Genomic DNA, 72,089 nt, shown 5'->3' on the forward strand with positions numbered 1-72,089 from the left:
TGACAGCATAGCTCTAGAACAGTGCTTCTACTGTGAGGGATGATGCCACAGAAAGGGGCAGAGCCTCCGTCATTACCAAGATGACCTCACACCAGGAAGCAAAGAGGAGCGATGTTCTGCAGGGTGGGTTTAATACAGCAGGCTGAGAGGTGAGAAACACTGCAGGGTATGGTTCTACCTGGATGGGGCAGAGATTCGCAGAAGCATGTTTGTTGCATGGGTCTGATCGACTAGTGACGTGAAATGGCAAAGGCCACTATATTGATGCATATAGCAGAAGATAATCTTCTGAATATGCATCAATAGACATTTGCAGTTTCACAAAAATGAACTGTCAGCAGTAGGCAACAAACAGCTCTGCCCAGCTTCAACTTCATGAGAGTTGAGCACTGACAAGAACCAGCTAATAAATGTAAAAACGACACTTGCAGCTATACTGATGTAGAAGACCAGATACAATCAGGCAAAGTTTTAAGGTGAATTCTACACTTCTATAAGTTTGCTGTTAACTCTGAGGCAGGGCTTGACAGGAACGTACAGGAGAGTGGGTAGGGATCTGAGGCACTGAGATACAAGTGCTGCTAATAAATATAGTGTTTAGAGATAATAGGACTGCTCCATTCATTTGTGATGCTGCACAAAGTGGGAGATAGATGAACAAAATGAGATTCTGGGAATAACCCTTTGAGCTGCACAGCCTATCATTACAGAGGATAGGTGTGAACATGCCCTTATTGAAGGGGTAGTCTTTTGCCTAAAGTATTCTTAAAGGCTGGGCCATGTAATATGCAGTTTATAGTAGGTACAAGATAGAGACAAAGGAAACTTCATGGTCACAGTTCAGTAGTTTCAACATTTGTGGTTCACAATTGTCCAATGTCACTATGATATGACACACCAATTTATAGGTGAAATTAATGAAAATGAATTTTGCGTATATCTAATACATATATGCTCACACACATCCAACACTAAAATAATTTAATTCTGATAGCTGATAATATATATCTAAGTGAAAAATAAAAACACCTTTGTATTCAGAGCAGCCAATGACTTTGTACTTCTAGTTTAACAACAACCCCGTAATTGAGAAAAAGAGCTGGAATTAATAAGGTTATTGACTTCAATGTCCCTAATGTGTGAAGATTTTGAAAAAAAAAAAAAAAAAAAAAAACTCAGGGTATGTTCACATAGTGATTTTTTTTTTTTTTTTTTTTGCAGCATTTGATGCATTAAATTGACTGAGTAAAAAGAAATTGACATGCTGAAGTTTGAAAAAAACACCACAGCTCAAAAAAGAGCAAGGGAAATATACCATATATAATCATTTACTTTGCCACTATTCTAACGTTACATTCCCCCTGCATTGAAAAACACTGTGTGAACAAGCCCTTATTCCCTGGACTGGCACCACTCCAAGCATTGTGTTCCTTGGCCATTGTTTAGGTTATATGAGCGCTGCAGCCCATCAGCAGCCTCTGATGAGTTGCAGCCTTTACAGTGCCGTCAGATGGAAGTGTATAGCGCTCACATGTCATGTGATGGCTCGAAGAGGCGCAGATCTGGAAGATATGCATGCTTTTTTTTTTTTTTTTTTTTTTTACTAGGCACATTAGGGACATTGGAAAAAGGGGGATATTCAGTAGTGGACAACCCCTTTAAGTTATGTGAATTCCCCATTATGCCAATGAAGGACACCATACACTATATATAGATATAAAAGAATGCACTTAAAATGGAATAACCTTACGCTTTCATCTGTAAATATGAACATTTGATGCTTTTGTATAAATTACTGTGACTGTAAAACCACCAAGATACCAAAATTAGATTCTCCTCTGACTTAGAATTTTTTTTTTTTTTTCCCCTAACTCTCAAATCTCAGTAGTGCAAAATGAATTATTAGGAGAACGGCCCGCTGCGTTAACCTGCCGCCTGGACGAGTTGCTGGTTGAAGACTAGTAGAAAGTTTGAGTGTGCTGCGTTTACTAGGAAGGGATTTGGTAGCAAAGTCCACATTCATTTTCAGTCCGTCTGTCCCAAAACCTCTGTTGCATGATGTGGAGTGTGAACAGTTAAAAAAAATAAAAATAATGGCCTAATACTGTTCAGGTATTACGTTAAAAAGCAGTGATTAGCCAACTTAAAAAAAAAAAAAAAAAAACTCGGGACACTTTTAGGCACTTCTAAAAACAAAACACCAGGACCTTGATAGAAAGAAGTTCATTCTGCGTAGCAAACGAATCCCATCCACCATCCTAAGGCATGAACTGATGATCGCCATCGCTGTCAGCGGCTCACATTGTCACAGAGAATGTGAGGCATCGAAAGGACACTTTAAGAGACTACCTTGTAAAGAGAACGTCTATCATTTTCTTTTTGCTTTGCTCTTTCTTCCAGTTTTGATACATTCAGCCGATCGAACGTCTAAACATTAGCGCTAGTGATCGAAGTCTATTGCATCTCTAGCAAAGCCACAATCTAACCCTTCATTTCAGAGTATTTGATCCTCCAAAAAGCAGCAAGTTTCTTCTTTGTGCTCGTAAATCCCCCTCCGGTCATGGGTTGTAAACATAGGTACATGGCATGCCTTCCACTTGTGGCGCTGAGAAAACATTAAAGTTACACCTGCAGGAGGGAACCAATGGACATACAGTGAGCACAATATGGCCAAATTTACAGACACCTGTAACAGCTAATGTTACCAACATTAAAGCCACTTACAGATTCCCTTTAATGGTTATCCAGTAATAAAACCCCTATCAGCAGGTTTTTGGTATATAATCTAAGGGCAGCATGATGTAGTGGCAGAGAGCCTGATTCCAGGGATGTGTCACTTGCTGGTTTGCATGCTGTTATTCTGATACAATCTCTGCTGCAGAATTAGCAGTGCTCAGCCCCGCCCACATCATTGATTGGCAGAAAGCTACCAATCAGTGGTGTGGGCGTGGTTACATAGAGCAGCAGGACTGCATAGCACAAGACTACTAGTCCTGCAGTGATAATCCCCAGCTGATAAAACAATGATTGTATTGAAACAGCAACACAGCCTAGCAAGTGACACATCACTGGAATCAGGATCTCAGCCCCTTTCTCAGATTACATAGCAAAAAACCTACTGACAGATTCCCTTCTCAAAGGAGTTGTCTAGTGAATAGCTGATAACTTGTTTGCACCAAATAGGTGATTGGGACTAGCACTGATTAGTAGGTTGGAGAATTTATTCAACAGTGCACTTATATGACTGTTACAAAAGGTCTCTGGTCGGATGTCTGGACACAGCTGCATTAATGTTCTGCAGGGCTGCTAGAAAAAGCCAAACGTAGGCCAATAGGGAATGAATGGAGCAGTGTTCGAGCATGCACACCTCTGCTTCATTCCAACAAGTATAAAAGTGCCCTGTTTAACTGATCGGTGTTTACCCCTTAGCTGGTAGATCGGAAGAGCTGGGACTATCTGGTAAAAACAAGTTTAATGCCAATTGCTTGTCTCTAATATAAAAGAGGTACATTTTGTGCAATAAGAACTCGTTAGTTATAAAAATAATAACTGATTTGGGTACAGTCAGCCATGGGTTAATTTGTGATCTGTGGAGAGACCATGTATTACAATAGTCACCCATGACAGGGATAGTATCGCCTCTTATCATCGTGATGTTCTTACCTCTGTAGCTATCACACATTCATTTCTTTCCTCTGCCATCACATAAATGGACTGGTACATTGAATCTCTTGGGGAACATATAGTGGATATTCTACATTGAGGCTTTTCACTGTAATAAAATAAACCAAAAACATGAGTACTGAAGAAAGAGTGGATTGCAGGTTATATAATGTACAGGTAAAGTCACACAGCTTCATTCATCTGAGCAGGACTTGCAGAGAGAATGTGCATGCTCCCAAATTAACAAACTTTATGTGAATGGGGTGTGAGTGTTAGATTAGTCAAAACCTAGGATTAAAAAACTAAACAAAACAAAAAAAAAAAAAAAACAGGAATGATCATGGGCCCAGAGATTAGCATGGTCGAGAGAAATGGTGCTGCCATCTCTACTCTGTGCATTATGTTATTGTTCATATGAAGCCAGATACACATCATTTTGGGAATCTTTGCTAAAGACTTGAACTTGTCACCAGGACAAATGTGGTTAAGTTTTGCTCTAGTTTTATTCCTCCTGCCCTGTGGGAGTAATTTTTTATTTTTAAAGTCCGCTAAATAGATCAAGAGATAAGGGCTTTTATATTAAAGTGCTCATTTTATTGTCTTTAGCAAGGGAATGTTGCTCATAAGGTAATTATGCAGGACAGCCTAAAGACAAGCCCCAAAATCCCATAAAAATCAATAAGTGTCATTTTTGGAACAGTATGGCCCCAAAAAAAAAAAAAAAAAAAAAAAAAAAAAAAAAAAAAAAAACACGAAGGGAAGGAAGAAGAATGAAACTGCAAATACTGGCCTCTTAAACAAGTAACAGGTCCTCAAAAAAAAAAAGCAATCACACAAGGGGAAGTATAGGAGCATCACTAGTCCAGCACACATCCACTGCTGCAGAGTCAGTGTAGACCCCCTGCGACGCTGAGCCACCGCCAATGGAGAACTACAAGTCTCAAGTTCTAAAAATTTTGCACCATTATGGAACTGCCCTGCTTTTCCACTGCAATTTTAATATAGGAAACTATTAGATCTGTTTTACACAAGAGCCATTAATGTTTGTATCCTACATCAGCTCCTGCTGGAAACACCTTACAAAAATAAAGACCATACATCATAAAACCAGGAGTCCCACCGTGCCAGCGCGGAATACTGCACTCCTAATCAATTGACTGGAAACGCACATAGACTTGCTACAAGACCGGACAATTAATGCCTTCTCAAGGGCGCGGTGACACGTTCCTTCACTTCTGCACGGATGGTCAGTGTGAAGTCAGACCACGTTTAACTAGATGGCTTGGATAATGTTCACACTTACGGACCAACCTTGCATTACAATGAAATAAGGCAACACTGAAGTGGAAGGCAGTGACTTTGGCTTCAACAATGTAGCAGCGACACCAGGCCATCTTGGCCGTGCATCAGACTTGGCTGGCATGTATTCAGTCTCACCTGTGTAGACGGAGGGGGAACTTCTCTTCTTCTAAGCACTTGTCACTATTGTGGAACTTGTCAGCTTTTCCCATCCCATTCATGACCCCTCCGATAAGTCCGTTCGTTAGATTGCAGTCTAATGGGTAGTTTTTGAGCTTGTAATTGGATTTCTCCAGCCCACAGTCCACCTCCAAGTCCTTCTTTTTATTGGTATTTTTCAGCTGTGAAGCTGGGATTAAGTTGTCTTTCTGAAAGTCTGATAAGTTATTCATGGCCTTGGTGTCCTGCATCGGCTTCTGCCGGAAATGTCTTACTATAACAAAGATCATACATAGTAAAACCAGGAGTCCCACCATGCCAGCACCCATGAAGACCGCCAACCAAGGAAAGTCCCGATCCACTGGGAACTCACACAGGCTTCCCATCAGACCGTGAGGACAAAGACAAACAGTGCTTTTCTCATAAGGCACAAAATGACACGTTCCTCCATTCCGGCACGGATTGACTGCGCATTCGTCATTCATTTTCAGATCGCACGACTTCCCGGTAAATCCAGGAGAACACATACATCCAAAGTCGCCATTATTGTCATAGCAGGTCCCCCCATTAGAGCAGGGATTCTTTGCACAGACGTTCATGTTGATTGCACACGTCGGACCTGTAAATCCCATGCGACAGCGGCACAACTGATTGTAATGCAGGATGTAGCACTGCCCCCCTGTAAGAAACATTGACATGCAGGGTTACTGGTGTGCCGAGAAATATGGCGGCAGGATGCCTGTTATACAACTTGTCAGAATATAAAAACACAAGGATGTCAATATTATGGGCCTCATGCACATGACAATGAAGACAAACTTTATCAGCTTGCAATATTTGTAGCTTTTACTTCAAATTCTTCAAAATGGCACAAGCAGTTTATGAAAAGTTAAAGATAAGGAATATATAATTATCTCATGTATTATATAATGAATAAATGCAACAAAATCCATGTACTAACTGAATATGGTACATAATCGGGTCATTTCCATCGCGTAGCGGCTGAGAAATGATGGGAGTTGGAAACATCTCCCCTCTCGCCACAGCAGCAGGAAAGGCAGCCAAAACGCCAGAGGTGCCTAATGGACCCTACCGACTATAATGGGGTCCATCATAGTGTCCAGGCTGGTACAGACAGTATTTTTGCAGGATCTGTGATGGAGCCTCCGCAGAGACTAAACGCTATGGGTCGGTCACTAGTAGAGTGGCCATTAATCCGTACCATTTAGACAAGGGTTGTTGATACATCGGTCCACTTTCTTTTCACAGTTGGAACCTGTATACCCCAGTGGGCACTGACAAGCGTAACTGGCGCCCATTTCTCGTTCTCTGCATGTACCGCCATTAAAGCATGGGGAATCGGCACAGTTTAATACACTGTGTTCACAGTGGCTTCCATAATAGCCTTGAGGACATTCGCAGACGTAGCCGCTTTCACCATCCTAGAAACAAGAGACAAACAGTTTTTATAAGTATGTGAAGACGCAGGCAGCTCAAATAAGGAGTCAGCACAGGGCAAAGTTTGCTATGAATCAGAGTACAGACGTGAGGCCACAGCTCCGGTGTATAAACAATAAAAGCCGTGCCAAACTCGATTTACCTGTACATTACACTGGAAGATGTTGATAGTGCAAGCAGAAGAGAAAAGAAATTCTAGTTTGACAAGCTGATGCTACCACGCCAAATAAAGAGGCGAGGGAGAGTGCAAGGACAAGAACGGCCATCCAAAAGACAGTACACCTTAGTATAGCCACCTGTATGCTGACATGTTGCAAATGTCAGATATGTACAAGGTACAGATCAGAAAATAACATTGTGGGCTCTTGTAGAAGTCATGCCTGGAATGTAAGAAATACAAATCTACTGTATTGTTTTGGCAGTAAATGGAGAATATTTTTGCAGCAACGTGGAGTTTCAGGCATTCGGAAAAAAAACAAAAAACTTTAAATAGACTATTCAGTGTTAAAAAATAAATAGGGAATCTACTCTGCAGTGTTATAAATGGGACAGATTGAAAGTCATGGACAGCGCACGGATGCACTGACCCATGTACGTGACACATCTGACTGAGGTCTTGGGGGTCACGCAGAATGTGCACATTATAGTCTATTATACTCTATGTTCACATATCTTTTTGCAGACTGTCCCTGCACCAAAGAGCAAAAAACAGGTCCAAATTGATGAGTCACAGATCAAACTTGCCAATACAAATGTAGGAGTCTGAAGAAATAATCACTGCTGCCAGGACCAGGCCTTAGGTGGAGGATTACGGAGAGGTTACACTTCTGTCAGGTCTCAGTTAAACAAGGTGAAGGTCACATTCCCAAAACTGGATAGGGTGTCACAAGTCCAGAAGAGAGCCAGAGACTGCTTAGACCTTACCACCCCCCTACTACCCATCACTAGATTTGGTGTAGAGGAATGGAGGCTACTCTTTTAGTCATTTGTAATACTTGATAAATGAAGACTGGCACTCACAAGTTATAATTGACTCTTTACTTTACTCCATTGAAACTTCCAATACATTAATGCATACGACACATTTTGGTTTCTGTCCTGAAGCTTTATTTTTTTTTGAAGTTTCAATGGAATAAAGACAAGAGTTAATTGCACCTTGCGTGAGTGTCGGTCTTCATATACTTTTATACGTAGGACCCCATCCCTTGACAGGAGCACAACCATCCTTCAGAGTGATGGCTGGAAACATAGGCTTGTAATATTTGCTACGGATGTATGCAGAATGATCAGTACATGGGCCTTTTGCAGTCCAAAATCTCATCATAATGTACAAAATGAACCAGAGGTGGATAGATGTGGACCCCTTCCTTTTTGAGTCCCTGTACAGCTGCACTAATGGCATGTTTGCCCCTGTATAAATATCCAAGTACGCCAATTTAGATCCCCCCCCTCCCCACACACTTACCGTGCAGCTACCACCATTTCGGCAAGGATTGCTGTCGCATTCGTTGATCTTCTCGTCACAATTGACTCCAGTGTATCCAGGTCGGCAAGAACACGTGTAACTACCCTGACCGGTGTTCATACAAGTGGCTCCATTTTTGCAGGGTTTATGGTGAGTGCAATAGTTCAGATCTGTAAAGAATGTCAATCAAATGAATATTCACATCAGATTTATAAAGTCTTAGGAGAAAAGGGCGAATCTCGATAATCCGGCACAAGGGTCAGTCAAGCATGCTCACCCTGATCGCAGAAAAGGCCTCCCCAGCCTTCATCACAGGTGCACTGCCAGGGGGTTTGGCATGTGCCGTGCCGACATCCATTATGAGGAATGCACTCGTTGCAGTAACGACCCTGCCAGCCGGGACGGCAACTAAAATGGCAAATTTAGACAATAAGGATATAATAATGCACAAGAAATAAAAGACAATTCTCTAAAATATATATATTTAATATAAATACTCACGAGCACTCCCCGGGGCTGTTACAGAAGCCATTCAGCTCACTGCACCCATCCAGACAGATTGCTGTGGAAATATACAATATTGGCCATGGTTAGTGTCCGGATGTCATCCATCATAGAATATATATCTCAGCTCCTCACATTACACTGTGCTGAAGGCATATCACGTTTATTGTACCAGAATGGGCGCAGAAGTAGGTAGACAATTGGTGTCTAAGGTTAGGCACTACGCACTGAGTTAACAACCCACAGCATATCTAACCCTGTTGGATGTCACAATTATGCCCCCATATTACTTGCATCTAACCAGTCTGACATTTTTTTCTCTTTATCCCTTTATGTTATCTAGCTGGGACTTGTTGTCCATCACATAGCCCTAACCCATGGTGGTCCAGTTTTATGGAAAGTGAAAGATTTAACAGATTTTTTTTTTTTTTTTTTTTTATTTGGGCCTGAAAGCAAAAGGGTGAATAAGCAAGAGACTGATTATCTAACCAATTACTACAATTTCATAAGATAAGCTTTATATAGAGGGCAGATCTGGAAAAAGTTAGATTTTCTGGTTTCCTATACAGAAGTACAATGTGTCTGGTAGGCAGCGCTACGACACGTACACCCAGGACCCACACCAGTCCTCTCACCGTACACCCGAGCTCCAGGCTGTCACACCAGAGGAGCAGACAGTTCATTGCCGCCCTTGTTGTTAAGCCCCAACCCCCCCCCCCCCGTGTGGGACACAGATTTTGCTGCTTACAAGGACCTCGTTTAATGCCTGGGTGACTCCGAACAACAGCCCGACCGCCCTCATCCCCAGCCTCAGGGAGATAACAGCTGCTCCCGTTGTGGCCGCTTCCCTCCCTCCAGCTGTTCCCTAATGCCAAGGATAACAATAACAACGCGTGCCGCGCAGCACAAGTCACCCGGCCGGGCGACATTACACTTGACCCCTGAGCGCCACAAGCGCACCGCACACATCCATGGAGAAGGGAACGACATTCAAATCGTTCATATTCCCTGCTGCACCACTAGGCTTTCACAAGCAACAGCTGGAATAGGGTTTTCTCTGTTATTCTAGTTGTAGTATACCCAATTGTCAAAACCATCAAAAAGCAACATGAAACGCGCTGCACAATTCCTGTGTTTTAAAACAAGTTCTAGGAAATGCCCCAAAAGAAACTTCCCGCTCAAAATCCTTCTCCAAAACATACAATTCTGTAGTCAATTTTAGGGAGAAACCCCAGAGTTGGAAAAGAAGCAGCACAGCCTAAAATAAAGACTAATGAGAGATAAGAAATACTGCAGAATGGAGAGTCACCTAAACCTGGCACTGTAAAGCAACATGGCCACACTTATGGGGGTAGTCTGCCTGACAGAGTTAAGGGGGTCACCCACTTTTTCATTTTACTTAAGAGCATGTAATTGGGGCTAAAAAAACATTTTTTTTTTCAATTGGATTTCATTAAGTTTCGCCTCCACCAGTCGGCCCGTTACTAGCTGCAGAATGAGTTCATTGAGAATCTGTCAGTAAGCCTGCCCTGAGGAGATGGTAAATCTTTCATCTGTATTTTTTTTTTTTTTTTTTTTTTTAGGGCTGAGTGAGCATGCTCTGATAGTTATCAGAGTGTGCTCAGGTTTGGATAGAAGAGCATTCTCTGCATGTTTAGCGGCAGTTTATCAGCCACGATACATGTGGCCTGGGCTACCTGAGCTTGCAGGCTCAGTATTTGAGCCTGCTCGCTCATCCCTAGTCTTTCTGATCTCCAGTCAGTTGAGATACATCAATATTAAAGGTGCAGGGAAATAAACATTGTGCAAAACTTTTTGCTTAAATTGCAAGAAAAAAAAAAAAAACTACAAACGTGGACAAGAGATTGTATAATATGTTACACAATGCGGCGATTGTTTTTTTTTTTTGCAGACACTTCTGAACCATCACTCTATCATTATTGAATGGGGCCATGTTGCAGAGCACGCTAGTCAAATTGGTCACATTATTACTAGTGTCATTGGGGCGGCACCGTGTCATCTGCTTACGGCTCTAAAGCCACTTTATTATGTGGGCGATATGCGGAGTAAATTAAATGTCCTGTGTCCGCTTCCTGTTTGTTCCCTGAGATTACGTGTAAGAGAACAGAACTCGGAGGAAGCCTCGGAATGCTTTACGTACAACAAAAAAAAAAAAAAAAAGAAGTCTTCCTTTTGTTGTAGCCTAAACTTTTAAAAGAATTTACAAAAACAAAATAAATACATAAAAGAAGGTTATGGCCAGAGTCAGATCGTTATGGGGTTAAAGGAGTAAAATGCCATATATAAATATAGGTGCTAGTACACAAACAATAACTTTATTGCTAGCAGCCTCCATGGAGGAATAAACTGCTTTTCCCCTCCACAATGGATTGCGTTAACCCCACATGACCAGTCCCACAAACAAAGTGCAAACTGTTTGAAGGGATACAGTAGTAAGCACCTGGCACTGGGCACGAAGGAAGCGATCCTGCAGTCATTACACCCCACTCCTATGTTTTGACAAAAAACATGTTTGTTGCTAGTAAAACTCGCCAGGGCCTATTATCATATGTTGTTCTGGAAGCACAGGCAGATCACTGAAGCCACATCCATATGGGAAAAATACACTGCAGGTTTATTTAGAAAGAATAAAAAAAATAAAATTATAATCTATATAATTTAAAAAAAAAAAAAAAAATCTTCATGGTGCTTTCATAAGTTTCAAAATTGCCTGCAAAAAATAAAATTGCGCAGACAGATATTGGTCATAAGTCAACACTGCATGATGTAGTTAAATCATTTGTTGTAAGAAAAGTGCATGAAAAAGATGCACAAAAATCAAATACTATAAAAAAAACAAACAGCCAGAGTAAAGAGTTTATGTAGGAATGAACGTGGTAAGTGATCTTGGCTAATATGCCTTAAACCTCTGTGCACCATTAAGATATTCAGCCACTGTGTCCTCTCAATTCTCCCAGTTTCCATATCATATGAGCACATAAGATCATGGATATTAAACTGTAGAAGTGAGTGGTTCATTAGGTTAATGGGGACTCATTAGTCTGAATAGCAGAACCCGGGGCAGAATGCGGCATTACACAAACCATCCTGATTTCTAGACCCTTTCATTTCTTTTTCGGGTAATGAACAGATGAATGAGCTACAGATTGGAGATTTATCATGGGACTAATGACAAGCTTCCAGTGTTGGCAGGTGTTCGAGGGCATAAAGGATGCTAAATTGTCTGTGGCAAATTGGACTTTGGAGCAAGAACAGGTGGAGCATAAGGCTTCTCTGAGCACAGATACATTATTCAGCAATTAAAGGGTGAATCTATAAGATTACTGGAGGTGAGTGACTTCCAGTCTGACAATCCCAGTGTCCCACCAGCGCTGCCCTGCTCTACATGCCGGTGCGGTGTCAGTAGACATGTTCCTGAGCCTTACGTTTGGAGCAGTATTCTCCTTTCCATCCTTTCAGACATGAAATGCTGCCGTCAGATTCACACACGTAGTGTCCGAAGCGGTCGTCGCGAGGCTTGCACAGCCGAGAACAGCTCTCCCCGTAGTAGTGCTCGCTGCACACCACTCTGTAGGAATATTTCAGCTGGGTATTGAGTTTCCCCATCTTCAGATCACTGGACCAAGCTTCTCCAACATTAAGGGTTTTCTGGATTACAAAGTCGCTCACCAAAACTTCCCTCTGATTAGCCCCTGTGGGAAAACAGAAGCAGGCCTCTTAGCAGATGGATTTCAGAGAAGCACGCGCAGCATATAGGAAGTCTGACAGCCTGACTTTACACTGGGCTTTTCACAGGCGCCCATTTCACAACACCATTTCCAGTATATTGAGCTTAAAATAACGAGAAAAATCTACCCATTGTTAGAGTAATCATCATTTTAATGTATCTCATAAATAACATACGTGAATATAAGAAACTAATCTCTCGAATCAGATTTCTCTTATACTTTCTCCTCTTAAACTGATAATTCTCAATTCAGGGGTAAAATCTGATTTTATATTACAGAGATAGGAGGAGAGGACAGTTGATTCCTATAAGTGTCTATGGAGGGGAAGGAACTAGAAGCAAACATTTTGCTGCAAGTTCACCTGAAACAATTCACAGTTCTCTATAGAAAATGACAGCTGGCACCTATAAAATTCTATGGAATGGGGAGGGAGAATGAGGAGAGGCAGGTACAGACATTGTAACTGACATTCCAGGAGGAGAACTTGCAGTACAGACAATCCTCGGTAGGAGATGACAGTTCTCCATAAAACTTTACGAGATGAGCACAGTCATCTCCTATTGAGGATTGATGCTCTGGAAGAACGTGCAGTACAATTTCTCTGCCTCTAGCTAGTCCCCCCCACCCCCCCTCTCCATAGAGCTTTATGAGCACCATCTGTCTTTAGCTCCTCCTTCCCCTTTCCATAGACCTTTATGAGCACTGTGCCTCTAGCTCCTCCTTCCCCTTTCCATAGACCTTTATGAGCACTGTGCCTCTAGCTCCTCCTTCTCCTTTCCATAGACCTTTATGAGCACTGTGCCTCTAGCTCCTCCTTCCCTCTCTCCATAGAGCTTTATGAGCGCCATCTGTCTCTAGCACCTTCATCCATAGAATTTTAAGAGATGATAGTTGATGTTTTTATCTCAGTAATGGAAAAATAGAAAAAAAAAAACTTTAGTCACTGAAGACAGATTTTAGCTGTGAATTGAGAATGAATGACCAGTCCAGGGAGAGAAAGTAGATTTCTCAGATAAAAATAGGAAGCTTTTGTAATATATCCTATGCTCACAATTGATTAATAAAAAAATAAATTGAACAATTGATACTCTAAGAACCATTTCACAAAATGGAAAGTTAAATTTGTAGAACTATTTTGATAAATATTGTCTTGTGTTCTTGCAAAAAAAGTACAACTTTTGTTTTTTTACAAAAAAAATTCATACAAAAAAGTCTAATGTTCTCCAAGGTGAGCGAGAGCCCAAGTCTGTTTCCTCGAGAAAGGTTTCAATGTGAGAATTGTTTTGTTGAAATATTCTCTTCCTCTATGTCAGCAAAACATCCAAAAGCCATTATTTCTTTTCCAAAGGGCGGAATTTAAAAAAAGGTGTAAAATACAGGAAAAGGCAGTCAGGACAATTTGGCAGACTTCTGGTTTTCTCACCAAAGAGTGGACTTCTTTCCCACGCCAAAAATAAACTGGAGGAAGTGCAATTGTTTTGGAGATTAGGTACGTAAGGCCATGAAAAAAAAAATACATCTCTCCAACAGCAGCTTGTTTTGAATGTAGAAATGGGAATTTAAGTTAAGGGCAAGGTTAACTACTGAGGTCCCTTATAAATAGGAAAGTATAGCGGCACCTAACCCTATGGGAGCGCCGAGACACCGGCGCCCTCTAGTGCTCCATCATATTATTTACCTGTAGGTTTATGAAATGCTTCAACAATCAGAGAGAAGGTTTTCTAAAGAGAAGAAATAAAAACAAAAGTTAATAAACCCAACAAAGGAAAACTAAGCTGAAGCATAAAAGTGGTCATCATGTGAACAAGAATATACAAAAGGCTTCTGTTAATTAACAGCCGCCTGTACAGTTTAATTAATCTAATTGCAGATAGTATTACCGCTTACATCTCAATTAAAGCAAGCCCTCTGGTTTGTTTTCAGTGAAGATGGCGGGGGTCAGGGGATGTTGTCTACTAGCAGCAGAGACCAGGAGCGGACTGTGGTGAGGGATGCACAATAACATTGTAGAGGAGCTGTGGGTAGAGTGTAAGCTCTGAGGGTCGCTGCCCCTGTATGGCCAGTGAGCGCAGGCACTAGAGCCAAGGAGTAGACACTTTCCCTGACTGTAAAGCACTGGGGATCAGGCCGGTGTTATGGAAATACCAACTATTTACCTATAAACACCACCCTGTGTGTTTACACTGGAGACTGAGGAGGAGACACCAGGACCACAGGCAGGAGGCCACTATTGTAAGGCCACTTTTGGGGAAAGGGCCAACCTCTGACCTGCAGGGATGTATAGATACAGGGGAGCACACAGCGGCCCAACGTGGAAGGGGCCCCACTGCCAGAGCAGCAAGAACCTTCTACCACACACACTATGGCAGGGTTCCCCAACTCCAGTCCTCAAGGCCCACCAATAGATCATGTTTTCAGGATTTCCTTAGTATTGCACAGGTGATGGAATTATTGCCTGTGCAGGTGATGTAATTATCACCTGTGTAATACTAAGGAAATCCTGAAAACATGACCTGTTGGTGGGCCTTGAGGACTGGAGTTGGGGAACCCTGCACTATGGCACTGCACAGGGGGCTCCTGTGTGTCCACCAAGAGATGGATTCTTAGGGGGTCCCTGCCTCCTTACCAGCCAGGACATATAGCACCTAGCACATGGGGGTCCCTGACTCCAGATGCAGGGGGGGGCAGGTCCCTCGTCCTTACCAGCAAGGACATACATCCTTACACAGGGGTCCCTGCCTCCCTCCTCACACAGGTGTATGGGTGTGGTGTGGTCTCTGCATCCTCACAGGTGCATGTAGGGGGGCTCCCTGCCCCTCCTTACCGGCCAGGTGAAGTTGAACTGCAGGCTGATGGGAGCGGACAGCCCGTCTATGAAGGCGCCGGTCTCCAGCACCGGGGTGACGACGCTGCCGAACGTGCAGGGCCCCGGGGACACCACGGTCTGGTAATGCTTCAGGCAGATCTTGAAGAAGGTCCGGCAGTCCGGTACACACGACCCCCCATCCGCCAACGTCCCGTTGCTATTTACAAATGCGTCCAGTCGCAGCTGAAAGACCCCGGAGCCGCCGACCTGAGAGAAACACAAGAGCCGAGCGATCAGATCGGTGCAACACGATACGACCTAGGAAGACGCTAGAGATCGGCTCCAATTACCTGCTGCAAACCGAGCGACAGTAGCGTCAAGCCCCAAACAAGGGTGTGCGGCATCTTCATAATCACCCTCCCGGGATGTGCAGGCGGCGGACAGGTACAGCTCCTTATACTGCAGCGCTGGAAATGCCGGGACTCCTCACAGAACAGCAGCTCCAAAGTCATGTAACAGGTGCTATCCACACAGTGCCGGCAACTCCCGCCAATAAATCCAGTCCCAGTGATGTCGTCTGACGCGATAGAGCCGGTCCCGGACCGTGCGGCCGCCTATCAATGTATTGGTTGGGGAACTGAAGCTTCGCTCTCCCGGAGCCTCTTATATACGGCGGCTCGTTCCATCTGTCACTGAGCCCCGCCCCCTGACACACGGCTGCGCTCGCACTGACCGCGGCTCACAGCCCCTCATCTGTCCCACAGAGAGACCCCAATACAGGACAGCCCCTCATCTGTTCCACAGAGAGACCCCAATACAGGACAGCCCCTCATCTGCTTCACAGAGAGACCCCAATACAGGACAGCCCCTCATCTGCCCCACAGAGAGACCCCCCAATACAGGACAAACCCTCATCTGTCCCACAGAGAGACCCCAATACAGGACACAGCCCCTCATCTGTCCCACAGAGAGACCCCAATACAGGACAGCCCCTCATCTGTCCCACAGACAGACCCCAATACAGGACACAGCCCCTCATCTTTCCCACAGAGAGACCCCAATACAGGACAGCCCCTCATCTGTCCCACAGGCAGACCCCAATACAGGACACAGCCCCTCATCTTTCCCACAGAGAGACCCCAATACAGGACAGCCCCACAGAGAGACCCCCAATACAGGACAGCCCCTCATCTGTCCCACAGAGAGACCCCAATACAGGGCAGCCCCTCATCTGCTTCACAGAGAGACCCCAATACAGGACAGCCCCTCATCTGCCCCACAGAGAGACCCCCCAATACAGGACAAACCCTCATCTGTCCCACAGAGAGACCCCAATACAGGACACAGCCCCTCATCTGTCCCTCAGAGAGACCCCAATACAGGTCAGCTCCTCATCTGTTCCACAGAGAGACCCCAATACAGGACATTGCCCCTCATCTGCCCCAGAGAGAGACCCCAATTCAGGACACTGCCCCTCATCTGTCGTACAGAGAGACCCCACTACAGGACACTGCCCCTCATCTGTCCCAGAGAGAGACCCCAATACAGGACATTGCCCCTCATCTGTCCCTCAGAGAGACAACAATACAGGACACTGTCCCTCAGAGAGACCCCAATATAGGACACTGCCCCTCATCCATCCTGAGACCTCAGGGCCCCCAGAGAGACCCCCATTGTTTCATGTGCAGGACACATCCCTTCATCCATCCTGACATTTACCTCAAGTCACCCAGAGAGACCTCATTACTCTTTGTGCAGGACTCATCACCTCTTCCATCCTGACATTAACCTCAGGTCCCTCAGAGGGCCCCCGTTACTTTATGTATGGGACAAGTCCCCTCGTCTACCTTTTCCCCTTGGGAGACCCCATTACTTCATGTATAGGACATGTCCCCTCATCTGTGTTTACCCCTAGGGGGGCCCCATTACTTCATGTATAGGACATGTCCCCTCATCTATCTTTTCCCCCAGAGAGACCCCCGTTACCTCATGTGCAGGATTCATCTCATATGTCCTGAAATTTACCTCAGGTTCCCCAGAGAGACCCCTGTTAATTCGTGTATAGGACACGTCCACTCATCTGTCCTGAAATTTACCTCAGGTCCCCCAGAGAGACCCTCTTTATTTCATGTATAGGACACATCCCCTCATCTATCTTTTGCCCCAGAGAGACCCCCCCGTTACTTCATGTGCAGGACACATCTCCTGATATGTCCTGACATTTACCTCAGGTTCCCCAGAGAGACCCCCGTAACGTCATATATAGGACACATCTCCTGATATGTCCTGACATTTACCTCAGGTTCCCCAGAGAGACCCCCGTAACGTCATATATAGGACACATCTCCTGATATGTCCTGACATTTACCTCAGGTTCCCCAGAGAGACCCCCGTAACGTCATATATAGGACACATCTCATATGTCCTGACATTTACCTCAGGTTCCCCAGAGAGACCCCCATAACTTCATATATAGGACACATCTCCTCATATGTCCTGACATTTACCTCAGGTTCCCCAGAGAGACCCCCGTAACGTCATATATAGGACACATCTCCTGATATGTCCTGACATTTACCTCAGGTTCCCCAGAGAGACCCCCGTAACGTCATATATAGGACACATCTCCTGATATGTCCTGACATTTACCTCAGGTTCCCCAGAGAGACCCCCGTAACGTCATATATAGGACACATCTCCTGATATGTCCTGACATTTACCTCAGGTTCCCCAGAGAGACCCCCGTAACGTCATATATAGGACACATCTCCTGATATGTCCTGACATTTACCTCAGGTTCCCCAGAGAGACCCCCGTAACGTTATATATAGGACACATCTCCTGATATGTCCTGACATTTACCTCAGGTTCCCCAGAGAGACCCCCGTAACTTCATATATAGGACACATCTCCTGATATGTCCTGACATTTACCTCAGGTTCCCCAGAGAGACCCCCGTAACTTCATATATAGGACACATCTCCTGATATGTCCTGACATTTAACTCAGGTTCCCCAGAGAGACCCCCGTAACTTCATATATAGGACACATCTCCTGATATGTCCTGACATTTACCTCAGGTTCCCCAGAGAGACCCCCGTAACTTCATATATAGGACACATCTCCTGATATGTCCTGACATTTACCTCAGGTTCCCCAGAGAGACCCCCGTAACTTCATATATAGGACACATCTCCTGATATGTCCTGACATTTACCTCAGGTTCCCCAGAGAGACCCCCGTAACTTCATATATAGGACACATCTCCTGATATGTCCTGACATTTACCTCAGGTTCCCCAGAGAGACCCCCGTAACTTCATATATAGGACACATCTCCTGATATGTCCTGACATTTACCTCAGGTTCCCCAGAGAGACCCCCGTAACTTCATATATAGGACACATCTCCTGATATGTCCTGACATTTACCTCAGGTTCCCCAGCGAGACCCCCATTACTTTGTGTATAGGACACATCCCTTCATCTGTCTTTTCCCCAGGACAAGCCTCGGTCTGAGAGTTTTGTTGCCCCTGACAGACAGATAATATGGTCTGAGGGGCCACACAGCCCCCGTGGCTGATTGTGAGGTAATTTTACACCACAAAGCCCGCCAATGAAAGGTGCAAGTCACTAACTTGGCTTCATTTGCATGGAGCGACCATTAACAGCAAATTATATGAGGATTGACGATCGTCCCTACAGTAATGGCCGATTTCAGGCCAATAACAAGCGCAGGTCGACTAAGTTTCGGTTTCGGCTCTCGCTTACTCGCTGACGAGCAATGTCGAGAAGTATGATTTCTCTGCATAAAAGTCCAGCCACCTGACGAAGAAGCGTTTTGTTCTCTCGCCCGGTGATTGCCGGCATGTCTACACCAGATGTTTATTGGCTTGTATAAAAGGGCCTGTAGCGAAGGGATGATGGCATCGTACTCCGCACTTGGAACGTTATACTTCTGACTTTGGCTTTGGGGTGTGTTCACACTGAGTTTTTTTTTGCTGAGTTTTTGGAGCAGAAATTCTCCCACGTACGCATTAAAACCTCAAAGTTCCTAGAAACTCCTCAAAAAACTTGAAGTAGAAATCACTTTCTTTTTTTTGGAGAGCTTTTTGAGGAGTTTTTCTTTTCCTTAAAGGATTTTGAAGAGTTTTTATCATGCAGAGGTTTTTTTGCAGCCTAAGTGCCTAATTTGGAAAATTTTCCTCCGGGATCCTTCAGAAGTGACATGTACTTCCCCCTCCCAGGAGGTTTGTCTCTGCTGGAAAAAAAAAAAAGTAAAAAATAAAATCCTCATATGAACCTCAAAGCGCATTTAACATAGAAATGAATTGTTTTGCCAACAGTTTTTGAGGAGGATTTTGGAGTTTCTGCTCAAAAAAAACTCCTGAATATACCTCAATGTGAACACAACCAAAGTGACAGAGCAATAACATGGATAGAACTCGTGCGAGAAAAATGACGTCTGAATGGGAATTAAAGGCTTATTCACATGTCGGCTTTTTCATGTAATAGAAAAACTGACCTCGTTTCATCAGTGATTTCTGTCAGCGCCATCAGAATTTTATCAGTTTCTCTTGTACATAAAAAAAAGTTTCTTCACCTTCTCCTATCTAATAGTCCATGAAAATCGGACTGCACTTGGATGGCATCCGAGTGCGGTCTGATTTTTTTCATGGACCCATAGACTTCCATGGCCATTTTTATCTGACAGTCAGATCATTATTGGACGTCTCCATAATTTTGAACGGACTGCTCGGTCTGTGAAAAATCACGGACATGTGAAGACGATAAAAACCGCAGAAGAAAAAGATAAAAATGCAATAAAAAACGCAAATGTGGCACTCCAGGAGTCCGGTTGCCACATTGGCATTGCCTCCCTCACAGGGGGTGATGCCATGCCTGGAAGCAAGGAGGAGTCTCCTTATCAGGTAACACCAGCATCCAACACTTTTCCTGGCTCCAGAGCAGAAGGGGGAGCTCTAACCCGGTTTAAGGGGAGCTTCCCCTTTAAATTGGAGCCCGGAGGCGGGGGTTAGAAACGTCAGTTGGAGTGAGAAAAGTCAGTTAGGGACGGAGCAGAGAGAGAGAAAGACGAGGGAGTACCTGGGGAGGGGAGCTGTGACCAAGCTCGCCCCAGAGAAAAGCGCCAGAAACCAGACACCGGAGCCCATGGTTGCTCGGGTACTGAAGTCCCGGCAGCTAAATCTGGAGGGCAGGAGACTGCAGGTCTCCTGGCCCCACCAAACGCCCGGCGGCTCAGCAGCATACTAGAGCCCGGCGCCGCCATGAAGGAGCGACACCTGTAAAAGGCTCGAGCTGCCTGTCATACGGACTAGGATTTAACGATCACTCAGGAAAGAGGGCCGCAGCATAGCTTTAGGCAGCAGGGCCAAAGAGGACAGCGCAGAAGGAAGGCCTACAACCCCACCTGGTGAGATGGATCCCAAATTGCTTCTAGGCCGCCCGGATCTCCATTACCTTCTGTTACCAGTGCCCCGGTCTGCACCATCAAACATCAAGTAAAAGTAGAGGAAACCGCCATTCCTGTGTCGTCTGGTCATTATCTGCACCCTCAGTCCTGCACCCCAACATCCACAATCCCCTACATGAACCATACCGGTAGCCCTGGGGCCCCGCTCTACCAGTGGGGAGTAAATCCATCCCAGCTGCATCACCAATGGCCCCAGCGGTCTCTTTCAGCAGCAGCGGCCACCTATAGCCGCATTCCACTGGTGGCGTCACAAAACTTTTCCCCTAAATAAACTGTCCTTTTTATTGACCGCCTAGGGCCCCAGACCGGGTCCCCCCCGGTGACAATCCCAAGGAACCGACCAACTCGGTGGCCAGTACCCCACGGTCCTAGGGGACGCGTCACAAGTAATCCAATTTAGTTAATTGGCGCAGCCGCGCAGAAATGCTGCTCAACATCAAAAACTCACCAAATACTCGTAGTGAAAACTTAGCCTTACGGCAGGTGCAGTCGTCCGTTTTAATTGGATAAGTGCTATCTGTAGTTTTAACGGATAGCATTTGTACACATGTTATTCTATGGGGTCGTGCACATCTCCAATTTTTGCCTCGGACCAAGTGGCCCCAGGAAAAAAAACTGCAGCAGGCACAATTTTCCTCCGATAATTGGATGGACCTCGCCCATTCAACTCTATGTGTCTATGAAAATAATCAGACTGCACTCGGATGGCATATGAGTGCATCCGCATTTCACAGACTGACATGTTGGAGAAGGTAGAGAAACTTTTTTTTTGTTTCCACCATCAATCGCACTCCGATCAGAATAATTGGACCCATTTTCTCGGATGGAGGGAAAACGGTTGTCTGCACCTGCTCCTAGTTTGATTTATTTCTCTATTTATTGCTATTAAAAGGTGCTCTATGCATAAGTTAGGCATTTTGTGTGTGCCCACCAGCCACTACAAGGCGTATCTTTCTTTATGGGACCCTAACCTTTCCAATCAGGTGTGCTTTTTCTTGGCAAAAAATCTACAAAGGACAGATAAGTGTCTGATTTTTTTTGTCGGACCGGGCGGTTTGTGCAAAATCACGGGAGACTTGTCCTATATAAGACCATAGGTCCATAAAAAAAAAATCAGACGTCACTCGGATGCCATCCGTATGCTGACCGTTTTTCATTGACTGATCGATAGACGAACCTGGGAAAACATTTTTTTCATCTCATCTGAGAAAAACTGCTTAAACTCGGATTACAGTCACTACATCTTGGTGACCGCCTCCAATATGGCCGAAACTGATGTACGAAAGAGCAGCACACTGACTCTGTGTCATTACTGTCAATAGCCCTGTCAGTCCATATACCTGAATCCCATTTTGCAGGGGTTCTGATCTAAGCACCGAAGGAGCCATTGAACATAGGGTAAAACGCTATGTGAACGTAGCCTAAAGAGGTAGTCACTACCCCAATAGTATAACTACAAAAATGACCAGCATCTCCCAACAGAGTGTAGTAAGTGTGAACAGGTGCAAGCTGCTGTCACTGTAGTAAACATATATCAAAAAGTGCAGCAGACACTGTGCGCACCAAGCTGTATGCAAACATATGAAATGTGGACTGTGTTACTGACATATAGAATATATTTCTAAAATCCAGGTACTTAGTACATAAATTGGCCAATTTTTGTGTGCCTACCAGCCACTACGAGGTGGACCTTTTTTGATGGAACCCTAATCTTTCCTAGCAGATGTAAGATTTAAAGGGCAGGTAGGATCTAAGGATCCAGCACAAGTTACAATCAATTTTCTAAGTATATTCTATATAGCAGTAATGCAGTTTCCATATGTCTTGGCGCGCACAGTGTCTGCTGCACTTTATGATATGTATTTAGTACAGTGACAGCAGCTTGCGCCTGTTTACACTTACATTCTGTTAGGAGGTGCTGGTTAGTTTTCTTTTTTTCTTAATCTATGTATCTGTTCATATATTTCCTAAGCTCTGAAGACAAGCATTATCCTGCCTGGACTTTGTGACTTGGTTATCAGTTTACATTAATAAGGCGGATACAGGCAGGCTTCTGGCTTAGAGTGGCGTGTGCCAGTAAAAACTCCTGGCTGATTGCAATATGGACTTATTGTTGAGTCGCGTGCCTCTCATTAAATCCAGGCACATAGAGGGCCTTTCATGTGCTTGTAAAAATGGGGGAGGGGGAGGTAGTTTGGGCAGATAAAGCTTCAGCTGTATGGTAATGAGCTCTTGCTTGCTTACTATCTCTCCCATAGCTCATAAAGCACTAAAGCTATTGATTTACCTGCGCCAAACAACAGCCTCAATGTAATAGGGAACCACCTCCTTGTTATTGCTTGGAACAATTTTTTTTTCTCCAACGCTAAGATTATTTGTGCCCTTTGTTGCAGGCTAAAAATGGTCAATGTTGCACAATAAATTATTTTAACAATAGATGTGGATCATTGAGATCACTGCCAGGCACATTTTCACATTCTCAGGTGTTTTTTTTGTACATGCGGTTTAAAGATCTGTACATTTTTTTTTTCTAACTTAGATATTTAAGTAAATTTTGCATCTTTTTTTTGCTTCATTTTTATGTCACTGTCCTATTTTCTTTTTTTTTCTGCTATCAGGTGATATCAGTGGAAAGAAAAGGGAAATAATTGTTTGTTTTTCCAATAATTTAATGACCACACAGGACCACTAAAATATATTTAAAAATCTGCTTTCAATCTATAACAATTATTTGGATATATTGATTTGGATTGGCAGTGACATTTTAATTTTTTTTACCTGATATTTTTTATTTATTTTTCACTTATTTTACTCATTGTGCCCCCATAAGTTCATAAAAGAGCTTTAAAGGGGGCATTTCAATATTGAAATATTTTTATTTTCATTTCATTTCCCCTGTAACTGGGGCTGGTATATTAGTCCCAGTTACAGGGGAAATACAGCCTCCTGGCTGCATTGCAGAGCTGTCTGGGTCTCCTATGACCAAGCAGCTCTTACTCTCTCCCCTTATACAGTGATCACATGACTACTGTGTATGGGGGAGAAAGCGCCATCAGCGTTTTATTTACTGTGTACACAACACCTGTTTAGCGCTGTGTATACAGCGATCGAGAAGGCACAGGCGGTAATAAACCATCTCTGTCTTCTATATGGGGACTTTGACTCTCTCTGACAGCTGGATCTCCGCTACCAGAGCTACATGACCGCTGTGTATAGAGGAGGAAGCGCCATCAGCACTTCATTTACTGTGTACGCAGCACCTGTTTAGCACTGTGTAAACAGCAATCAAGAAGGCACAGATGGTAATAAACCATCTCTGCCTTCTCTATGGGGACTCCAGCTTATACACTTCCTTCTCTGACAGCCGGCTAGCCACTCCCGCAGCTACACGATTGCCATAAGCTACACTCCCATGAAGTGACATTTTAGAATGTCACTGCAGAGTGGGAGTTAAACCGCCGGGATGTTTAGAAGTGACATTTTAGAATGTCACTACAGAGTAGGAGCGGGATCGCAGGGGTTGTTTGGAAGTGACATTTTAGAAGGTCACTGCAGAGTAGGAGCGGAACCGCCGGGATGTTTAGAAGTGACATTTTAGAATGTCACTGCAGAGTAGGAGCAGAACCGCCGGGATGTTTAGAAGTGACATTTTAGAATGTCACTGCAGAGTAGGAGCTGGACCGCTGGGATGTTTAGAAGTGACATTTTAGAATGTCACTGCAGAGTAGGATCGAGATCGCAGGGTTTGTTTGGAAGTAACATTTTAGAATGTCACTGCAGAGTAGGAGCGGCACCGCCGGGATGTTTAGAAGTGACATTTTAGAATGTCACTGCAGAGTAGGAACGGGACCGCCGGGATGTTTAGAATCTATGGGTGGTCTCGAAGCGGTTACAGTACTTGTTACATAAGGGCATGGAATATGATTTACTATGCTATCCACAAATAAAACAGAAGAACCCTTTACAAAAGAAGTATTGTAAACCTCACAAATGACTGATTCACAGTCCATATTGAGTACATATGTGAATGAGCTGAATCTTGCCTAACTTACCGTTACAAAGGATGTCAGGAATATTGTCGATGTTGCAAGTATCTTATTGCTAAAACCGGGAACTCTTACATTATTTTCCTAGTCTCCAATGATCTTGTGGTCAGATAAGTAACGTACATCTGCTTTCATTATGGCAGACCATCAGAATGATTGGTTCCAATAACTGAACTCCATTGCTGAAAAATATGTATAGCCAGTGTATATGTAAGGGCTGCAATTAATAATAGAAATAATAATAATAATCTTACATTATAGGGACTGGAGGAGCTATTTTATGGGAATCTATTTAATATTTTTTGTAAACTGTTGATTTACTTTAGGGCTGATCATGATCGGGTCGGTGGAACAAATGCAAGATTGGCTCCGTCTCGTTGTTATTGATTAGATAGAAAATCCAAATCTATATAAAAGGCTATAGTGGCAGAACCAAGACTTATGTGCTCACCCCCGTCATACTCGGGCTGTGTTCACGTGCAGTGGTCTCGCTGCAGCTTTAAAGGCATTCTGTCATGTCCCCAAACGCTAGCAATCTGCAGGTAATAGCTTTCTAAAGCTGCCTGGACACTGCATTGAAAGCATGGCTACCCCGAGGACATGAACTTTATTCCTCCGGCTTTCAGTCACAGTGGTCCGGCACTGACTGACAGCCGGCTCAGCACTGATGCATTGATTGTATTGGCTCCGTGGTTTTGCAGGCGAAGCAGCTTTTTTTGAAAAATTAACTCATTGTGCAAGGAATCAATAGAAAGGCTGCAAGCGGCAAATGTTTAAAGCCACAGCCTCAAATGTGGTGAGTGATACTGCATGGTTCTTCTGGAATTAGGCTATTGCCCAAAAGTAGTAGCACAGTGGACGGCTTTTCTTGTGGATTAATATTTTCATCCATGTCATGTATTATACTTGACTGATGTCCTTTCAGTTCATACAGATCATCAGTTACGATCGGGTCTAAGTAAAAGGTTGTACAATCTGGCCACCCCCTCACTGTATGGCCAGTGATGTTTCTCCTACGCAAAAATATGGATCGTTATTCATCAGAGTCTTGTCAGTTTTTACCATCAGTTTTCTCTCATGTTATAAAAAAACTGATAAAGATTCTCCTATCAGGAAAAATGGACGGGGCTAAGAAGCAACTAGGGTGGCATCAGAGTGCAGTCTGAGTTATTCCCTGACCCATAGACTTGAATGGGTGAGTTTGATTCGTGACTCGGATACAAATCGGACGTTTCTGTTTTATTTTGCAAATGCTCAGTCTGTAAGAAAAATACGGACATGTGAACAGCCACATTGACTATATGTTAAAAACTTAGGCTGCCTGAACACAGCAGAACCAGTACAGAGGGCATCTATGGCGAAAGTCACATCAAAAGCACACCTACTGATCTGCCATGGAGAAATCATCCTGCAGGAAGGGTCACACGACCAAATTCTCCACATACGAGAAAAACAGACTGATTATCCTGATCAGAGTTGATCTGAGTGTCATCAGTTTTTCTCATATGTGGAAAGAGAAAAAAAAAATTCTCCACCTTCTCCTTTCTGACACTACGTGAAAATCGAACCGCACTCACATGGCATCTGAGTGCAGTCCAATTTTTTTCGACAGACCTGTGGCACCCCTGCAGGTTCAGTCGCCACAGAGGTACTGCATCTCACCCAGAGGTGTGGTATCCCACTCTCAGGTAAGGATGGAGTACTGCCCGGGACCCACACACTTGCATCCATTACACTCCACTTCAGAGGGAAGGGCGAGATTGCTCCTAAGGGAGAGCACAGTCCCTGTCCCTGGCTGGAGGGTGGAACCATATAGTGGGTGTGGGTGGAGGAAGTAGTTTAGGGTAGCACTTCAGTAGGAGTATAAGAAAGCAAGGAACCATCTATAAGCAGCCAGTCCTGCTCAGGATAGCAGTGGAAGAGGTCCAGGCTCCTGGCTCCAGTGCTTGGAGCAGGAGTTGAGAGGAGTGGGGCCTAGTAAAAGAGGCCCAGGAGACAGAGAGAGGACGAGAGCAGAGGGAAGGCTCCAGAGACAGAGGGGATCCCAGGGGCACGGGAAGTGCAGGAAGCCACCCGTGCACCCGAATCTGCAGGAACGTGGAGGGATCAGGCCGCAGAAGGGACCAGCCCCTAACTAGTGGAGAACTACAAGGCTCAGCTAGAAACCGGAGGCTACTGTACTTGCAAGGTGCAGCTGCCAACTACCACAATTATATCGCTGAAAAGGTGGCCGCATAGGGTCCAAGGGACTGCACATCGCCCAACAAGATCCAAGGCTGCTGGCTTGGGACACTGATTGTGAGGCACAGGGCAGGAGGGTGAGAGCCAGCGCAGGAAGACGACCGAGGAAGGAACATAGAACGGGGTCACGTTTAAGTACTCCTGAGATACTTGAGAGCTGCTGAACCCCTTCCTTGGTGAACGCAGGACGACATGGGCGGTTATAATCTGGCCGTTGTAACCTGGAGCAGCGTGATAACTGTGAGTAAAACCTTGAAGACTGTACCCCACTGTGTCCTGGAATTATTGTTGCGCCATCACCAGCCCCTTATTACATCGCACCAACAACATCTACCTCATAGCATCACTACATCCTGCCCTGGAGCTAAGCTCTGCCTGTGGAGAGCTGAACCAACTCTGCTGCATCACCACCAGCTCCAGAGGATCTGCACCGCAGCGGCGGCTCTCTATAGCCGCATACCACAGGTGGCGTCACGAACATTATCTTTAAAAACTTTATTCCCTTTTACTTTTCCGCTTTTATTGACAGCCCTGGGTCACGGACTGGGTCACTGCCACCGTGACATCCCCCAGCATTGACCGGCCCGGCTACCGAGTACCCCACGGCCCACGGGGCGAGTCATACTCTTTGACTTGCATTGCAGATTTTTATTCAACCCCTCTGATTGAAATCGGACATATCTCCAGATCTGCAGCAGAGAAAACTGGGATTTTATCAAAATTGGAACAAGCAGCCTTTACGTCAGGCCGCTCTCTAAAGGGGCAACAAAAACCTGGTGAAACATTCCCGTTAAAGATATTGCAGTGTTGTTCACTTTGCTTACATTGAGCAGCGTGGCCAATAGTCATATATTCGGTTTGTATGTATGGTGGTTACCACGTGTGACAATTAATTTTGCAGCATGGCAAATTGTGGCTTTGATCTGGATTGTCAAAAAGAACATTATCAGCAAAAACAATGTAAAAATTGGTTCTGTTTTCTAAAATAAAGAAGCTGCCTGTTCACTGTGTTTCTGTGATTTAATATAAGAGCCCATGTGTGTCCAGCAGGATCTGCAGCACCACGGACAGCTTGCAGGGTGAGGTCTGCTATGATGAGGGCGTTTACTGGCAACTGGTCTAGATAAGAATTATTAGACAGTCTGTAGTTATGATGATTCACTTTATTATTGAACAACTCCAGTACTGTCGCTCAGTCAGAAAGGTTAATAAACCTGAACCTGAAAGTGAGGTATTATCTTTCTTAGGTGTGAGGCAGTGACCAGGATCGTATACGAGGGATGTTATATATCCCCAGAATGTGTACAGAGACCTATTAAACCAGTTGGAGTGCATTGCAGTTATGACTAGAGATGAGAGTTGTTCTACTCGAACTGTTCGCCAATCTCAAATTCGAGCTGTTTTGGGCGGTGTTCGAGCCGTTCGGCGAACACGAACAATTTGAGAAAAATTCGGCTGTTCGAGGTTATGTTCGATAACTGTTCGTGCACCAAAATCATAACTGGATTTTTTCTCAGTAATGATGAAAATTAATGTTAATACGCAGTTTGAGTGTACAGCGGGGTGGGGGGAGGGGCAGGGGATGGATCTCTGCAGGAATAATGAAGATCTCCATTTTTTTTTCTCTTTCCCGCATTTGCAGTGGGGAGGTGCAATCTGTCAGCCTATCAGCAGCGCACACACGGAGCGAAGTGCTTTTTTTCACACAAGCAAGGGCATGTGTCATTGGCAGTGTATGTCACATGTCCTTGCCCTATAAGACCAAGCCATTTTCCCCGTCGCCACCATTTTCTCACTGCTGCCGCTGCGTGTTAGACGGCACCGCTGTTGCTGTGTGCGCTATACCTTGTTAATTTCAAGCCAATTTTCGCACAAATCTACAGATAGCTTGGGAGTAGGGAATAGTTGTGATTGCAGTCCTTTTAAGGACTAGGTTACAGCATTTCCTACGACTTTTATCAGGCAGGTCTGTGCTCTTAAATAGATAGGTTGTGGGAGTAAAGACTAATTGTAATTGCAGTCCTTTTCAGGACTAGGTTAAATCAGTTCCTATCAGTTTTTGCCAGGCAGGTCTGTGCCAGTGCTGTGCAAGTTTTTTTCACAGCATTTGGCTGAATCTAGCAAAGCTAATCCTTTTTGGCCTATTGCAGAGTGTGTTAGTCAGTGGAGTAGCCTATCTGTGTTGCAAGATATACCACCTGTGTATAGAATACCAATTTTTTTACTGCACCTAGTGAAGTAAAATCTTTTGGGCATAGCATCATTCTATTAGTCCATCTATACTGACCTCCATCAGGTTGCAAACTGAATCTAATTTTTTTCTGCATCTAGCTCTGAAAAAATATTGGGCTTCTAGCTGTATGTGGGTCTTGTTCTATTAATCCATCTATACTGACCTCCATCAGGTTGCAAACTGAATAAAAATTTTTTCTGCATCTAGCTCTGAAAAAAATTTGGCCTTCTAGCAGTGTGTGGGACTTGTTCTATTAGTCCACCTATACTGACCTCCATCAGGTTGCAAACTGAATATATTTTTTTCTGCATCTACCTCTGAAAAAATATTGGGCTTCTAGCAGTGTGTGGGACTTGTTGTATTAGTCCATCTATACTGACCTCCATCAGGTTGCAAACTGAATATATTTTTTTCTGCATCTACCTCTGAAAAAATATTGGGCTTCTAGCTGTGTGTGGGTCTTGTTCTATTAATCCATCTATACTGACCTCCATCAGGTTGCAAACTGAATATAATTTTTTTCTGCATCTAGCTCTGAAAAAATATTGGGCTTCTAGCTGTGTGTGGGTCTTGTTCTATTAATCCATCTATACTGACCTCCATCAGGTTGCAAACTGAATATAATTTTTTTTCTGCATCTAGCTCTGAAAAAATATTGGGCTTCTAGCTGTGTGTGGGTCTTGTTCTATTAATCCATCTATACTGACCTCCATCAGGTCGCAAACTGAATATAATTTTTTTCTGCATCTAGCTCTGAAAAAATATTGGGCTTCTAGCTGTGTGTGGGACTTGTTGTATTAGTCCATCTATACTGACCTCCATCAGGTTGCAAACTGAATATATTTTTTTCTGCATCTACCTCTGAAAAAATATTGGGCTTCTAGCTGTGTGTGGGACTTGTTCTATTAATCCATCTATACTGACCTCCATCAGGTTGCAAACTGAATCTAATTTTTTTCTGCATCTAGCTCTGAAAAAATATTGGGCTTCTAGCTGTGTGTGGGTCTTGTTCTATTAATCCATCTATACTGACCTCCATCAGGTTGCAAACTGAATATAATTTTTTTCTGCATCTAGCTCTGAAAAAATATTTGGCCTTCTAGCAGTGTGTGGGACTTGTTCTATTAGTCCACCTATACTGACCTCCATCAGGTTGCAAACTGAATATATTTTTTTCTGCATCTACCTCTGAAAAAATATTGGGCTTCTAGCTGTGTGTGGGACTTGTTGTATTAGTCCATCTATACTGACCTCCATCAGGTTGCAAACTGAATATATTTTTTTCTGCATCTACCTCTGAAAAAATATTGGGCTTCTAGCTGTGTGTGGGACTTGTTGTATTAGTCCATCTATACTGACCTCCATCAGGTTGCAAATTGAATATAATTTTTTTCTGCATCTAACCCAGCCAATAGTTTTGGCCTAATACCACAGTTTGGCCACTCAGCTCTGCTCGGTTACCATCCATTGTTTTTTTGTGCAAACAACTCCAGAGTTGTGAATTAGTTAACCACCAAAATGAGTGGAAAAAGGCCTGCTGCTGGTGGAAAGGGGAATAGGCGTGTTGGGAAGGGGAAAAAAGGTTGTGTCCGTGGGGTAGGTGTTAAAGCAACAGTAACATCTGCAGAAGAAAGACCATCTTCCAGCCAAACTAAAATGTCTACTTCTTTTAGCGGACAATGTGATAAGATCCCTTTCTTACGGCCACGCCAATCGCTACAAATTCCAGATGAGGCACAAAAACAGCAGGTGCTTCAACGGATATCAAGTGCTCCTTTAAGTGGGCTCTCCTCCACATCAACTTCAACATCACAAATACTCCAGTCCTCAAAGGTGTCACCCCAATCGCACTTGCTTCCTCACAGCTCCCAAATCTCCAGCTGCCCGTCTGAGTATGAGGTAGAACAGATGGTTGAGTCTGCAGAGCTGTTTACTCATACTATAGCCTGGGAATCAGAGGTCGACTCCAGCGCTTCTGTGAATCCAGACGAGGAAATGATCTGCACTGATGCCCAGAATCTTTATGAGTCGGATCCAGGACCAGACGCAGAAGGTTCTGACCATAATGTAGACCCTCATTCCCAAACTGTAACTCCTGTTAGTGGAGACAATGAGGAAGACGATGATAAGACTCAAATACCTGATTGGAGCGACAACTTTAGTTTTTTGTCAGGGCAGGAACAGGTTGGCTCTGAGGACGACGGGTGTGATAACACACAGGGTGATGATGATGAGGTTGGAGATCCCACTTACTGTCAACCCACAGTCAGCCAAGAGATGAGGTCAGCAGAGGAGGTGGAGGAAGATGCTAGTGACGACGAGGTCAGGTTGCGCCTTCCTGGACAGAGACGTAGTACTGGAAGCACGTCAACAACTGCATCCTCAAACACAACTCTGCCTCTCACCACAAGTCGTGGTGGCTCTTCAGGTCGCATGGGTGCTAAGCCTTGCATAGCCTGGGCATTTTTTCAGATCGATAAAGATGACCCAACTCGTGTTATCTGTAACATTTGTCAGCAAAAGCTAAGTAGAGGCCAAAAAATACATAGTTTGAGTACTTCATGCATGAACCGGCACATGGACATGAAGCATAAGTTGCAGTGGGAAGCTCAGTGTGCTACAATGCGGCCTAGCCGGCTGGGCCAACCACCGTCTGCCATATCTTGTGCATCCGCGGCCTCTTCATCCTCTGTGACTGGGGGGACAGCAGTCACACCTGTTTTGGGGCGCAGACCTGCCACCTCTTTACCCGCAACAGCCAGCGTGATTGGCAGGTCATCATTTTCTTTGGAGGTGGGAACACCAGCTGGTGTTGAGCGCTGTCCGACATCGATAGCACCACCTTTGGATCAAGGCAACCTAACATGTCTGCCTGCATCTTCCTCACAGACCGGCAGTTTGCCGGGGACACCCTTATCAACCCCGTCTAAGCACAATAGCCAGCCCTCGGTCCCTCAGATGTGGACAAGTAAAAGACCATTTCCTCCTAGCCATGAGAAAGCTAAGAGGTTGAATTTCACCATCTGCAAGCTCTTGGCTACAGAAATGCTGCCTTTCCGCCTGGTGGACACAGAGGATTTTCGAGACCTTATGTCCGTCGCAGTGCCCCAGTACCAGATGCCCAGTCGGCACTACTTCTCAAAGAAAGGTGTGCCTGCGCTCCACCAGCATGTCGCACACAACATCACCGCTTCTTTGAGAAACTCTGTGTGTGACAGGGTGCATTTCACCACAGACACTTGGACGAGTAGGCATGGACAGGGGCGTTACATGTCGCTGACTGGGCACTGGGTAACTATGGTGACAGCAGGACAAGGGGCTGCTGTCCAAGTCTTGCCGCCCCCTTGGAGTTGTGCGTCAATCCTCTTTATGTCAAAGTTCCTCCACTGCTTCTGCCTCCTCAACCTCCTCTCGGTCTTCCACCTGCACCCAAAGCCTGTCTGGTCATGCCACAAGCTTTCTAACTGCGCAGAAGGGATCCTGCACACCTCCTTACTATGCTGGCAGTAGGGCTCAACGTCATCAGGCGGTTTTTACATTGAAATGTCTGGGAAATGTGAGTCACACAGCAGAGGAGTTGTGGTCAGCTCTGGAGAACCAATTTCATGAATGGTTGTCTCCACTGGACCTGAAACCAGGGAAGGCCGTGTGCGACAATGCTGCAAACCTGGGTGCGGCCCTTCGCCGGGGCAATGTCACACACGTGCCTTGTATGGCTCACGTGTTGAACCTGGTTGTCCAGCAATTTTTAGCCCACTATCCCAGACTAGATGGCCTTCTGCAGAGGGCACGGTCGCTGTGTGCTCACTTCCGCCGTTCGCATTCCGCAGCTCAGCGACTTACATCTCTACAGAAGTCGTTGGGCCAGCCACTTCACCGGCTAAAATGCGATGTGCCTACCCGGTGGAATTCAACTCTGCACATGTTGCAGCGACTGTGGCAGCACCGACAAGCCCTGGTGCAATACGTTCTGACGTATAGCCTGGCCAACGAGATTCAGAGGTGGGGCAAATCACGCTGGAGGAGTGGTCTCAGATCAGGGACCTATGCACCCTTCTGCACAGTTTTGAAATGGCGACGAAGATGTTTAGTGCTGACGATGCCATTATCAGCATGACTATTCCGGTGATTTACATGCTGGAGCACATGTTAAACAGAATTCGGAGTCAGGTGGTGGCACAAGAGGAGGTGGAGGAAGTAGAGGAGGAGGAGTTGTATGCGGAAGGGCTAACATCTGCAAGGTCCAGACGGTCGGCAGCACCAAGGCGGCAGGCATGTGAGGGTGGGGGAGATGGTTTTACCAGGGCGCATGGTAGCAGCCAAACTAGTGAGGAAGGTGCAGGAGCCCAGGAAGAAGTGGAGGACGAACTGATGGAAGACTCATCAGATGAGGGAGACCTTGATCACATTTCTGTTGTGCGAGGTTGGGGGGAGAGGACAGAGGAAGGAAGCATGATTGTTACCTCGCCACCAACACAACAGGGACTTGGTGCTCCTGGATGCGCAACACACATGAGTGCCTTCTTGCTGCACTACCTGCAACATGACCCTCGAATTGTGAGAATTAGAAATAATCCTGACTACTGGGTTGCCACACTGTTAGATCCCCGGTACAAAAGTAAATTTGCAGAAATTATTCCTGCCATAGAAAGGGATGCACGCATGCAGGAGTATCAGCAGAGACTGTTGCAGAATCTTACATGTGCTTTTCCACAAAATACCAGTGGTGCACGTAGTGAATCTCACAGTTGCAACTTGCCAACCGTGGGACCGTCAAGTGTTCAGCACTCAAACCGTAACAGAACCACAGTATCTGCTGGTAACATCAATTTTGCGGAATCATTTCACCACTTTTTTAGCCCATCCTTTGCAAGGCCACAGGAGACAAGAAGTCTGACACATAGTCAACGCCTAGAGACGATGGTACAGGAGTATCTCCAAGTAAACATTGAAGCCACGACTGTGTCACTGGACCCTTGCTCTTTTTGGGCTTCCAATCTGGATAAATGGCCGGAGCTAGCCACTTACGCCTTGGAGATCTTGTCATGCCCCGCAGCCAGCGTTCTGTCTGAACGTGTGTTCAGCGCTGCTGGTGGTGTGCTGACAGATAAGCGCACGCGGCTCTCCACTGATAATGTAGACAGACTCACGTTCATAAAGATGAACAAATCATGGATCCGAAACGACTTTTCTACCCCTGTGTCATCCTGGGGAGAGTAAAAGCTTGATGATTGGTTAAAATCACCCTACCAACCGTTTTAAGCTTTCAAATTACTAATCATGTTTATCTGTATCTTGACTGGAAAATAATTTGGGCTTTGTAGCAGTGTGCAGCACTGATTCTATTAGGCCATCTATACTAAAGCTTCACCAGATTTAAAATTTAAAATAATTTTTAGCTGCATCTAGCCCGGAAAATAATTTTGGGGCTCCGAGATGCGCAAGACACATAAGTGCCTTCTTGCTGCACTACCTGCAGCATGACCCTCATATTGTCAGAATTCGAAGTAATCATGACTACTGAGTTGCCACACTCTTAGATCCCCCAAACTTTTCGATCAACCTTTTCATTTTAATAAAGACCAAAAAAATGGTCATTTTTGAAATTATAAGCATTAGCAGGTTGTTAGAAACTGAAATCAAACAGTTTTCAACTCAAAACTTTATTCTAGGTGATGTTACATTTTCACATAGGACCCCTTGTTCGAAAGGAGCTTCTTAACTCTCTCGTCCATTGAATTTGTCAGGTTTTGGATGGTTTCTGCTTCAATTGTTTTGCATGAGGACAGAATACCCTCCAAGAGCTGTTGCTTAGATGTGAACTGCCTCCCGCCATCATAGACACTCCTTTTAATGATGCTCCAAAGGTTCTGAATGGGGTAGAGGTCAGGGGAGCATGGGGGTCACACCATAAGTTTGTCCCCTTTTATGCCCATATCAGCCAGAGATGCAGATGTTTTATGTGCAGCATGAGATGGTGCATTATCATGCAGAAAAATGATCTTGCTGTGAAATACACGGTTCTTCTTCTTGAACCATGGCAGGAAGTGCTGTTTGAGAAAATCCACATACATTATGGAGTTCATCTTTAGCGCCTTCAGGGATCCTAAAGGGGCCGACAATCTCTCTCCCCATGATTCCAGCCCAAAACATTACTCCACCTCCTCCTTGTTGGCGCTGTAGCCGTGTTTGCGTGGGGTGTCCATCAACCAGCCATCCTCCACTCCATCCATCTGGACCATCGAGCGCTGCACGGCACTCATCCGTGAACAAAACTGTTTTGAAATCAGTCTTCATGTAATGTTTGGCCCACTGGAGCCGTTTCTGCTTGTGTGAAGTGGATAGAGGAGGTCGACAGGATGGCGTATGCACAGCTGCAAACCTCTGAAGGACCCTGCATCTTGTTGTTCGGGGGACGTTGGAGGCACAAGCAGCTTCAAAAACTTGTCTGCTGCTATGACAAGGCTTTTTAGCCGCTGCTCTTTCAACCTGACGTAATTGCCTGTAGGAAAGAGTCCTCAATTTGCCCTTATCAGCATGCACACGTGTGTACTGTGAATCAGCTACATACTTCTTGATTGCCAAGACACTTCATCCTGATCATCGCACAATGTTGATTGTAGTCATGCCTTGACCTAAACACTCCACAATTTGTTGCTTCTCAGCAGCCGACACATCCTTTTTCTTTCCCATTTTGGCAGAAAATGTAGGCTGCTTAATAATGTGAGAGAGCCTTCTTAAGTAGTCTTGCCTTTCATTGGACACACCTGCCAAACTAATTAGCACAGGTGTCTGCAATTGCTTACAGTGATATAAAGAGCCCTGACACACATCACCATCAATGAGTTTAACTGACAAACAAACAAATTCTTCCCTTATCACTCCTAAACACTTTTTGCATAATAATTTGGAACGCGGTGTACATGTGCTTTTCCACAAAACACCAGCGGTTCACGTAGTGAATCTTACAGTTCTAACTTGCCAACCGTGGTCTGTATGGAGTTGTTCAATAAAGGGCCCAAAATTAAGATAACATAGATGGGAGAGGTCTCTATGAATAGGAATTCCTAAGTATTTGATACCCTGTGAGGGACAGGCAAAGGGAAAGTTGGACTGGATGGAATCCTATATGGATTTGGGGAGGGAGACATCGAGGGCCTCAGACTTCGCTGCATTGATTTTAAAATTTGACCATGTAACAAAGTGATCTATTTCAGCCATAACAGCAGGGATGGATATATGTGATTGAGTGATATATACTAGGACATCATCAGCAAATAGAGAGCACTTGTACTCGGTGCCTCCCACCTCAATCCACCTAATATTGGGGTTATGGCGAATTGATGAGAGCAGGTGCTCTGTCACTAGGATGTATAAGAGAGGGGACAGAGAACATCCCTGCCTTGTCCCATTGGTGATTGTGAAAGGTGATGAAAATGTTCTGACGCGCCCCCTGGGCCTTGGGACACCCGGAGCCGGACCCTTTTTGGTGGATGCTGGTGGTTGTAGTCTCCGTGGCGGCAACCCGGTTCCGTGGCTCAGGGCGGTCAAACCAGTGGCGGAACTATTTATGTGGTTTTGATGTTTAAATGTCCGACTACGCCACCCGTGGATTGCGGTCAGAGTGAACCGCCGCTCCAGGGCAGACCGCTGAGGCTGGTGTTGTGGGTGCAGCAGAGCGTAGCATAACTCCCCACGGGAGGAGTATAGCCTCAGGGCAGTGTATGCGGAGGATGGGGGTGATGGTGCAGGGCAGCAGCAGTAACGACACGGAGTCAGTGATGCAGTCCAGGGCCTTTACTCACAGTTCTTATTATCCAGACCACGTCTGCAGGTAACGGCTGCCCACGTCGTACTGTGCTCACCAGGTGAGGGGCTCAGACAACTCCCAGATAACTTTGGAGCACTTCACAGGACCCCCTTTGTGTGTCCTTTGTCTGGCCTTTCTTACCAACACTTCTGTCCGGCTGCCTCGGGCCTCCTCTTGGTAAACTTGGCGCCAGTTTCCCTGACCCTATGTGGTGCCTTCCTAGCGGGTGTAGCGAGGGGCTGCGCCACATAAAATGTCAGAGCCTCCGGTTTCTAGCTGAGGGTCGTTTCCTGCCTCCACTAGTTCGGGGACCGGTCTCCCCCTTTGGCCTGACCCCTCCACGCAGGTGGATTCGGGCGTGCGGTGGCGACTCGCCCGTCCGCACCCCTGGGATCCCTTCATTCCTCGTTCCTGGAGCCTTCTCCGCTCCTCTTCCTTCCTTCTCCCTCTTCCAGGCCTGGGCCTCTGTTACTAGGCCCGCCTCCGGAGCAGAGCTCATGCAGAGCCCCTGCTCCCTGCCACTTCTGCTCAGACTTCTCTGCACTGAACTAAGATGGTGCCCACCTTTTATACTCCCTTCTCAATGCACCCAGGAACTGCTTCCTCCCTGCTCCTGCACTACAGGGTTCCCCTTCCTCAGTGTTCCCTCCCCCCACTCCAGCCAGGGACAGGGACTGTCGTGCCCATCTCAGGGGCATATTGGTCGCCCTGCCCCACGGCAATGTGGTGTAATGCATGCAGGTGTCGGGTCCTGATCCACACTCCATCCTTACCTGAGAGTGAGATATCACACCTCTGGGTGAGGTGCAATACGTCTGTAGCAACCGAGCCCTCAGGGTGCTACAGTTCCATTTATCTTCAGCCTAGGTGACGTATTGCGATACAGGGCCGTGATTTTGGCTATAAAAGGGTCCCCTAGACCCCTACCCCAAGCTTTTTAAGAGAATCATATATGGCGTGCCAGGAGACTCTATGGAATGCTTTCTCAGCATCCAACGAGAGTATCTAATTACAAATTTTTAACTGCATCTAGCCCAGGAAATACTTTGTGCCTAGTAGCAGTGTCTGCTAGTCAGCGGATTATCCCGGCTGTTAAGCAAGCTACACCACCTGTAGTTTAGACACTTAATTTTTTCAAAGGAAATGATTCGGGGCCATGGGATACTTAGTGAAGAGCATCAGGAGGCACCCCAAGGCATAGGGGCTGGGACTGGCATTAGGATGCCTTGCGGTGGACAGCCGAGCTCGATCCTTATAAAAGCTTTTTAACTGCAGCAGCTTTAGTGGACGCTACTGGAGCTGGAATTACGCGGCTGCTGGCATGAGACTTGCCCTCCAATAGATCCTTGTAAATGGATTTAAAGTGTATTCATTCAAATTAGAGAGACAATTTAAATTAAAAAGCTTAGAGCTGCCTCCACCACAGGGGGGCTCGCTCGACCCACCAGCGGACAGGCACCAGTATTGGGAGAGGGGGGCTGGCCGTCAGGGTTCACCGCGGCTCTGGCACAAACCCGGCGACACGGAGGTGGCACGGGCAGGAGCGGACTGGCCGTGTCGGCTTCTCACTTTTTGGATTTTAGAAGGGCATGACATGCCTATATCTGTGTCTCCCCCTCCTTTTACTCCTCCACCTCTTTTATTTTCGCATGACTATATGTACTTGTCACTTTTCCATGTGTTAGTTATGTCTTCTGAGCAGTTTGTCAGCTTTTGGACACCTTTGAAGGTGTTTTCTATGTGTTTCTATGTGTTTTTGTTTGCCTGCCATTGTTTTTAACGGTGTTCGAAGGTGTTCGACGAACAGTTCGACGAACAGTTCGGCGAACACACGGGTGTTCGACGAACCGAACCGAACTCGAACACTACGGGGGTGGCTCAACACTAGTTATGACGCGCCCCCTAGGCCATGGAGTACTCGGTGCCGGGTCGGTCTGTGCAGGGGATGTCACAGTGGCAGTAACCCGGTCCGTGACCCAGGGCGGTCAATAAAAGGGAATTATAGTTTAATGTTCGTGACGCCACCTGTGGTATGCGGCAATATGGAGCCGCCACTGCGGTACAGATCCTCTGGAGCTGTTAGTGATGCAGCAGAGTTGGTACAGCTCTCCACAGGCAAAGCTAAGCTCCAGGGTAATGCAGGTATGATTTGATGAGGTAGATGTTGCTGTGCGGTGTGGTGCAGGGGATGGCGCAGATAATAATTCTAGGACACAGTGGGGTGCAGTCTTCAAGGTTTACTCACAGTTGTCAAACTCCAGGTTCCCAGTGCCAGGGTAACCTCCCATGCCATCCTGTGTTTACCAAGGCAGGGGTTCAGCAAACTCCCATGTGTTTCTGGAGTACATAACGGGACCCCATTCTGTGAGCCTTCCTCGGTCGTCTTCCTGCGCTGGCTCTCACCCTCCTGCCCTGCGCCTCGCAACCAGTGTCCCAAGCCAGTAGCCTCGGATCTTGGCGGGCAACGTGTAGTCCCCTGAATCCTATGCGGCTACCTTTTTAGTGATTTAGTTGCGGTTGTGAGCCACTGCACCCTAAAAGTACAGAAGCCTCCGGTTTCTAGCTGAGCCTTGTAGTTCTCCACTAGTTAGGGGCTGGTCCCCTTTGCGGCCTGATCCCTCCACGCTCTGGTAGATTCGGGTGCACGGGTGGCTTCCGCACTCACCGTGCCCCTGGGATCCCCTCGCTTCTGGAGCCTTCCCTCTGCTCCCTTCCTCGTCCAGCCAGTCCTCCTGGGCCTCTCAATCTAGGCCCTCTTCTCTGAGCAGAGCTCCTACAGAGCTCCTGTTCCCACTACTTCTCCTCAGACTGTCCCCTCTGAACTGAACCCCTTCTAAATGGTTCCCTTCCTTCTTATACTCCTACTGAAGTGCTCCCCCGTCCTTCTTCCTCCACCCACACCCACTACTTGGTTCCCCCTCACTCGGTTCCCCCCACTTCCAACCAGGAACAGGGCTCAGCATAAGCCAGTGCTGGTCTGGAAGAGTGTAGTGTTGGATGCAGGTGGGTGGGTCCCGGGCAGTACTCCCTCCTTACCTGAGAGTGGGGCACCACACCTCTGGATGAGATTCAGTATCTCTGTAGCGACTGAACCCGCAGGGGCACCACACAGTCACACACACCGCTGTGGCTGCAATGCAGGAATGAAGGTGAGCAATGACCTGGTCAGACTACCTGGCTAAGGCAGATTAAGTAAGACCCGGCAGGGCCTTCATTTCTTGGAGGAGGTCACAGGAGGCAGTGGGGCGGCCTCCTCCCTCCGACCCGGGTTTTCCAGTGGCTTTTGCCACAGGTCCTTTAAAATCCCTGCACTAAGGATTAGTGTTATTCAGAGTTGGGACCTGCTAGGAGCAGAGCAGGAAAGCTTGGCAGACCTGTGAGTAGCTGAACCCACGCCTGGGAAGGCTCTGCGCCCTTCAGGCTCTGAGCGGCCCGGCGTTGCCGTTGCCCCCGGCAACCGTTGTTATGGACTTGTGTTAACCCGGCTGCAAACCGGAGGACTTTTCTGTTTACTCGTGAGTTGCTGAATAAAAGCTCTTATGTTGGACTTGCTTGGGTCACTGCCTCAGTTACTGCACGGTGTGAACACCGCCACCTTACATAGGAGAATATCTCTGTGTGCAGAATGTGCTAAATGAAAAACGTAAATTGTCCATCTCAATTGTATGTTATAGTGAGAATAGTAACCAAACTGCTAAAAATGTACAAAAATACATCTATGGCATTTAAAAATATATATATATCAGTGGCCAATATAGTCACGCTTCTTTTCACTAACAGCCATAAGCTCCGTCCATGGAGTCTGTCAGTTTCTTAATCTGTTGACGATCAAGTGACTGTTTTCCTTCACCGTTAATCTCCCATTTGTTACACACCTATCCCAGGTCTGGGCTATGCTTCCTTCACCCTGGCCCGCCAAACTCTCTAGTGCTCTACGTCACGTGGGACTTTGTAAGTAGCCCAGCAGGCTCTGATGTGATCATCTGCCTGGTCCTATATAAGGCCTAGCAAGACACACACCTGTTTCTTGGTATTAAGACTCTTGGGCTGAGTTCACACGATGCGTATTTAATGCGTTTCCGCTGCGTTTTTGCAGTTGCGTAAACGCCGCGTAAAAGCATGAAAAACACATGGTAGAAGGGCAGCAATGTTCCCCAATTGAAATCCGCATGTGCTATGCCCATGATGCGGATTTTTCTGCAGCGTAAACGCTGCGCTCAAAATTCCGCAGCATGTCAATTAATTTTGCGTAAACGCGGCGTTTTCGCCACCATTGACTTGCATTAGAACGCGCCAATTCCGCAAGACTGCATCTGTACTTGCGTTATTGGTGCATTCTAATGTGCGGATGGTACCCGGGTGTGGAGGAGAAGAGAGTTTCCTCCACACCCAGGTACCATTAAAAAAGCTGTAAAACAAGAATAAAATAAAAAATATATATATACTTACCATCTGTCGGCCCGCGCAGCGCTCCTGCTTGGTTCCCGGCACTTGCAGTGAGTTGAAGGACCTGCGCTGACGTCAGAGTCATGTGACGGGTCACGTGACGCTGACGTCGGCAGGTCTTTCAATTCAAAGTTGCCGGCAGCCGGGAGAACGGAGTGTAAAGCAGGACAGCGCGGGCCATCGGAGGTAAGTATATACACTCTCTCGGGTCACACTATATAAATCCATGCTGTTTGCATGGATTTATATAGTGTGACCTAGTTGTCAAGCACTTTCCAGGTGATGCTAAAATCGCCTGGAAAGTGCTTGTCAATCTGAATGCGGAAACGCATGTGAATCCGCATGTATTCTGCAGGAAAAACGCATGCACAATCTGCATGCGTTTTTTCTGCCAGGGAGATGCAGAAATGATGCAGAAATTTTCTGCTTCATTTCTGCATCGTGTGCACATACCCTTAGTTTGTCTGTGCACAATGACCAGAAATCCTGTCTGTGGTCTCCAGGACCTCTGCTACCATTCTGGGGTCTTCAGGACCTCCTCTACCTGTCTGCAGTCTCCAGGACCTCTGCTACCTGCCTGCGGTCTCCAGGACCTCTGCTACCTATTTGTGGTCTCTAGGCCCTTTGCTACCTGTTCCCGGTCTCCCGTACCTCTGCTACCGGTTTCCTGCATGCCTTAACTGCCTGCTGCACCAAAGCCCATGGCCTGTATGCCCATTCGGACTTTGGGCTTTAAGGATCCACCTTACCTGGTGAGCCTAACACCATTTAAAAAGGGTCCACAAGTTCTCAATTGGGTTTAGGTCAGATGAGGAAGGGGCCAGGTCATTATTCTTTACTGGCAGCCGAGCAGTGGAGACTTTGATGCTGTGATGGAGCATTGTCCTGCATAAAAAGAATGGTTTTCTTGAAAGGTGTAGACTTTTTCCTGTATCGCTGCTTGAAGAAAGTGTCTTCTAAAAACTGGCAGTAGGTGTGGCAGTTGATTTTGAGTCCATCTTCAACCTGAAAAGGTCCAACTAGCTCATCTTTAATTTTACCAGCCCATAGCAGTACCCCACCTGCATCTTGCTGGCGTCTGAGTCAAAATGGAGATCTGTGCCCGTTTCTGATCCAGCCACAGGTCAATCCTTCTGATCCGTTAAGAGTCGCTCTCAGCTCTTTAGTCCATAAAACCTTTGAAAAATCTGTCTTCAAATCATGTATCATCGCTCTATTTAAATAAGGGAATTCCTGAGCCCCATTGTCTGAGTCAAATTGGGTCACGGGAATCAGTAACTTATCCAGCAACAAGCTGTTAAGGTGGACCACAGAGTTTGATCACTGTTCCTTAAATTCTGATTTTTAGATTTTATTAGAAGTAGCAATCCTAAAAGTCAATAGTGACCTTTAATCAATACTTGCTATATTACTTGGGATAAGAAGCCAAATCAGACACTCTATTTATAGACACATGCTTCAAGGTGTTTGCCCCTCATCAGTGCAAAGCAGGAGGTCTGATTTGGCTGGGTGAGAGGCCTCTGACAGGGTGTATAAGGGGGAACATTTCTACTTGTGGAAAGTGGCAATCATAAAAAGACTTATAGACCTCTGGGAATGTAAATATGCAAATATCCTGTTCAGCCAGGAAGAGGATTTGAACTCTAGTGTCATCTATTGGAGGTAGTAATCCAAAAAGTCAATATCAACCCTTTAATGAGCTTTGCTGCTTAGGATAAGAAGCCAAACAACACTCTGTTTTTAGTCAAGTGTTTCAGGTTTGGAAGGGTTACATTTGTCATATTGTTAAAGGTTTTGATAGTTGGTGAACAAGATCCCAAAAGTCAATACAATAAATGTCCAGAACCAGTCAGCACAGCATTATAGCCCCTTTGCTCTAATAGTTTTTCCTTTTTTTCATGGAAAGGAGGTGTACAGAAAGTCTTAACAGACCTAAACCCTCCATTGATAGATATCCAGAAGAAGGTGAATACGTTCAGCTCAGTGCCCAGCTATGCTTTTTGCCCATTTGTTCTAGCAATTGGTGGGAGTATCTATGACTTTTCATAGAAATACAATAAAAGGAACAATTAGCAAGGGTTTGCCCCCTATCTCAAAATTAGGGGTTATATCCTTGTGGGGCTGAGTGCTGGACCTAATGTTAGAACCCTCCTGTTAGTTTTTTCTATCTTGTGTTTTGCAGTCACGTGACCATCTGCCTTTATATTCCAGCTCCGCCCTTCTGGCTGTGCTGGACTTCAGTGTTTGACTGCCTCTCTAGCCAGATGCTTCTGTGCCTTTCTCTGTCTAGTTCGCTTGGTCCTCTGGGACCTCTAGTACTTTTTGTCAGTTTGTCTTTTGTGTTCTGCAACAACTTCTATTTAGGATGTGTCCCATTTTTGTCACAGTCCTTAGTCCTTTTAGGGACCCCTCCCTTAATTCTATAAGTCTTCGTTCAGACTAGCCAAGGACTAAGGTGGGTCTGTTCACTAGGAACAGGCAGCCCGCTACATCGTAGGGATTCAGCTTAGTCTTACTGTAGGGACAGCCTTCCCCTATCTTTCCTTAGTACATGTTGCAGATCATAACAGTAAGTCCAGCCCAAAACTAAAAGGAAAGAAATTCGGGGATCAGTATGGTTTCCATCCAGGATTTAGCTCAACGCTTGCAGGGATTGTCTCTGGAGGTGGCTGAGCTCCAGCAACACGTGAGTAGCTGTTCTGGAGCACATTTTGTCGAACCCAAGGTAGGACTACCTGATGTTTTTTATGGTAAACAGCAAGATTTTTTTTCCTTTAAAAATGCTTGTTTGTTATATTTTCGTTTGAGACCAAGATCCTCTGGGAATGAATCACAGCGCATTGGTTTTATTATGTCACTTTTGTGCAAAGAACCACAGGGCCTTTTCTCTCCAACCTAATGATCCGTGTTTAAGGTCTGTTGAAGAATTTTTTTCTGCTATGGGGCTATTATATGACGATCCTGATTGAATCTCATCTGCTGAATCAGAACTTAGACGTTTGAATCAGGGGTCAGATGATGTTGAAAATTATTGCACACACTTCAGGAGATGGGCTTCAGAAGTTAAATGGAATGATTCTGCGCTGAGATGTTTATTTCTTGCTGGTCTGAGTGAAAGGGTTAAGGATTTGCTAATTGCATTCTCTGCACCTGAGACTCTGCAGGAAGCTATGCAGTTAGCTGTTCGTGTGGACAGGAGACTGAGGTCCAGGGTGAATGATGTAAAAACTCCTGTAACGTCAGGTCCTAGTTCCCAGAAAATCTGCTCTGACAGCGGAGAACCAATGGAGGTTGGGGCGATGTCACTCCGCTCTCAGGAAAAAGACTGGAGATTCGCCGAGGGTTTGTGTCTTTATTGTGGTAAAGCTGACCATTTGATTAAGTATTGTGAGCGTCGTTTAAGTAAAGAAAAAAAAAGATCAGTTACGCTCGTATAGCTTGTTTACGCTCTGCAGGAGTATTTCTTTCTGGGAGTACTACTCTGCAGGGAGATTTGATTGAATTTCAGGTATTTGTGGATTGTGGTTCAACACTTAATGTGATTGATAAAGGGTTTTTGGAAAACCTTAAATTGAAATCCAAACCTTTGTCATCACCTATTTCTGTGATTGGAATTGATAACACTCCTTTGAAATGTATTACTCACAAGACTGCTGCATTTTCCCTCACTATCAATGGAGTTCACCAAGAAATTTTGGACTTGGTTGTTTTGGATAATTTGCCCTCTCCAGTTGTTCTAGGATTGCCTTGGTTAAAACTGCACAATCCTTTGCTGGACTGGTCTACTAATGTGATTAAGTCTTGGAGTCCGAAGTGCTATGATAAATGTTGTAATGGTCACATTGCGGCTGTGGTAAAAGGGTAATTACCTGTACCTATTCAAGATTTTTGGAGGGTTTTTTCGGAGGAGGAGTTGCAAGTTTTACCTCCTCATAGGGATTATGATTGCGCCATTGAGTTTGTTCCGGGTGCTACTCTTCCCAAAAGTCGCTTGTTTAATCTGACTATCCCTGAAAGAAAGGCTTTGGAGGAGTACATAGAGACTAGCCTGGCTGCTGGTCACATTAGACCTTCTAAGTCGCCTGTGGCAGTTGGATTCTTCTTTGTTAAAAAAAAGAACGGCGGTTTACGTCCATGTCTGGATTTTCATGAAATTAATAAGATTACCGTACGCAATTCCTACCCATTACCGTTAATTCCTGACTTGTTTAACCAGTTAGTGGGAGCCAAGTGGTTCTCCAAAATTGATCTCCGGGGGGCATACAATTTGTTACAAGTGTAGGAGGGTGATGAATGGAAAACTGCCTTTAACACTCCGGTAGGTCATTTTGAGAATCCGGTGATGACTTTTGCTCTTACCAATGCACCTGCATTTTTTTCAGAACCTTATTAATGACATCCTGAGACCTTTGATTGGTAATAATGTGGTTGTGTATTTGGATGACATTTTGATTTATTCGCCAGATCTGGAGTCCCATTGGCAGAGTGTACGTGAAGTTTTGCAGTTATTGAGTGATAATTCACTCTTTGCTAAGCTGGAGAAATGTGAGTTCGCTGTGCAGAAAATTTGTTTTTTGGGCTACATTGTCTCCAGCGAGGGCTTTGAGATGGACCCTGTGAAGGTTCAGGCTGTGCAGGAATGGCCTAGGCCTATTGGTTTGAAATCTATACAGAGATTTTTGGGTTTTGCCAATTATTACAGGAAATTCATTAAGAATTTTCATGTAATTGTTAAACCTCTAACCGATCTCACCAGGAAAGGTGCGAATACGGCCCAGTGGCCTACTGAGGCCTTGGAAGCGTTTGAGTATCTCATAGAGAGGTTCAGTTCTGCCCCTATCCTTATGCAGCCTGATGAGACCAAGCCTTTTTTGGTCGAGGTCGATGCTTCATCGGTGGGGGTCGGAGCAGTTTTGTCTCAGGAGAACAAGGGTGGAGTACATCCTTGTGCCTTCTTTTCGAGGAAATTTTCGGAAACCGAACTGAATTATGATGTTGGAAATCGGGAGTTGCTGGCTATTAAGCTTGCGTTTGAACATTGGTGTCATTTTTTGGAAGGCGCTAGATTTCCTATTCAGGTTTTCACAGATCATAAGAATTTGATCTATCTGGATGCTGCGAAGCGCTTGAATGCCCTTCTAGCTAGGTGGGCACTTTTTTTTTCTCAGTTTCATTTTTCTGTTACCTATATCCCTGGTACTAAGAATGTTAAAGCCGATGCTTTATCTCGCAGCTTCTCTCCTACGGTCGGTACCGAGGAGGAGGAGGAGAGCATTTTACAGAAAGGAGTTGTGGTGGCGGCTTTGGACTCCGTTTTGGAGAATGAGATTCTGAAAGCTCAAGATGATGCTCCATCTAACACTCCCCATGGGAGGTTGTTCGTGCCTAGAGCCTTTAGGAGAGATTTGTTTGTGGAGTGTCATGAGTCTCGGTTGGCAGGTCATCCAGGAATTTCGGAGACTAAGAGACTTATCAGTCGCAATTTTTGGTGGCCTGGATGGCAGAAGGAAGTCATCAAGTGGGTGCGTCAGTGTACTGTGTGTGCTAGGTCAAAGGCTTCACATACTCCTGCTGCGGGGTTGCTTTGCCGTCTGGAAGTTCCTAGTGCGCCTTGGACGCATCTCACAATGGATTTTATTACTGATCTTCCTGTGTCCGAGGGTTTTACTGTCATCTGGGTGGTCGTGGACCGTTTTAGTAAGATGTGTCACTTGGTTCCATTCATTAAGTTGCCCTGCGCCAAGACACTCGCTAAGGCGTTTGTTAAGGAGATTGTCAAACTCCATGGCGTTCCCACAGATATTGTTTCTGATAGAGGACCTCAGTTTGTGGCTCGCTTTTGGCGTGCTTTTTGTGACATGTTGGGAGTCCATTTGTCCTTTTCGTCTGGTTATCATCCTGAGTCTAATGGACAGACTGAAAGAACCAGGATGTTGAACAGTCTTTGCGTTGTTTTGTGGCGGACAATCTAGAGGTGTGTTCTGAGTTTCTGCCTCTCGCAGAATTTGCTCTTAACAATCATACATCCTCCTCTGCTGGGTGTTCTCCTTTTTTTTGTTGTACTGGGAGACATCCGTCTTTTGGTTCGTTCTCCAAATTAGGATCGGCGGTGCCGGAAGAGGAGAATTTTTCCGGTGATTTGGAGAGAGTTTGGACTAATGTACGTTGCAACCTTCAAGAGGCTAACAAGAAATCCAAGAAGTATTTTGACAGGAAACGTAAAGAGGTTTTGTTTACTGTGGGTGACATGGTTTGGTTGTCCTTGAAGAACCTGCGGTTGAGGATTCCCTCTAAAAAACTGGGTCCTAAGTTTGTGGGTCCATTTAAAGTGCTTCAGGTTGTTAACCCGTCTGCTGTTAGGTTGGATGTCCCTACTTCCTGGAAGATTAATCCTGTGTTTCATGTTTCCTTGTTGAAAAAGGCTGACGTATCTGATAGGGACGCCACTGTCACAGTTCCCCCTGTGGTGGAAGACGGCGAATTTGAAATTTCTCGTATCTTGAATTCTAGATGGCATAGAGGGACATTACAGTATCTTGTCTCCTGGAAGGGTTTCAGTCCCGAAGACAACTCCTGGGTAAGGGCGGATGATGTCTCTGCTCCTAGGCTTGTTAAAGCTTTCCACAGGAGGTTTCCGGATAGGCCTGGGCCTGAAGGATCCGGAGGATCCTCATAAAAGAGGGGGTACTGTTAGAACCCTCCTGTTAGTTTTTCCTATCTTGTGTTTTGCGGTCACCTGACCATCTGCCTTTATATTCCAGCTCCGCCCTTCTGGCTGTGCTGGACTTCAGTGTTTGACTGTCTCTCTAGCCAGGTGCTTCTGTGCCTTTCTCTAGTTTGCTTGGTCCTCTGGGCCCTCTAGTACTTTTTGTCAGTTTGTCTTTTGTGTTCTGCAACAACTTCTATTTAGGAGGTGTCCCATTTTTGTCCCAGTCCTTAGTCCTTTTAGGGACCCCTCCCTTAATTCTATAGGTCTTCGTTCAGACTAGCCGAGGACTAAGATGGGTCTGTTCACTAGAAACAGGCAGCCCGCTACATCGTAGGGATTCAGCTTAGTCTTACTGTAGGGACAGCCTTCCCCTATCTTTCCTTAGTACATGTTGCAGATCATAACACCTAAGCCTGGGAATAACTTTTGTTTCGGGAGGATCTTGCTGCATAGAAATACTTGGAAGATGATAATTATTACTTGTGGCATGTTGAATTAAAACATCTATGAAAGTCCTAGCCTTATTTCAGTTTCAACAGGACTATATCATGGGGAGAGCATTATATTGTATGGAGGACCATGGTGAGTGCGTTATACTATATGGAGGCCTATGGGGAGTGCATTATGCTATATGGAGGCCTATGGGGAGTGCATTATACTATATGGAGGCCTATGGGGAGTACATTATACTATATGGAGGACCATGGCGAGTGCATTATACTATATGGAAGCCTATGGGGAGTGCATTATACTATATGGAGTCCTATGGGGAGTGCATTATACTAGCAATTGGTGGGAGTATCTATGACTTTTCATAGAAATACAATAAAAGGAACAATTTGCAAGGGTTTTGCCCCCTATCCCAGAATTAGGGGTTATATCCTTGTGGGGCTGAGTGCTGGACCTAAGCCTGGGAATAACTTTTGTTTCGGGAGGATCTTGTTGCATAGAAATACTTGGAAGATGATAATTATTACTTGTGGCATGTTGAATTAAAACATCTATGAAAGTCCTAGCCTTATTTCCGTTTCAACAGGACTATATCATGGGGAGAGCATTATATTGTATGGAGGACCATGGCGAGTTCCTTATACTATATGGAGGCCTATGGGGAGTGCATTATACTTTATGGAGGCCTATGGGGAGTGCATTATACTATATGGAGGCCTATGGGGAGTGCATTATACTATATGAAAGGCTATATGGGGCCATTATAATATTTGAAGGGCTATGTGGGGGTCATACTGTATGAAAGCAATTATACAATGTGAAGGTTTGTGTGGGGTCCATCATACTTTTTGGAGGGCTAGTGCAGGGCCATTATAAATAGGCCCATTATACTGTATGGAGGGCTGTGTGGGTGTCATAGTTGAGGGATCATAGTGTGTTGGGGTCACCATATTTTGCCTTGGTAGTTGAGGTGGGGTACAGTAGGGTCATTATACTGTGCATGTGGCGGAATTCACCATGGGGGTATTAGACTGTGTTTGGGGGACACTTTTGTTGGCATCATACTTTATGTGGGCAATGAAAGAGGAATCTAGGACTTCAGCAGGAGGAAAATTACTATGTAAAGGCTGGAATGTTGTGAGATCTGCTCTTCTTTGACCCCGACAAATATATAATTTTTTTATTGGGATGGGGGGCCCAATTAGAATTTCTGCTATGGGGCCCCAATGTCACACTGTCACAGAATACTGGAGGTAGGGGGCCTAAGCTGACCCTAAGCTGGGACCCTGACTAACCCCTCAACCTGGAGGTACTGTTAAAGGTACAGAGGTCCAGGCCGCCAGCGTAACCCCTACCTCCTGAGGATCCCTGCACCTAAGTAATCTAGTCCTGAGAAGGACCCCGATCACAACAATAGGGAACCAGAAATAATATGCCCACACACAGTATTTAGACGAACGAGACAGTACAAGGGAAAAACCAAAACCACCTTGCATACAACTACAACAGAGGGAACACCAACGGGAAAGGAGATAAATGATAAAGCGAGGAAAGGGAAAAAACACTTCCAAATGCACTTATCTCAGCAACTCCAAACACCACGATCCGCTCTGTAAGTCAGAATGAAAAGCTTTCACCGACACCTCCCAAACAGACCTGCAGGAATATAAAGGAGTCTCACTAAAGAAGCATTGATTGCAGCTGGGCGAGGCTGGACCTCAGCTAGCCCAGAGAGAGAGAGAATTAACTCCTACACTGCCGAAAAAACACAAAGCACCAACAAGTCAGCTGCGAGAAGTCAGGCTGTGTACTCGTGACGATCTTCGTGGCAACACACCCGTGACAGTACCCCTCCTTCTACGAGGGGCCTCCGGACCCTCAGGGCCAGGTTTATCCGGGTGAGTCGAGTGGAAGGCCCGAACTAATCGGTCTGCGTTAATATCCGACGCAGGAACCCACATCCTCTCCTCAGGACCATACCCCTTCCAATGAACCAAGTACTGAAGGGACCGGCGATTAAAGCGTGAATCAATGACCCTCGATACCTGGAACTCCAAGTTACCATTGACAACCACAGGAGGGGGAGGTAAAGGTGACGGTACCACCGGCGCCACATACCTCTTAAGCAATGATCTGTGAAACACGTTGTGAATTTTAAACGTAGGGGGGAGGTCAAGACGGAATGCCACCGGATTAATAACAGAACTGATTCTGTACGGCCCGATGAACCTGGGACCCAGTTTCCAGGAGGGAACCTTAAGTTTAATATTCCTGGTAGACAACCATACCTGATCGTTCACACTTAGGTCCGGACCAGACACTCTCCTCCTATCAGCCATACGTTTGTATCGGTTCCCCATAGTATTCAGATTCTTCAGCACCCCTCTCCATACTGAAGCGAGAGATGAGGAAAATCGTTCCTCCTCCGGAACCCCCGAAGAGCCCCCCCTACTGAAAGTACAAAACTGGGGGTGAAAACCATATGCCCCAAAAAACGGGGACTTACCAGTGGACTCGCTCCGCCTATTATTGAGAGCAAACTCTGCCAGAGGTAGGAAAGAAGCCCAGTCCTCCTGGTTCTCTGACACAAAACACCGAAGATATGTCTCCAAGCTCTGGTTCATACGTTCCGTCTGACCATTGGTCTGAGGATGAAAAGCCGACGAGAATGACAAATGCATCCCCCGCCGAGCACAAAACGCCTTCCAGAACTTGGACACAAACTGAGACCCCCGATCAGACACCACCTCGGAGGGTACCCCGTGAAGCCTCACAATCTCCCCAATGAATACCTGCGCAAGAGTTTTAGCATTAGGAAGAGCCGGAAGAGCGATAAAATGTGCCATCTTGCTGAACCTGTCCACTACAACGAGTATGACCGTTTTACCCGAAGACGGAGGGAGGTCCGTAATAAAGTCCATAGACAGATGAGTCCAAGGACGCTCCGGGATCTTCAAAGGTAAGAGGGCCCCAGACGGACGGGTATGTGAGGTCTTAGAGCGCGCACAAACCCCACAGGACGCGACAAAAGTTACCACCTCTTTATGTAAGTTAGGCCACCAAAACCGACGCGAGAGGAGATCCACAGTTGCTTTACTCCCCGGGTGTCCTGCAAAAACTGAGTTATGGTGTGCCTCGATCACCTTTTGTCGCAACTGATCTGGAACGAACAGTCTCCCCGAAGGTCCAACAGGGGCGTCCCCCTGAGCCTCCAATATCTCCTCCTCCAGCTCAGAGCATACTGCCGAAACCACCACCCCCTCCTGAAGAATAGGAATCGGGTCGTCCGTATTCCCGGCCCCAGGGAAACTGCGAGATAAGGCATCCGCCTTTACATTTTTAGACCCAGGACGATATGTAACGACGAAATTAAACCTGGTAAAAAACAATGACCACCTAGCTTGTCTGGGATTCAGACGTTTAGCGGACTCCAGATATAGCAGGTTCTTGTGATCGGTGATGACGGTGACCGGATGAACTGCCCCCTCCAAAAAATGGCGCCACTCCTCAAAAGCTAACTTAATGGCCAAGAGTTCCCTATTGCCGACATCGTAATTCCTCTCAGCGGACGACAACTTTTTAGAGAAAAAGGCGCATGGATGCCACTTACCAGGGGACGAACCCTGTGACAATACTGCTCCCACCCCTACCTCGGAAGCGTCTACCTCTACAAAGAATGGCTGAGACGCATCAGGTTGAATGAGAATGGGTGCCGAGGCAAAACATTTTTTCAAGGAGGAGAATGCTTGACAAGCCTTGTCAGACCACCTAGAAAAATCCGTCCCCTTTTTAGTCATGTCTGTGAGAGGCTTAACCATGGACGAGAAATTACGAATGAACTTCCGGTAATAGTTAGCAAACCCCAGGAAACGTTGTAGTGCCTTAAGATTCTCCGGCCGATCCCACTCAAGAACTGCCCGCACTTTCCCAGGGTCCATACGAAAACCGGACGCTGAAACCAGGAAGCCTAAAAACTGGAGTTCCTGTACGGCGAACACACACTTTTCCCACTTGGCATACAGTTTATTATCCCGCAAGATCTGTAACACCTGTCTAACGTGCTCCTGATGAGACACCAGATCCGGCGAGTAAATTAAGATATCATCCAGATATATGACAACAAACTGTCCCACCAGGTGGCGAAAAATATCATTAACAAAGTGTTGAAACACCGCCGGGGCATTAGTCAGACCGAATGGCATGACAAGGTTCTCATAATGCCCCTCCGGAGTGTTAAAAGCCGTCTTCCACTCATCCCCCTCCTTCATCCTAATCAGATTGTACGCCCCCCTGAGATCCAACTTAGAGAACCATTTGGCGCCCACGATCTGATTAAAGAGATCGGGAATAAGTGGGAGCGGATACGGATCTCGGACCGTAATCCGATTAAGTTCACGGAAATCCAGGCAAGGGCGTAGGCCTCCATCTTTCTTCTTAACAAAGAAGAACCCCGCGGCCACCGGTGAAGATGAAGGTCTAATATGCCCCTTAGCCAGACTTTCAGAAATATAATCCTTCATGGCCTGCCTCTCAGGAGCAGAAAGGTTATACAACCTAGCTTTAGGTAACTTGGCCTCAGGGAGCAGTTTTACAGAACAGTCATACTCGCGATGAGGAGGTAGTTCCTGACACCCATTCTCCGAGAATACATCCTCAAAGTCCGCCAGAAATGGAGGTAAGACCCAAGGAGTAACTGCACCGATGACCGTGTTCATGCAGTTTTTATTACAGAATTTACTCCATTGGCTTATCTCTCTGGTTTGCCAATTAATAACCGGGTTATGCTTAGCTAACCAAGGAAGGCCCAACACTATAGGAGTGGGAAGACCCTCCAACACGTAGCAAGACAACAGTTCTTTATGTATTGCCCCCACTTGAAGTTTTACACCATGCACAGCTTGCAAAAAACTTCCCTGACCGAGAGGCCTGGCATCGATCGAGAATATGGGGATGGGTTTAGCCAACTCACTCAATCGCATACCTTGAACCCGGGCAAACCGAGCATCAACCAGATTAGCCCCGGCCCCACTATCCAGAAGAACAGATATCCTCTCAGTTCTCGTACCCACCACCACCTCCGCCGGTACGAGAAACTGAGACGAACCTAGGGACGAAATACCTACTCCCAGATTGCCGTCCACCACACAACCTGGGATCAACAGTTTTTTCGACGACTCTTTACTCTGCAAGGGACGGGATGGACACCCCCCAATAAAATGTCCCTTTTTCCCGCAGAGGAAACACCTTCCTGTCTTATGGCGCACCACCGGTCCCCTTCCCCGAAATGATGTCCCTCCTAATTGCATAGGCTCCTCCGGACTGACCAGGGGAACCACCATATGAGGGGACCTTGTAGGAGGTGGAGACATTACAGGGGGTAGAGTTATCCCGCACCTCTCCCGAAGCCGTCTGTCAACACGAATAGCAAGGGCCATAGCGGCTTCCAGTGACGCGGGAGAGTCATACTGTGCCAACACATCCTGTAATTTGTCGGATAAACCATGACAAAACTGGCTCCTAAGAGCCGGGTCATTCCACTGGGTGTCCGTGGCCCACCTACGGAACTCCGAACAGAATTCCTCCGCCGGACGATCTCCCTGCTGAATCCTACGTAACTTAGACTCAGCAAGGGAGATCCGATCTGGGTCATCATATACGAGTCCCAGAGCAGCGAAAAACCTATCCACTGACTGGAGAACCGGGGAGCTTGGGGGAAGAGAGAACGCCCAAGATTGAGGGTCCCCTTGTAGGAGCGAGATGACAATTCCCACCCTTTGTTCTTCACTGCCCGATGACCGAGGCCGCAGCCGAAAGTACAATTTGCATGCCTCCCGGAAAACAAAAAACTTGTCCCGCCCCCCAGTGAACCTGTCAGGGAGAGCTACTTTAGGTTCTGGTCCGGCTTGCTCCGGAGGATGCAAAACCTTGGACTTAACGTCCGCCAGCCCCATGGACAAACTCTGCAACTGCCGAGCTAGACCGGCTACTGGATCCATGGTAGCTGGAGAAAACTAAGATGGTCGGTGAAAATGTCACACTGTCACAGAATACTGGAGGTAGGGGGCCTAAGCTGACCCTAAGCTGGGACCCTGACTAACCCCTCAACCTGGAGGTACTGTTAAAGGTACAGAGGTCCAGGCCGCCAGCGTAACCCCTACCTCCTGAGGATCCCTGCACCTAAGTAATCTAGTCCTGAGAAGGACCCCGATCACAACAATAGGGAACCAGAAATAATATGCCCACACACAGTATTTAGACGAACGAGACAGTACAAGGGAAAAACCAAAACCACCTTGCATACAACTTCTACACAACTACAACAGAGGGAACACCAACGGGAAAGGAGATAAATGATAAAGCGAGGAAAGGGAAAAAACACTTCCAAATGCACTTATCTCAGCAACTCCAAACACCACGATCCGCTCTGTAAGTCAGAATGAAAAGCTTTCACCGACACCTCCCAAACAGACCTGCAGGAATATAAAGGAGTCTCACTAAAGAAGCATTGATTGCAGCTGGGCGAGGCTGGACCTCAGCTAGCCCAGAGAGAGAGAGAATTAACTCCTACACTGCCGAAAAAACACAAAGCACCAACAAGTCAGCTGCGAGAAGTCAGGCTGTGTACTCGTGACGATCTTCGTGGCAACACACCCGTGACACCCATGATTTCTATGTACGCTCCTGTTCACACATTGCATTTTTGCAGCATTTTTGGTGAATAAAACTAACTTTATTAAACATGTACTTTAGACAAATGACACATATAATCCACACCCAAAAAAACACAGCAAAAACACAACAAAGTCTGCTTTTTGTAAGCAGCATCTTTATTGCTAAGAGAGCAGCTTTGCTTGCAGAAAAAAAAACACTGCAAAAATGAATGTGAACATAGCCTAACTGTGTTGTAGTCAGACAGAAATGTACACTTAGTCAATTATTTTTTTCAATTAATTGGTCATTGTAAAAAAAAAAAGTAGAAAAAAAGTGACTAGCTCCTCTTTCCCCATGTATTAGTGTGCAGGTAATAAATGAGGAGGTAAGCCTTACTTTATCCTATGCACATGGTTGGTAGGTGCTCCTCTGACCCATTGCAGAGTCTTTTCTTACAAGCCAAGCCATGGTGTGCAATTACATGAAATTTGCTGATGGACCGTAACCATCACACTTCTGACAGTAATGGTGTAAGCCACAGATCTAGCATAAAGTGTATTTTCTGTAAGTACAATGGCAGAGCAGCAACCCCAGTCACACGATTATGTTCTGCGTACGATGAGATCATGGAGAAGCCTGATAACTTCAGAGCACTTAGCATAAATTATAGCACAAATCAGTCGTCGCCTCCACCCAAGATTTCTTTTTTTAGCTCTATTAGGACATTGTCCCCAAAACGCAACACTCCTATTCCAAAGCTTGTGCACCTCTGATAAAGGACAGGAATCTGTATTGCCCATGTCTATTGCCCCCCTATGTTGCCTTCACATATGACATTAGTGCCACACTATTGACAATTACATTACATTCTTACATGAAAAATAAGTGAAAGTCTGAAAGTCAGGCTGAGTAAAGGTTGGCGCTAAAGTATACGAATGATGGCCACATAATGGAAAAAACAAACTAGGGGCACTGTTTAGAGATGAGCATATCGATCTGCGGACGATCAACGTAGAGCCGAGTTTCCTGTAATTCACAAGTCCGGCAAGTAAAAACACTTTGTGACTCGATTCATGAGGAACGCAAGAAAAAGGGAAAAATGCTCAGCGTCATTTCACTCACTGCTGACGCGTCACAGAGCGGAATAAAGACGTTTCGTGTGACCACAAGGGCTTCTTCTTAATGACCCCCAGCTATGTTGTCTCATGATGGGGCACGGCCCATCGAGGATTATCAGACCTTGTAGTAAAAACTAAGCAGGGAATCCAGCCGCCATTGTAGGGTGATTATATAATAGTCAGGACATCGGGACAGGGAGGCAATCCCTCTCTCTCTCTTTCCCTCACATTCTATTGCTTTCACTTTCTCTCTTTCTTTCTCAGCCCCCTTCTCTCTTTTTTCTGTCTTTCTCTATCTTCCTCTCTGTCTTTTTCTGTCTCTCTCTTGTTCTCTCACTTTCTCTGTATTTCTATCTCTTTTTCTATCACTCTCTTTCTCTTTCTTCCTCTTTTTCTTTCTTTCTTTTTCTCTATCAATTTCTCTTTTTTCTTGTTTCTTTCTCTCTTTCTATCTCTCGTTCTCTCTATATCTCACTCTCACTTTGTCTTTCTTTGTTTCTAGCTCATTCTGTTTTTCTCCCTCTCTTTATCCATCTTTCTCTCTCCTTTCTCTCTCTGTTTTTCAGTATTATAATTCACAGCAAATTTATTCTACAGAAATTGAATGATTGGTGAAAATACAGCGAACCTGGCAATTTCAAATTTCAAATGATCTGCTCATCTCTGCTGTTGTACTGGATATTATAGGGTGATTTTTGACTATTGTCAGCTTTTTAGAGCCTTGCAGTCGGGACCAGGAGGCAATCTCTCTCTTTCTCTCTTACGCTCTCTCTTTCTCGCTCTTCCTCTATCCCTCTTTCTCTCGCTCTCTTTCGCTCTCTCTTTTGCTCCCTCTCTTTTTCTCTCTCTCTCTTCCTTTCTTTCAAACCCTCTCCTTTTCTCTCTCTTTCTCTTCTTCCCTCCCTCTTTTGCTCTCTCCCTTTATCTTCATTTCTCCCTCTTTCTCTCTTTTTCTCTCTCCCTTTATCTTCATTTCTCCCTCTTTCTCTCTTTTTCTCTCTCCCTTTCCCTCTTTATTTCTCCCTCTTTCTCTCTCTCTTCTTCCCTCCCTCTTTCGCTCTCTCCCTTTCTTTATTTCTCCCTCTTTCTCTGTCTCCCTTTCTCTCTTTTTCTCTCTCCCTCTCTACCTTTCTCTCTCTTTCTCTTTATTTCTCTCTTCTTCCCTTCCTCTTTCGCTCTCTCCCTTTCTCTCTTTATTTCTCTCTCTTTCTCTTTTTTCTCTCTCCCGATTTCACTCTCTCTTCCTCTCTCCCTCTTTCTTTCTCCCTCTCTTTCTATCTTTCTTTCTCTCTCACTCTCTGTTTATCAGTATTGTGATTCACAACAGATTTATTTGAGACAAATTGAATTTTTGGGGAAAATTACCCGGTGAATTTGGATTTTAAAAGATCTTCTCATCTCTCCTGTTGTCACAAAACATGTCCTGCAGACAATCCAACATTTCCTGCATATACAATTATAAATAAATAATTGCCAATGTTCATATAATTTTTATTTTTTAACCTATTTTCCTGTAAACACATATGGACAGGTAGTGTTGAGCGAACATGCTCGACACAGCTCGGTACTTGCCCGAGCATCACGCTACTCGGGATGTTCGGCGAGCACCGAGCATTTCCGGGTTACTCGGGCGGGAGCTCGGGGCTCCGCCCTGCTTGTTTGGCGCTCTTTACAGAGCCAATGAACATGCAGGGATTGCCAGCCAGTCACTGTAATGTCGCAGCCATGTTGGTTGTGGGCATTACATTGATTGGCTGGCTGCACAGCGTCACCTCGAGTATTTAAAACCGGGCGCCGCCTTCTTGGACACAGTCGCTCCGGATCAGCTAGTGTAGGGAAAGCGCTGCTGAGCTAGGGAGAGATTTATACTGCAAAATAGTTAGTGTAGGGTCTGTAAAGGCTGCCAAATCAAACTGACAGTCCTTCTCAGGACTGATATCCATCCCAGATATCAGGTAGGCAGGCAGGCAGGCTGTAAAGGAGACGCAGTGGTTATACCAGCAACCGCTGCATTACAGTCCTGTGTGCTCCTGTTGCTGAAATTTCTGGACTTAGCTCCAGGTCCTGGGGGGTCAGGAAAAATCCTTTTTTTTATCATCTAAATCCTCTTTATTTTTCCTCCTTCACACTGTACAGATACCCGTCTTATTAACCTTTTGGTGTCCCCCCCCCCCAAAAAAAAAAAAAAAGTGTGTCTGTGACAGTTCAGACACAAATATATCTGTTTAAAATAGCCTGGTGTAGGACAGAGAAACAGAAGTGTGGTTTTGCAGTTGCACTGTTCAAACCTCTGTATTGTCCACTTTTGGGCCATTTGTACCTAAAAAAAACTGTTTGAGTGTGTCGCTCACTGTTCAGCCGCAAATATATATATTTAAATTGTCTGGTATACACCAGTAAATTATAACTGTGGTTTTGCCGTTCCACAGTAAAAAATCTCTATTATCCAGCTTTTGGTATTTTTTCCGTAAAGAAAAACAGTAATAGTGTCTCATGATTGTTCAGACACCAATATATCTGTTTAAAAGAGTCTGGTATACACCAGTAAATTATAACTGTGGATTTGCCATTCCACGGTAAAAAATCTCTATTATCCTGATTTTGGCATTTTTTGCGGTAAAAAACCCAGTAATAGTGTCTCCCTGATTGTTCAGACACAAATATATCTGTTGAAAATAGTCTGGTGTAGGCCCGAGAAATAGAAGTGTGATTTTGCAGTTCCACGGGTCAAATCTCTGTATTATCCTGCTTTTGCCATTTTTTGCCGTAAAGGAAAACAGTAATAGTGTCTCCTGATTGTTCAGACACAAATATATCTGTTGAAAATAGTCTGGTGTAGGTCCGAGAAATAGAAGTGTGGTTTTGCAGTTCCACGGGTCAAATCTCTGTATCATCCTGCTTTTGCCATTTTTTGCCGTAAAGGAAAACAGTAATAGTGTCTCCTGATTGTTCAGACACAAATATATCTGTTGAAAATAGTCTGGTGTAGGCCCGAGAAATAGAACTGCGGTTTTGCAGTTCCACGGGTCAAATCTCTGTATTATCCTGCTTTTGGGCCGTTTTTACCTAAAAAAAACTGTTTGAGTGTGTCGCTCACTGTTCAGCCGCAAATATATCTATTTAAAATTGTCTGGTATACCCCAGTAAACAATAACTGTGGTTTTGCCATTCCACGGTAAAAAATCTCTATTATTCAGCTTTTGGAATTTTTTGCCTTAAAGAAAAACAGTAATAGTTTCTCCCTGATAGTTCAGATTGTTTAAAAGACTCGGGTGTAGGCCAGATAAATAGAACGTCTGGTTTTCATCTTCCACGGTTCTAATCTACTTTTTATTACCCTTTTTCCATTGATAGTGTGAGTGTAAGCTATTTTACTTCCTTTACAATGGGCAAGGCGCATAGCAAGGGACGTAGAAGTGGACGTTCTGGTGATGGTGCGTGCAGAGGACGGGGCCGTGGCCAAGGTGAAAATGTGCCACAACCAACAGCCACATCTTCTCGCTCCCACTTCTTGACAGAATTACTAGGGAAGCACAGAACAACACCAGTATTGCGAACTGATCAGTGTGAACAGGTTATTAATTGGATAGCAGATAATACTTCCAGTTACCTGGGCACCACCACCTCCGGTCTGTCTTCCACACGATCAAATCTTAGTAGCCGTGAGTCTCGACCGCATACTCCTCCTCACCCTGATGCTCCTTCCTCCCACAATGCTGATTGTCGTCAGACAGCAACTGATCCCACATTTGGACACTCTGAAGAGCTGTTCACTGGTCCATTTCCAGATTTGGGCCCCTCGCCTGCTCCGCTTGAAGTGGTGGAAGAGGAGATCCCATGTAGCGATGCCCAAATATTTGAACAGCCACGGCCACAGGAAGTCGACGCTGGCAATTTGTCACAAGAGGTGGACGATGACGAGACACAATTGCCAGGAAGTGAGGAGGAGGATCGTGGTGCGCAAGTGGAAGAGGAGGAGGTGGTGGATGATCTAGTAACTGACCCAACATGGCAGGAGGACATGCAGAGCGAGGCCAGCAGCACACAGGGTGAGGGAGGCAGAGTACCCCAACAGGCAGGAAGAAGCAGTGTGGTGGCCGCAGACAGAAGGCAGGCAACAGTTCCCCGTAACACCAACACGACGGATGTTGCCAGTACATCCTGTAGGTCTTCCAGAGTCTGGAATTTTTTTAAAGACTCTGCTAATAACCCCGAAAAGGCCATTTGTACCACCTGCCATGCCAGCATCAGCAGGGGTGACAAAACTACCAGCCTGACCACCACCAGCATGATCAGGCATATGGCAGCAAATCACCCGACTTTGTGGGGCGAACCCCAGGGTCCACGACCAGTGTCAGCGGGTGTCACCACTGCTTCTTCCGCTGTTGTGCCTGCAATAGAACCCCCTGTTGTGTGTGCAAGGCAATCTCCTGTCCATACTGCATGCAAAGATGCCCCCTCCTCTCAGTCTTCACTTGTTATGGCAGTTTCTCAAGAAACAGCATCAACGTCCACGTCCACGTCCCACTGCTGCGTTCAATTGTCCATATCCCAGACCTTTGAACGAAAGCTGAAATTCGCAGCTAACGCCCCACAGGCCACAGTCCTAAATTCGCACATTTCACGACTGCTTGCATTGGAAATGCTGCCTTTTAGGCTGGTGGAGACGGAATCCTTCCGCAACCTTATGACGGTGGTCATCCCTCGGTACTCGGTCCCCAGCCGACACTATTTTGCCCGGTGTGCCATCCCCGCACTACACAAGCACGTGTCCCAAAACATCTGCAGTGCCCTCAACAACGCTGTTACTGGGAGAGTCCACCTGACAACGGACACGTGGACAAGTGCTTGTGGCCAGGGACGGTACATCTCCCTGACGGCACACTGGGTAAACATAGTGGAAGCCGGGACCCAGTCGGACCTTGGGACGGAACACATCCTCCCCACACCGAGGATTGCGGGACCTATGTCAGTCAGAGTTGCCCCCACAGTGTACAGCTCCTGTGCATCATCCTCCTCCTCATGTTCAGCCTCCATCTCAGATATCACCACATCAGTTACAAGCTGGAAGCACTGCAGTACTGCCTCCGCCAAGCGGCAACAGGCTGTGCTGAAACTCATAAGCTTAGGTGAGAAACCTCACACTGCTTGTGAGTTGTGGACAGCTGTGAAAGAGCAGGCAGATCTGTGGCTGACACCGCTGAACCTACATCCAGGTATGGTATTGTGTGTCAATGGCCGTAACCTGGTGGCGGCTCTGAGGCGAGGCAAGATCACACATGTACCATGCCTGGCTCATGTGCTTAACCTCGCGGTTTCTAAAATCGTACCCCGTGTTGCCAGATCTGTTCGTCAAAGTACGCCGCCTGTCAGCTTATTTTCACAAGTCGGCTACAGCTTCCGCCGCCCTTGCTGTGTTGCAGCAGCGTTTGTAGCTTCCGTCACACTGACTGGTGTGTGATGTCCCAACACGTTGGAACTCTACCCTCCACATGTTGCAAAGGATTTGTGAGCTGAAGAGAGCAGTTGTGGAGTACCAGCTGCAACAAGGCCGTCGATATTCAGGTCAGACTCCACACATAAGACCTCAGGAGTGGACCTGGATGTCTGACATATGTACCATCTTGACAAACTTTGAGGAGTCCACCAAGATGGTGAGTGGCGATGACGCCATAATTAGCATCAGCATCCCACTTGTCTGTCTTTTGCAACGCTCTCTGCAGAGAATTAAAGAGGAGGCATTGCAGCCATAGTATGTTGAGATGGATCAAGAAGCCATAGCGGTCGATTATACACAGCCCAGCCTCATCTCATCCCAACGTGCATTGGGGGACAATGAGGGAGAGGAGGAGGAGGAAGAACAGGAGCTTGTATCATGCGCTGTAGACGGTAGTACCTGTACAACTGTCATACCGTCGGTTCAGCGTGGGTGGCCTGAGGACAGGGGGGAGGAGGAGGAGGAGAGCATGGTCAGTCGTCATCTTGGTGAGGACATGGAAGTCTTGCCCGTTACCAGTCTGGCACGCATGGCTGACTTTATGTTACGCTGCCTTAACCGTGACCCTCGCGTTGTCAAAATGTTGGGTGACAGTCATTACTGGTTGGTGACACTTTTAGACCCCCGCTACAAGGAGAACTTTCACTCTCTTATTCCTGAGGCGGAGAGGTCTACAAAAATGGGGCAGTACCAGAAGGCCCTTGCTGCAGAACTGTTAAAAAAATTCCCATCTGAACACGCTAGCGGCAGAGGTCACAGTTCGCTGCCCAACCAAGGCGTACATGTGAGAGAGACGCAACTCCAATTCAGCAGAGGCAGGGGAACACTGTCAACGTTCTGGGACAGTGTTCTTAGACCCTCTCGTCGGACAGACCCTGAGGCGCGGGATACTCTCACAAGGAGTGGAAAGTTTCAAAAGATGGTGAGGGAGTACCTTGCCGACCGTACCAGCGTCCTCCGTGATTCCTATGTGCCTTTTAATTATTGGGTATCCAAGCTAGACACTTGGAATGAACTCGCTCTGTACGCCTTGGAGGTCCTGGCCTGCCCTGCCGCTAGCATGTTATCAGAGCGTGTTTTTAGTGCCGCTGGGGGAATTATAACTGATAAGCGCACTCGCCTGTCAACTGAAAATGCTGACAAGCTGACCCTTATCAAAATGAACAAGGGCTGGATTGGGCCAGACTTCTCATCACCACCAAATGACAGCAGAGTAACATATACAGTACAGACCAAAAGTTTGGACACACCTTCTCATTTAAATATTTTTCTGTATTTTCATGACTATGAAAATTGTGCATTCACACTGAAGGCATGAAAACTATTAATTATCACATGTAGAATTATATACTTTACAAAAAAGTGTGGAACAACTGAAAATATGTCTTATATTCTAGGTTCTTCAAAGTAGCCACCTTTTGCTTTGATGACTGCTTTGCACACTCTTGGCATTCTCTTGATGAGCTTCAAGAGGTAGTCACCGGAAATGGTCTTCCAACAATCTTGAAGGAGTTCCCAGAGATGCTTAGCACTTGTTGGCCCTTTTGTCTTCACTCTGCGGTCCAGCTCACCCCAAACCATCTCGATTGAGTTCAGGTATGCTGACTGTGGAGGCCAGGTCATCTGGCGTAGCACCCCATCACTCTCCCTCTTGGTCAAATAGCCCTTACACTGCCTGGAGGTGTGTTTGGGGTCATTGTCCTGTTGAAAAATAAATGATGGTCCAACTAAACGCAAACCGGATGGAATAGCATGCCGCTGCAAGATGCTGTGGTAGCCATGCTGGTTCAGTATGCCTTCAATTTTGAATAAATCCCCAACAGTGTCACCAGCAGAGCACCCCCACACCATCACACCTCCTCCTCCAAGCTTCACGGTGGGAACCAGGCATGTAGAGTCCATCCGTTCACCTTTTCTGCGTCGCACAAAGACACGGTGGTTGGAACCAAAGATCTCAAATTTGGACTCATCAGACCAAAGCACAAATTTCCACTGGTCTAATGTCCATTCCTTGTGTTCTTTAGCCCGAACAAGTCTCTTCTGCTTGTTGCCTGTCCTTAGCAGTGGCTTCCTAGCAGCTATTTTACCATGAAGGCCTGCTGCACAAAGTCTCCTCTTAACAGTTGTTGAAAAGATGTGTCTGCTGCTAGAACTCTGTGTGGCATTGACCTGGTCTCTAATTTGAGCTGCTGTTAACCTGTGATTTCTGAGGCTGGTGACTCGGATAAACTAATCCTCAAAAGCATAGGTGACTCTTGGTCTTCCTTTCCTTGGGCGGTCCTCATGTGAGCCAGTTTCTTTGTAGCGCTTGATGGTTTTTGCAACTGCACTTGGGGACACTTTCAAAGTTTTCCCAATTTTTCGTACTGACTGACCTTCATTTCTTAAAGTAATGATGGCCACTCGTTTTTCTTTACTTAGCCGCATTTTCTAGCCATAATACAAATTCTAACAGTCTATTCAGTAGGACTATCAGCTGTGTACCCACCAGACTTCTGCACAACACAACTGATGGTCCCAACCCCATTTAAAAGGCAAGAAATTCCACTTATTTAACCTGAGAGGGCACACCTGTGAAGTGAAAACCATTTCCGGTGACTACCTCTTGAAGCTCATCAGGAGAATGCCAAGAGTGTGCAAAGCAGTCATCAAAGCAAAAGGTAGCTACTTTGAAGAACCTAGAATATAAGACATATTTTCAGTTGTTTCACACTTCTTTGTTAAGTATATAATTCCACATGTGTTAATTCATAGTTTTGATGCCTTCAGTGTGAATGTACAATTCTCTTAGTCATGAAAATACAGAAAAATCTATAAATGAGAAGGTGTGTCCAAACTTTTGGTCTGTACTGTAGTCAAATCCACTGTGTTATTTCGGGAGGTGTATTCACATGCACCGCTTCACACCCACACATGGGTATACGCTTCCTCATTTCGGCTGTTTTATGTTCTCCTTATCCTCAGCCTCCACTACCACTATACCACCAGGGTGACCGTGGTCGGTGTTGCCATTATTGAAAGATCCTCCGTCCTTATTTTTGTCAGCTTTTGCTTGGAAGGCATAAGCAAAGACTGTGGGAGACCCACTCCCCAATATTGGGAATAATATTTTTAAGATGCTGTACTGTATGGCTCTTGTAAGGGGCATTAAAACCATCTTGTTAAGCTACTGTGACCTCCACCACTTTTCCAAGGGGCATTAAAACAGTCTTGTTAAGCTACTGCGACCTCCACGTCTCTTCCCAGAGGCATTAAAACGTCTTGTTAAGCTACTGGGACCTCCACGTCTCTTCCGAGGGGCATTAAAACAGTCTTGTTAAGGTACTGCGACCTCTACCACTTTTCCAAAAGACATTAAAACCATCTTGTTAAGCTACTGCAACCTCCACCACTTTTCCAAGGGTCATTAAAACCGTCTTCTTAAGCTACTGCGACCTCCACGTCCATTCCGAGGGGCATTAAAACCGTGTTGTTAAGTTACTGCGACCTCCACGTCTCTTTCGAGGGGCATTAAAACCGTCTTGTTAAGCTACTGTGACCTCCACCTCTTTTCCAAGGGGCATTAAAACCGTCTTGTTAAGCTTCTTTGACCTCCACCACTTTTCCAAGGGGCATTAAAACCGTCGTGTTAAGCTACTTCGACCTCCACCACTTTTCCAAGGGGCATTAAAACCATCTTGTTAAGCTACTGTGACCTCCACGTCTCTTCCGAGTGGCATTAAAACCGTCTTGTTAAGCTACTGTGACCTCCACCACTTTTCCAAGGGGCATTAAAACCGTCTTGTTAAGCTACTTCGACCTCCACCACTTTTCCAAGGGGCATTAAAACCATCTTGTTAAACTACTGCGACCTCCATGTCTCTTCCGAGGGGCATTAAAACCGTCTTGTTAAGCTACTGTGACCTACACCATTTTTCCAAAGGGCATTAAAACCGTCTTGTTAAGCTACTGTGACCTCCACCACTTTTCCAAGAAGCATTAAAACCGTCTTGTTAAGCTACTGTGACCTTCACTTTTCCAAGGGGCATTAAAACCGTCTTGTTAAGCTACTGTGACCTCCACCACTTTTCCAAGGGGCATTAAAACCGTCTTGTTAAGCTACTGTGACCTTCACTACTTTTCCAAGGGGCATTAAAGCCGTCTTGTTAAGCTACTGCGACCTCCACATCTCTTCCGTGGGGCATTAAAACCATCTTGTTAAGCTACTTGGACCTCCACGTCTCTTCCGAGGGGCATTAAAACCACCTTGTTAAGCTACTGCGACCTCCACGTCTCTTCCGTGGGGCATTAAAACCGTCTTGTTAAGCTACTGGGATCTCCACTTCTCTTCCGAGGGGCATTAAAACCGTCTTGTTAAGCTACTGTGACCTCCAACACTTTTCCAAGGGGCATTAAAACCGTCTTGTTAAGCTACTGCGACATCCACGTCTCTTCCGAGTGGCATTAAAACCTTCTTGTTAAGGTACTGTGACCTCCACCACTTTTCCAAGGGGCATTAAAAGCATCTTGTTAAGCTACTGCGACCTCCACGTCTCCTCCGTGGGGCATTAAAACCATGTTGTTAAGCTACTAGGACCTCCACGTCTCTTCCAAGGGGCATTAAAACCGGCTTGTTAAGCTACTGCGACCTTCATGTCTCTTCCGAGAGGCATTAAAACCGTCTTGTTGAGCTACTGCCACCTTCACGTCTCTTCCGAGGGGCATTAAAACCGTCTTGTTAAGCTACTGTGACCTCCACCACTTTTCCAAGAAGCATTAAAACCGTCTTGTTAAGCTCCTGTGACCTCCACCACATTTCCAAGGGCCATTAAAACCGTCTTGTTAAGCTACTGCGACCTCCACGTCTCTTCCGTGGAGCATTAAAACCATCTTGTTAAGCTACTTGGACCTCCACGTCTCTTCCGAGGGGCATTAAAACCGTCTTGTTAAGCTACTAGAACCTCCACGTCTCTTCCAAGGGGCATTAAAACCATCTTGTTAAGGTTCTGCGACCTCCACCACTCTTCCAAGGGGCATTAAAACCATCTTGTTAAGCTACTGTGACCTCCACGTCTCTTCCGAGGGGCATTAAAAGCGTCTTATTAAACCACTCTGAACTCCACAGCTCTTCCAAGGGGCATTGAAATGTTGTTTTTAATTAACTCTAACCTCCACGACTCTTCGAACGGGCATTGCATTTCCTCCTAATTTTTGGCAGCTTTTGCTTGGAAGGCATAGGCAAAGACTATGGGAGACCCACTCCCCAATAATGGGAATAATGTTTGTAATATGCTGTACTGCATGGCTCTTGTAAGGGGCATTAAAACCATCTTGTTAAGCTACTGCGACCTCCACCACTTTTCCAAGGGGCATTAAAACCGTCTTGTTAAGCTACTGTGACCTCTACCACTTTTCCAAGGGGCATTAAAACCATCTTGTTAAGCTACTGTGATCTCCACCACTTTTCCAAGAGGCATTAAAACCGTCTTGTTAAGCTATTGCGACCTCCACCACTTTTCCAAGGGGCATTAAAACCGTCTTGTTAAGCTACTGTGACCTCCACCACTTTTCCAAGGGGCATTAAAACCGTCTTGTTAAGCTACTGTGACCTCCACCACTTTTCCAAGGGGCATTAAAACCGTCTTGTTAAGCTACTGTGACCTCCACCACTTTTCCAAGGGGCATCAAAACCGTCTTGTTAAGCTACTGCTACTTCCACCACTTTTCCAAGGGGCATTAAAACCGTCTTGTTAAGCTACTGCGACCTCCACGTCTCTTCCGTGGAGCATTAAAACCATCTTGTTAAGCTACTTGGACCTCCACGTCTCTTCCGAGGGGCATTAAAACCGTCTTGTTAAGCTACTAGAACCTCCACGTCTCTTCCAAGGGGCATTAAAACCATCTTGTTAAGGTTCTGCGACCTCCACCACTCTTCCAAGGGGCATTAAAACCATCTTGTTAAGCTACTGTGACCTCCACGTCTCTTCCGAGGGGCATTAAAAGCGTCTTATTAAACCACTCTGAACTCCACAGCTCTTCCAAGGGGCATTGAAATGTTGTTTTTAATTAACTCTAACCTCCACGACTCTTCGAACGGGCATTGCATTTCCTCCTAATTTTTGGCAGCTTTTGCTTGGAAGGCATAGGCAAAGACTATGGGAGACCCACTCCCCAATAATGGGAATAATGTTTGTAATATGCTGTACTGCATGGCTCTTGTAAGGGGCATTAAAACCATCTTGTTAAGCTACTGCGACCTCCACCACTTTTCCAAGGGGCATTAAAACCGTCTTGTTAAGCTACTGTGACCTCTACCACTTTTCCAAGGGGCATTAAAACCATCTTGTTAAGCTACTGTGATCTCCACCACTTTTCCAAGAGGCATTAAAACCGTCTTGTTAAGCTATTGCGACCTCCACCACTTTTCCAAGGGGCATTAAAACCGTCTTGTTAAGCTACTGTGACCTCCACCACTTTTCCAAGGGGCATTAAAACCGTCTTGTTAAGCTACTGTGACCTCCACCACTTTTCCAAGGGGCATTAAAACCGTCTTGTTAAGCTACTGTGACCTCCACCACTTTTCCAAGGGGCATCAAAACCGTCTTGTTAAGCTACTGCTACTTCCACCACTTTTCCAAGGGGCATTAAAACCGTCTTGTTAAGCTACTGCGACCTCCACGACTCTTCCAACGGGCATTGCATTTCCTCCTAATTTTAGTCAGCTTTTGCTTTTTAATGTATAGGCGAACACTAAGGGAGACTCACTCCCCAATAATGGGTAGAAGGTTTTTAGTACGCTGTAATCCACGTCTCTTTCAAGGGGCATAGCAGTTCCTCATAATTTTTGGAAAGCCTTCCATTCACTGCTTAGGCCAACAGTGCACAGGAGACCCAGTTGCTATAAATGGAAAAAATGGTTTAGTTAAGGCCCTCTGACCTCCATGTCACTTCCAAGGGGCATTGGAGTGCCTCTAAATTTTTGGTAGACATTGCACTCACTGTATGCCCTATAACTGTGTAGCTGAACCGCTCCTTTTGGTACAGAAACATATCCTACAAGACATGTGTGGTGGACTGGCCTGATATTGATGTGAATGGTCCCTGTTTCTCCTGCTTTTTCTCCTTTGCCACCATCTCATCCATCATTTATCACCTGAAGCTTTGTTTTAGCGGGAGTCATAGAACTGGGATAGTAGCAGGAAAACATCCAGCAATCCTCGGAGGAGGTAGGATATGCGCCAAAACGCTGACCACCTCAGGCCTAGCCGCTACTACATACATGCGATTGCATTCCAAGTAAACAAATCAGATGCTGATATCTATCATCATCATGCTCCTCACCTTGGCACTCTCAACTCCCCTGATGGAGAAGCCAGGGCCCACCGGAGGAGTCTGGTTCTCTGGTGGGCTCGTCCAATGCTGCCCTAAAGCAGGCCAGGCTAAGAAAAGTGTGTGGGAAGGTAACAGGAGAAATAGGGGCGGCTGGGGACTGGTTATGAACACCTGGCCGCCCCCAGGCGGCTGGGGACCGTGTGTGGACACCCGTCCGCGGGGCGGCTGGGGACTGTGTGTGGACACCCGGCCGCGGGGCGGCTGGGGACCGAGTATGGACACCCGGCCGCCCCCTGGCGGCTGGGGACCGAGCGTGGACACCCGGCTGCCGGGCGGCTGGGGACTGAGTATGGATACCTCATTGCCGAAGCAGCCATGAGGTAGTGGCCAGCTTCGGCCTCCTCCAAACTAAAAGGCCCCATTTCAAGTGAAAGCTAGCAGTATGGTATTGCAGCCTGCGTTGGTTGGCTGCATATTTTCGCTTGCATTGCAAGGAATGGGGGAGGTACAATTTTACACTGCCCTGGGACAAGGACTTGCACGGGGATAGTTGCAAGTCTGCATCTTCTGATGCGGCAATTATCACTTCTGATGGGCACACTTTTAGGCAGTGACCTGGGTGTCAGAGATGCTTCCAGGGGTCTTCCCTATGCTGTCCCCATGTCTTTTCAGCACTGTATGCATGTGTCACACAGCACATGGCCAGATAAGATTGTAAAACATTAAAATGACATTTCCCGGTGAATGCATTTGTCACGGTTGAAAGCAATACAAAAGTGCAAAAACGCATAAAAAATGCTACTTGTGAACATAGCCCAAGGTGTGGAGGAGTATTTTTTCGGGTGTTATTTATTTTACCTTATACACAAGTCTTTACCCTGGAAAGGATGTTCCTTAACATATTTCACAGGAAAGCAGTTTCAGTTTCGTTTTTGAACGTTTTAGTTTGAGCCCTTAAAAGTGGCTTAATACCTCTGACCACGTTGTTGACAGCAGTGACCTGGGGGGTCAGAAATGCTTCCTGGGGAGATCCCCATGCTGTCCCCATGTCATTTGAGCACTGTCACTATCGTTTTGGGCACTTGTTAGGCTTTGAAAAGACTGCCGGGGGTGCCGCCGCAAAAATGCTCGGGTCTCCCATAGACTAACATTGGGCTTGTTGCTCAGGTCGAGCACCCGAGTATCACAGTGATCTCGGCCCGAGCTTCGAGCACCCAATCATTTTAGTGCTTGCTCAACACTATGGACAGGCGATTGTGAATATTTGTGGAAAAAATTCAGAATAGTTGTTAACATGCCTACATTCAGAAACTGTTACTTGGAGTGGTGAGGGCTGGTAGATTATAGCAGTGTGGGGGAATTGTTCTTCTGGCCCGTCATAATTTAACCAGAATAAGACCAAATCTTGTATGATATGTTTGACAAATGTGTTCCCCAGCAGAACCTGACTCCACGACTCTCACACTCTGACGCACCCTACAATGGGCCATGATTGGGGAAGATACTATGTGGATAGCGACAAGAAGCATTGTAGTACAATCCAGTATTTCCTGGTGTGGTCAGAGCCTATTTGATCCTGTTTGGATGATTTGCAACAACAGGTGATTTATTTACCTAAAGTTGTAGGAGTCTGAAGAATGTATTGCACTGACCAATACTGAGATAATCCTGCCAATGTGTGGAGTGGCATCACTTTAAAAAAAATGCCGATATGTTTGATTTTTTAGGCTATTGTACTGTACTATTGATATTTTTTTCCTGTATATTTTATTTTTTTGATCACTTCTATAATAAACATACTGTAAATCCTTCTGTATTGTAGTGTCCTCGTTCCGCTGCCCTCTGTCGTGCTCCACGTCAGGTTCTGCAAGTTGCTTGGTGACTCGCCCCCTGGGCCGTGGGGCACTCGAGACCGGACTTTAGGGCAATGCTGGGAGTAGTAGTGGCGACCCGGTCCTGTGGCTCAAGGTGGTCAGACCAGTGGTAGTCTATGATGTGCTGTAGGTAATGTCCGACTACGCCACCCGTGGATCGCGGTCAGGGAGGACCGCCGCTGCAAGGCAGACCGCTGAGGCTGGTGTTGGGGATGCAGCAGGGAATGGTACAACTCCCCACGGAAGGAGTGTAGCCTCAGGGCAGTGTAATAGGATGCTGGGGGTGATGGTGCAGGCGCAGCAGTAACCACACAGAGTCCAAAAATGCAGTCCAGGGGATGTAGGGCATAGAGAACGGCATCACCGCTGCTGCAGCCCCGCTGGTTGTAGAAGGCCCTTCCGTGTCCGTCATCTTCCTCCCCCCTAGTTAAGCGTGGCCTACCTTCCGACGATCCTCTTCTGTAGGCCGCGGCTCCGCTGGTGCTGCTCCGGATGAGGACCTTGCGTCGCGTCCTGGTGAAGTCAGCGTCGCTCTCTCTCCCTTCCAGGACCTTGCGCAGCGTCGGTGCATGGGGCGGGGCATCAAGTCTCGCGCTCTGTGGACGTCCACGCCCCTCTTCTTCCCGCATTGCGTCCTGAAGATGGCGTCCGATGGCGGGAAAACGGCTGAAGATGGCGGGAAAACGGCTGAAGATGGCGGGAGACGGAGGAAGACAGCTGAAAACGGCGGGAAACGGCTCCGGATGGCGGGAAACTTCTCTTTAAGGTACGTGTACAGTCTTTTGCAGGCACGCAATACCCGTTTGTGGCGGGTTAGTCACAATCCTGCCGACTACGCCAAAGCTGACTCGCCCCCTGGGCCGTGGGGCACTCGAGACCGGACTTCAGGGCAATGCTGGGAGTAGTAGTGGCGACCCGGTCCCGTGGCTCAGGGTGGTCAGATCAGTGGTAGTCTATGATGTGCTGTAGGTAATGTCCGACTACGCCACCCGTGGATCGCGGTCAGGGAGGACCGCCGCTGCAAGGTAGACCGCTGAGGCTGGTGTTGGGGATGCAGCAGGGAATGGTACAACTCCCCAGGCGAGGATTGTAGCCTCAGGGCAGTGTA

General features: G+C 46.1%; 1 protein-coding gene across 1 annotated transcript; it reads right to left on the reverse strand.

The window, feature by feature from the left end:
* Positions 1–1,157: 1,157 nt before the first annotated feature.
* Positions 1,158–15,738, reverse strand: DLL4 (delta like canonical Notch ligand 4). Its single transcript, XM_073639105.1, has 11 exons — positions 15,454–15,738; positions 15,122–15,370; positions 13,976–14,018; positions 11,995–12,261; positions 8,546–8,606; positions 8,322–8,452; positions 8,045–8,214; positions 6,344–6,563; positions 5,101–5,800; positions 3,664–3,772; positions 1,158–2,628 (listed from the first exon to the last, which is right to left on the reverse strand). The coding sequence occupies exons 1-11, from the start codon at positions 15,613–15,615 to the stop codon at positions 2,623–2,625; spliced, it is 2,118 nt and encodes a 705-aa protein (XP_073495206.1). The 5' UTR covers positions 15,616–15,738; the 3' UTR covers positions 1,158–2,622.
* Between the last annotated feature and the right edge of the window lie 56,351 nt (positions 15,739–72,089).

Source organism: Phyllobates terribilis, unplaced genomic scaffold (genome assembly GCF_046119375.1).
Source record: "Phyllobates terribilis strain yellow unplaced genomic scaffold, ASM4611937v1 Scaffold_7__3_contigs__length_470593459, whole genome shotgun sequence".
Classification (NCBI taxonomy): Eukaryota; Metazoa; Chordata; class Amphibia; order Anura; family Dendrobatidae; genus Phyllobates; species Phyllobates terribilis.

Excerpts from the sequence above, each read along its gene's own strand:
- DLL4 (XM_073639105.1), bottom strand. The coding sequence starts at position 15,615 with ATGACTTTGGAGCTGCTGTTCTGTGAGGAGTCCCGGCATTTCCAGCGC. Across the intron at positions 15,371-15,453 it reads TGTCGCTCGGTTTGCAGCAG|GTCGGCGGCTCCGGGGTCTT; the intron begins GTAATTGGAGCC and ends TGTTTCTCTCAG. Across the intron at positions 8,453-8,545 it reads AACAGCCCCGGGGAGTGCTC|TTGCCGTCCCGGCTGGCAGG; the intron begins GTGAGTATTTAT and ends TTGCCATTTTAG.